The following is a 71,384-nucleotide window of genomic DNA, read 5'->3' on the forward strand; positions in this document are numbered from 1 at the left end:
ACTGCTACGCAGCCAGTAAGAGTCTAGCGAAAAATCTTGTTTGCCTTCGCCTGTGATGATTTGTTTTTGCGTTCAACTAGACACGAACAATTTTACGCTTTCCGTGAGTTCCGAGCGTCTCTCTGTGATTGAACAATTGTTGGATCAGTGGCTCACTAAGAGCACTGCAACCAAATCAGCTCTGCAGTCGCTCGTTAACAAATTAGTGTTCATTTCCAAGTGCGTTCGTCAAAGTCGAGTTTTTATCGCCCGAATGCTTGCTCTCCTTGGCAAGTTTCAGCATAATCATCATCACACTACCCTAACCGCAGAATTTCGGAAAGACTTAGTATGGTGGCGCCGATTCTTTCGGGAGTATAACGGCGTATCCATGATTAACATTGCCAAGTGTACTTCTCCGGATGAGGTGTTTTCGACCGATGCGTGTCTTGCTCAGTTGCGTGCTGCGGCGGAGTGTGTGATGACCAGTATTTCCATGCGTTTTTTTCCGCCTTTTATTTCTGAACAGAATCTTGACATCAGTTCTTTGGAACTTTTAACAATTATTGTTGCCTTGAAATTATGGGGAGCTCGTTGGACAGGACTTCGCATCACAGTTCGTTGTGATAACGACGTGGCCGTAACTGTGGTGAATTCTTTTTCGTTTAACTGTAGCCATGAGGGTATGTTTATGTTTATGTTTATGTTTATCGATGCCTTGCAGTTTACGTTGTGGATGTGTCAGGCCCGCAATTCCCCTAAGACAGGACCTTTATGGCTGGCTCCGCGAGTGGGGAAGATGCATCAAATTCTGCACTGATAATTGGTTGGTTATACCCGATTGGGAGGATCGAGCTGTCTTGCCGTTCAGGATTACCCGATCACTCGGCATCAAAGTTTTAGTCCACAACATTTTACTGTTGTTTTGAGGGGAAACGTTAATTAAAACGTTTAAAAAGTCTCAAAATTTCCCTAACTAGTAAAGAAAGAGAAAGAGCTGTCAAATCATCTTGGTACAGTGTAAATTTTGTTTTTTCGTACGGTGAGTTGCTCTATAACGTCAGATTAGGCGTGAACCTGTAAAGATGTATTTTTTAAAGAGTCTTAACCTTAAACATGTGCAACTGTACGGTCTCAAGTCGAGGACGTAATTGATTAGTTCTTCTGCTTTGCCAGTGCATAGTGCAGTTGAGAAAATAATTTATCCTGTCCCTCTCCAAATTATATATCAAAACAAGAAACACTATTGTTTGGGCTTGCTCTGTTTGGTGGGAAGGGTGTTTGACAAGGAATATCGACAAACTCTCCAATTTTGGATAAACTTTGGCTATGTGGCTGACCACATAGCCGCTTTAATAATCATTTCAATTCAATGTCAATTACAAACAAATGAAGGAAGCCCTACCCAGCAAAGGTGAGGGCAAAAACCCGCATAAAATATTCAAAGATATGTGTGGCTAGGAAAAGGGTGGGGGGAGTCGGTAAAATGAAGTACTAGACGATCAAACGCTTCTTTGCCGTCGAGTCCAAAACCACATGGGAAGGATAGATCGCCTAGAGGGTTCCCAGAATGTTCCAATATGTTACACCCCCTACTGGAATACCCTAGCCAGTATAGCTACATGTAGTTCAGTTTAAATATTAACCGAGGGGCAGCATAAAATTTTTATTGTCTGGACAATAATTTCTTTTTTCTCAAACATGTTTCCTAAAAAGATCCCCTTCGTCACACAGGACGCCAACGAAATCACAGCTGCTCCATCAGATTAGAAAGCGTCTTCCGCTCTTCCTTAGTCAAGCGCAATAAAATACAAGAAGAGGGAGGTATGAGATGACTCAGTTGGAATGGGAGACTGGTGTAGGAGCCCGATCTTTTTCTTAGTTTTTCATGCGTGTTTAGTTCACGGAGGTAATTTTCTTACAGTGAAGGAAGGAAGGAAGGAAGGAAGGAAGGAAGGAAGGAAGGAAGGAAGGAAGGAAGGAAGGAAGGAAGGAAGAAAGGAAGGAAGGAAGGAAGGAGGGAAGGAAGGAAGGAAGGAAGGAAGAAAGGAAGGAAGGAAGGAAGGAAGGAAGGAAGGAGGGAGGACCCTTAAGCGTTTTTCAGAGTGAACACAAATTCTTACCTGATGACAATTCCGGATCAATCAAACCGTCTTGATCGACATAAAAGTCACTTCGCTCCGGCTCAGACCCATCAGGATCTCTCATGGCTGCTTCGTGTACCTCGACAGGATCATGAACCCTAAGATTAGCGTGTACGGGCTCTATCTGATTTCCACTTCTTATGAGTTGATCCAAAAGAATCATTTGGTTAAAGTGCATTTCAAACACATTGAGATCACGTCTTTGAGGTCCCACTGCCGCCATGGTAGTAATGAAACTGAATATTTATTCTTTATGTTATTATTAAGAAAGTATTTTTTTTCTTCTCTTTCCATTGCCTTAGGGAAAATTATACTGGCGGCAAGCTTAATTATTAATTACTACGGAATTCTTGCTGGATTCTTCTTTCGTTGTTTTGGTGTGGATTGCAAAGTTAAACATTTCAATTTTCATTTCACTGCAGGCAGTGTTTCTTTCAAGCTCAGTTGATAGAGGGAAACAGACTATGCGGCTTACAAACTTTTAAAACTGAGTATATTCCCCATTTCATTTCATTTTCATTTCAACAACGTGTACGTGCACCCAGCTGGCTTCCAGGTGAGTCCTTTAGGATAGTCATACCCCCGATCACTGATTATGAACTTTGTTTTGCGTGGCCTCAAATATAGTTCATTCCGTTATCAAAGTTATTTGATACTGATGAAACCAAATATTGCCCGCGTGGAATATGGGCGTTTAGTATAATCTTAATTCTATAATCTTTATAGGAAAAGTGTCCACATCTTACAATTGAAGTTTGTCAGAAACGTGAATAGTAATTATAAAAGATAGCATCAAAATAATTTGAACTTTTTAGGCGATTAGGTATCATTTCACCTGGATACGTTTCTATTTGTAAACAACAAAAGAGTTAACCAGACAAAATACCGATGTCTGCGATAAATTTTCATGACTCTTCTAACTACAAACTACTAACCACTAATTTTAATTTCGTCCGGTGGTCCGATCTGATACACAAATATTTTTTGCTGCATCAACGACTTGTTTTATTCTCCGGAGTGTGCTGCACCTTAGTTTACCCAACTTACCAACAGGGAGACAGTTTTGTGAAAAAATGCATCGCGTAGATTTCTCGGAGTAATGTTTTTCTTTTCTTCCTACGTCAAATATTATTAAGATTTCGACTCACTAACCAGCACCATGTTTTCGTTTTCTTTTCTTGATTACTCTTTCAGGCCTCACCAATTCTCGGAAAATACTAGGAAAGTTGGACAAAAGAATTTTTCATGTCACATTTCCATGAAACAAAGTTGTCTGTTGAAAACCCTCAAACGAAGATTGCGTTGTTCTGAAAACAGAAAATTATCGTCGTTTTTAGTTTAAAGGGCAAATTTAACTAGAGAAGTTTTTCTCGGTTTTTTCATCTGAAAGTTCCACGTTTTTAGGAATTATGGTTGAATTTTAAAAACCTTAATTAACTGGGCCTAATTTGAAATGTTTTCAACGCATGTAGGGAGAAGATTTTGGTTAACAGGTGTCATCAACGAAATCGCTATTCTTAAAGAAGGTTTGACTGAACTATACCACGGATCTTGTGATACATTATTTTCGATACACATTTGCTTATTTACTAAAAATTGAGATAATTTTGTATATTTAGGGGGATTTGCGGCTGGAAAGTATCACTTCTCCCTGTGCACCTTTCGCCTCAAGTTTCGCGATCGGTTCACGCCAAAATTACGCTTAACAAAATAAAAATATATTACGTTTCGTCACGTGATGTTTTATCAACTTAATCATATGAAAAAAAGTACAACACCACAAGACAAAGATTCCGAGAGGGAATCGAAAGCTTCTATTTCAACATAAATTTTCCATCTTTTTGTTCGATATATTATGACAGGTCCAAGGAACAATTTTTTTTTCTCTAACAAAATAATGCCTGTTATGCAGGCTAATTATCCAAGGCCGCGTTCTAGTGATCACCTGAGGACAACTTAAGGACACATACCTCTCATGGCTACGTGATCTGGCTGAAGAATGTTATCAATTTTTAAAAACAACACATTGTTTTGTTCACATTACCAGCGGGCCCCCCACTGCTGAAAAAATACTTGCTCTGCGTGCTTTCAAATCGACTCAATTCAATATTTTCAAAATAGTGTTTCTAAAGAAATGTTACTACCCTGATAAATTTAACCCTTAAACTTTTAATTCTGATTAGCAGTTGTCAAAAGTTCGACGTTTTTAGGAATTATAGTTGAATTTTAAAGACCTTAATTAACTGGGCCTAATTTGAAATGTTTTCAACGCATGTAGGGAGATAGATTTTGGTTAACAGGTGTCATCAACGAAATCGCTATACTTAAAGAAGCTTTGACCGAAGTGTAGAACGCTGGTACAAGTTCTCAAATGCAAACGGACCGCCAGCATCTAAGATCAGTATTTTAATTCACCCGCTCACACAGAACATTACATAACAACAACTCGACTGTTTACTCGCACCTCACTTATGAATATATTACAATCATAATAGCTTTATCCTTATTGGACAATAGTGGTGCATAATCATGCTTGAACACTATATCCCTCCTTTTCTTAAACGAAACCTAATCAACCCTACCTATCAGGGCTAAACAAAAAAACGAAAGCCTTATAATTAGATTCGTTACAAGCAAACAAAACAAAACAAAATCTAGCTTAGCAGTCACGATATAAGAGGAATAAACACTTAATGCTATAACATTGTCCTTGAACCGCAAACTAGTTCCTTAACGATAAAAAAAAGTCATTGAACCGCGAAGGTCTTTGAACTTGGCGAGTAGACCTACGAACAACATTCAGGCGGACTTCCGGTTCTGGCAGTTTACGTCCATTTTGTCCTTCATCTCGTCCGTTGTCTCTTTCTGCTGGCTCTGGATCCTGTCTGTCTCCCTCACGATCAGCTGTGTCTGCTGGCCCTGGCTCCTGTCTATCTCCTTCACGATTAGCTGAACAAACGCATCACTGGATACGAACGCGGACGCACCCTCCGGCACATTGTATTTCTTGACAAACGCTGCGTTGCGCTTGAACTCCACTCCCACGTCATTCCTGACAGTTACCTCACTTCCGGTCTTCTGAACGACCCTAAATGGGCTTGGAAGAAAATTGCTTGGCAACTTGTTCGATTTTTCTGCCTTTAGAAGCACTGCATCGCCGACTCTGATTGACTTGGGGAAAGCGCCTCTCTTGTCGTCCGCATATGTCTTCCCTTTCAATTTGTTCGACCAGTCTTTGTCGCGTGTTTCTTCCCGTGAAACATCTACCGTCTCTCTTCTCAGTTCCGGTAGTTTGGACCGCATCCCTCTTCCAAACATCAAAGAGAAGGGTGTGGCCGCGGTTGTGACCTGCGGGGTAGACCTGTACGCTGTCAACCATGTAACCAATTCAGTGCGCAGATTCTTCTTCTCCAAATGTGCGATCTCCAGACACTTGAGCAAAGAACGATTCTGACGCTCGACCTCGCCGTTGGCCTGCGGCCATAATGGAGTAGTCTTTCGATGTCCAACACCATGACTAGTACGTAGAAATGTCTCGAACTCCTCGGACACGAATTGTGAACCATTATCTGTCCTCAGGGAAAACGGAACACCAAATCTCGAAAACATCGGGGAGATCGCTTCAATAATCTTGGCGCTCGTAGTAGACTTCAAGATAGCCACTCCCAGAAATCTGCTGAAAGAATCAACCACCACCAAAATACTTTCTCCCGAGGGCAGGGGACCTAGCAGGTCCGCACTGCAATCTTGCTACGGGGCAGTAGGAGGCAGCACACGAGACATCAGCTCAGGTGGGTCGTAACCTGAAGTAACCTGACAGCCATGGCATACCTTGCACTCCTTTTCTGCGTCCTTGTCCATTCCCGGCCACCAAACTTTATTGCGAAGTCGATATTTCGTCTTAATTATCCCCTGATGGCCTTGGTGCACCAATCTCACGACCTTGTCCCGTAGGATCCTGGGAACTACAATCCTAGTACCACGAAGCAAAATTTCACCATAGAGACACAATTCGTCCTTGATAGGAACGTACGAGGAGAGTGTACAACGTTCCCAGTTACCAGAACGTACACAGTTCTTCACTTGACACACTTCCTCATCATTGTAAGACGCCTCCTCAATTTCTCTTGGTGACAAAGCAACAGGCACACTGTTCTCTACGATGGTTTTGACAAAGTCAGACTTTTCGCCACCGTCACATGACCCCACAGAGTTTAACCTGGATAAGTTCGTCTTCCCTGGTCGGTACACCACTGTAAAGTTGAATCCTTGTAAGCGCAACACCCATCTCTCAATTCGCCCGCAAGGCTTTGACGTGCGCGAATATATGCGCTCTAAGGGTTTGTGATCTGTTTCCAGTTCAAACGTTTCACCAGTAACGTACATGCTGAATCGTCTGTAACGACATTCCACGTCAGACAAGCCTCTGGACGCATAGGAAATGACTCTCCACACACCTCCCTGCTGTTGGGTCAGAACTGCCCCTAACTCCACTGGGGACGCATCAGCAACAATTCTTGTCCTGCAGCCCACCTGACAATAAGCCAGTGTCTCGGCTTGTGTAATAAGCTTCTTCAACTCTTGAAATGATCTCTGCTGTTCCGCACCCCACTTGAACGTAACGCCCTTCCTGGTCAACTCCTGAATGGGCTTGGCTATGGATACTAGGTCTGGCATGAACTTCGCTGAATACTGGACCAAACCCATGAAAGATCGAACTTCACTTGCGTCTTTGGGAGGTCTTGCGTCTCTAATAGCAGCCACTTTCTTTTCACTTGGTTTAATTCCGTTACTTGTCAGTTCATGACCGAAGAACGTGATCTTTGCCAGTCTAATTTGGCATTTGACTCCATTCACAGTCAGCCCACTTCACTCAGCCTGTCAAGCACTGCAAACAAACGTACATCATGCTCCTCTATGTCCTTGCCATGAACGATGAGATCGTCAGCAATGTTCGCAACCCCCGCACAACCCTTCAAAACATCACGGATAATTTGTTGGTATTTCTCCGGTGCTGATGTCACACCAAACATAAACGGCTTGTATCGGTAACGCCCGCGATGCGAGACAAACGTTGTGACGTGTCGACTCTCTTCACCGAGCAGAATCTGATGAAAACCCCACTTGAGATCAATCTTGCTGAAGACGGTACTTCCGTTTAGATCATGTAGAAGCTCCTCCACCGTTGGAATCGGATGCAGTTCTCGAACAATCGCCTCATTTGCACGGCGCATGTCCACGCAGACCCTCATGGCTCCTTCTCCTTTAGGCACAACTACCAAAGGTGAAACCCATTCCGACGGCCCTCTGGTACTTCTTCTATTATGTCCAGCTCCAGTAGTTCGTCAAGCTTCTTATCGACCTTTTCCCGCAACCCAAACGGAATTCTACGCACATGCTGTGCTACAGGCTCCACAGTGTCGTCGATGTGCAGTTTCAGCTCATACCCCTTTAAGAGACCAACGCCCGAAAACAAACTGCTGTATCTCTCACGCATATCACACTCCGCTCGCCCGCTCAAATTCTTTGCCTGGAAAGGACCGATGTGTAAGACACCAAGTTTCCCTGCGGTTCCACGACCTAGCAGCGTTCGCCCGTTGCCCTTGACAACCACGAAGTCAGCCGTACAACCATTACTGCTGCCCGAGAGCATAACATCTGTAGTGAAAGTGCCCAGAGTTGGTAATGGTTCTGTGCCACCATAAGCGAAAAGTGCCTTAGCTGACTTGGGAGACTCGCACCTGATTCCTCTCTGCTTCAACAAGTCCCAGGTTTGCTGGCTCATCACATTGCAAGTAGCTCCTGAATCGATAAGGACATCTGCTAAATCCACTCCTCCGATGATCAGAGTTACAAAACCACTATCTTGTTTCACTTGTTCATTGCACTGTTCTACCAAGAATGCATACTCAGGACTCTGCTGAACTGGTCCGGTAAATTGTTCACCATCATCTGCACCAACCACTTGGTTTCTTTCTCTTATTTTACCAGGTCTAAATCTTCCTCCACTAGCAGTACTTCTACCTCCACGGGTTTGACCTCCGTCTCCACTGGCCGCACCTCTGCCCCGACCACTAACAACTCGGCCTCCACTTGTAGAACGTCTAAACTCACCCCTAGTACGACCTTGACCATGAAATGCCCAATACCACCACACCTTCGACAATCTTGATCGCGCGCGGGACTCTCCTAATCTCCACGAAAATGACCATCTTGACCACAACCAAAACATATCTTGACCCTAGCAGAATGTTTATTCATACTCGACTTTCCACCGACTGCATTCACATGATTAGCGCTTACGTTTGTTCCCATCACCTTCATCTGGCGATCGACCGCCTCTTGTGACCTCGCAATCCTTAACAGATCGTCTAAACTCACCGCTCCCTCCTTGCGACGGATAACACTCCAATGACACTTGTCGATGACTTGATCGCGAATATAGTCGTCCTCGTTATCCCCGAAATCACAGCTAGCCGCGCGTTGGCGAAGTCTGCAAAGGAACTGATCAACCGTTTCGCCCACTTTCTGTACAATCTGTCTGAACAAATGTCTCTCTAAAGGAACGTTTGCCTTCGGGATAAAATAATCATCTATTGCTTTCATCGTGGCCTCGAAAGTACTAATCTCGTCCTCGCTGACCAGTGTAAAATATATTTCTTGGACGTCGACACCCGCCGCATGCAACAATAGAGCTCGTTTTTGTGCGTCATCTGTAACTCCCTTTCCTGTTAGATATAACTTAAACGAACGCCTCCACTTCCTCCACGTTTACTTAAACTGAGCGGATCACCTTTCGTATCGAACGACACCAACGAGCCGACATCCAACGAAACCATTACCGAAGAACGTCGATTCTCGAATCCTTGAATTAAAAATCCTCGTCGCCAAAGTAAAACGCTGGTACAAGTTCTCAGATGAAACGGACCGCCAGCATCTAAGATCAGTATTTTAATTCACCCGCTCACACAGAACATTACATGACAACAACTCGACCGTTAACTCGCACCTCACTTATGAATATATTACAATCGTAATAGCTTTATCCCGATCGGACAATAATGGTGCATAATCATGCTTGAACACTACATGAACTATACCATGAATGAAAAAAAAAACTATACCATGAATCGTGCCATGCATTACTTACAATACACATTTACTTATTTACTTTTAAGGATTATGTTGATATTTCTACAAGGTACATGGTGTAAAATCTACCCTGGTGTTTATTATGTTTTATTTTGTTGAAGCTCACCGTTTGTTACAGGCCTGTCAACAACATAAACATTTTTAGAGAAAGTATTTGTACGAACTTCTGGTCCTATCTACACTTTGCGTTAATAATAGTAATCATAAACTTAATCATGATGGCAATCTCAGCCCGGTCCACACGCTGTACTTGACATGAGCTGAATCAAGTTCCAATTTATACCAACCCAAGTTATTAATCCCGGCTGAACTGATTCAGACGCTGAACTTAATTCAGTCGAAATTAATACACTGAAGCATATTATGACTGAACGAAAAAGGGGATTTGTTTTAATTGTTGTATTTGATTTGGCTCATGTGAATTACGGCGTCTGAATCAAAGCCGGTCCACAGCCGTTATTCCCGGCTGAGCCAGGCGAGAAAAGTTGCTGAGCCGATCCGTATTAGATCGGCCGTTCTGAATTGATTCAGACGCCGTGCTTCACATGAACTTAATTCATTAAATTCGATTCGGCTCATGCGATGTACGACATCTGAACCAGGCCTTAGTGATCACTATAAATTATTTAAACTGTTTTAAGGCCTAGTATCAGCAATCAGCAAACAGATTAGATTATATACAGAAACTTCGACCAGTATAATTAAAAGAATCTGAAATTGAAAATTATATTCTTTTCATTTCTTTCTGCGTCATACTGATCTAAAATACAAGGCTAAAAGTAAAAAATAAAAATAAATAAAATAACAGCTCCCGCTATGGTCAGCGAAGAACGTACTAATTCCACCTGTTTTCGCTACTTTTAGAAACGTTTTCAAAGGTTTAGAGACATGTCACATAGACAGAAGGGAATTGTTTACAGGGCTGGAACAGAAACACGTCCATCATTTGATGTAACACACACAATCGACAAAGGTATACTAAGGTATATTAGATGTTAGAAATAATACATACACAAATATAAAATACAAAATATTCGAGTTAAAAAGGTTACATAGAGGAAAGTTGTACTCCAAGGTGCTCTTTCACTACGGCATTTTTAGTGAATCGCATTATCAGTTAGTGCTGTTCGTGTAAGTTATCTATACAGTAATAAACTACTTCAGTTGAACCCACATGGTACATAGTGTCAGAAACCTCTCCCAATAACTCACAGTGAACCTTTCGTCCCTGAAAGTATATTATGTTTTCCTTACCTGTTACAATATCCACCGAAAAAGTTACTGTATTGGAAATGCAGGTGGCGTTTCCAGGACTTCCTTTCAGAGGACTACCTCACATTCTCACAATCTATCTTTCTGTGTATTTCTTTCATTATTCACTGGCCGTAAGACTTGAACACCTTTTAGTATCTTAAGTAATGCAATGAGAAGTGTTTTCTTTGCTGTTGATTCCATTTTGAACGGTGCCGGGAAAACCTTCTGGGATATTTGCATCTTTTGTCACTCAGGTCAACCAATTTAGAGCTTTTAGCCCTTTTGTAGCCCAGAAACATTTCTTGAGGAAAAAACTGCGCTATTTTTTTCTTATATGCAGTTTGGCTGGTTGGAAACCCAGACTTGTATTATCCCCTTCAACAAGACTTACGTCCATCAAGACGGAGTACCAGAGCAAATTCAAAGGTTCGGCTTTGGAAAACTGACCTTATCAATATTACCAAATCAGGCATCTTAACAGTCAATACGCACAAGTTTGAGGGAGTCTACCTCGTCGAATTAAGGGTAAGTTCTCATGATTATTTAAGCAGAGCTGCTATAAAGACATTATGATTGCATTTTTGTTGGCACTTAAAAAGCCATTTAACAATGGTTTGAAAGTACATGAATGGAATAAAACAATCGTTATAAAGATGAAAAGCTCAAACGAAACAAATCTCAGTCAAATACTTGTGAATACTTGGTTCAAACAATAAATTGGAACCAATGCAATTTAAAAACCCAACCTTCATGGTGTGAATTCAGGGCCAAACAACGGGATACAAGATCACGGCAGCGATTTTCTCGTTCCGTCCCTATATCTTCCTCCAACAGGCCAATCGCCTCTCAAATGTGTCAATGTGACTTAATTAATGACCTCACCATCTTCCCACGGATTACTACCGCAGGGGTCAACAAGCTCGGAATATTCTGACGAGGAAATCAAAAAAGTCAAGGAAGCACTAACTTCCACAATCGATAAATGGGAGCCGACATCTGTCCAAAAGTGTCGTGGAGGAATGTCCCTAATGGACTTCAGCAACCTGGTACAAGCCGAAATAATCTACATGAAAGATCACTATCCTACCACTGCTGAAGAATTCAACTTTCAGGCTGAACTGAAAGCGGCAAGTCACTGGTGCTGGCCTGATAAAGACCAGCGACCTCTTTCTCTTAAACCTGGGCCTCATCATGATTGTCGTGTGAAAATTGCAGCTCAGAAAACATGCCAAAAATGGATAAAGGAAGTGGAAAAAAGTGATTCTTCGCATGAAGAGGACCAAAGAATTTCAGGTAAGCCATCGTTCTTTACACGATTAAATTAGTACAGGCAAGGAGACCAATGGTAGGGTTGGTGGGATAAATGCTAAGCACAAGCTTTGGTAAAAACTGAGACTGGAACTGCTCGGCCGGCCACGGAATTTACTGGCATGAGGTATATTAGCTTCAGTGTAGCTTAAGAGATTTATGAATGTTTTTTTTTATCACTTAAGGTAAATTGGCCATCGTAAAGAGATTTTAGTGCTGAGCTTTCGATCATTAAGCACTCGAATCTCTTTACGATGGCCAATTTGTCTTTAGTTATCATCACTGTTGATAAACCAAGCATTCGTTTCTACTCGCCACCGACGCAGCACCGCAGTTTCTCTCGAAGCAAAACCCCCGTCGGCTCTAACGCTCCTTGGCCGCATCCACATCCGTTCAGCTTCTATTGGCTCGATGAGAGGATAAAACGGGACGAGCTTCAGTAGGATATCTTTTTTTTTTTTTAATCGTGTCTTGAACAAATGTGCATGACAACGTTTTCGAAATGTGGCTTACATCATTACCACTTTGTGTGTAATGAAGAGCTGAAATAATAGCAAACCCCTTCACTGAACATTGGACACTTTTTTTTTTCAAATAATACCTGCAGCTAATTAACCGGGGAAATTTCGTATGATGACTATAATCACTCTAATCACTGTATTGAGACCCATTCAGTAAGTAATAACTGTTCACCATTTTCTTTCCGTTTACATTGATAACCCTTATTTAAATTTTTCTCAGATCTCAAAGAGGGCATTTTTGCTTTGATGATGTATTACGATGTTAAAAATGGTAGGTTGTGTAGCTATCTTCTTTGTTACATGAACCCTCGCCCACTTCAAACTTGTATCTAGTGACTTCATCGAGTAAGACCTATTCACGCAAGGACCAAAAAGGGGACGCTACAATCTTTACATTTTTCCTATTATCGTTCGTCTCAGTAAATTTATCTTTCTCGCTATTTACTTTTTTCCAGTTCATGAATTGGCTCAGGGTCCTTGTTCCTCGGAACATAAGGTGAGGTATATAAATTTACTTAATAATATATGATTCTTACTTTTATATTTCACTGAACTTCGCAAATAGCAAGAAGCTGTTTTAAGCTTATAACTCGGGCCATATTTGACTACGTGGTGCGTAAGCCTACGATCTTTTAGCAGTGATAACTTCCAGCATCGCTAACTCCCCAAAATCGATAGATATAGAGATATTCACTCAGGAAAAAAATAGTTCAGGCTTCAGAAGTGATTCATCGTTTTATTGCTACAGCTCTGTTTCGTATGGTTAGCAGCTGACCACACTCATCAGGAAACTTCAACGAATGACCGGTTAAGATTCAAAAGCTGGCTATATAAAGTAATCAAAAACTGGCGATTTAAAACAAGCAGCTGCTAGGCGATAAAGTACAATTCCACGTGCCGTGATAGAATTCACCTGCCATGGTACAAACGGTTACTTTACGTTATACAAGAGGTTTTTGGTACATATTTATTGATATGAGGGCATGGATTTGTGAAATTATTCGAACTGGTGATTTAAAAAAAGCGTTTGCTGGGTGATAAAACACTAATGCGCTTGGCGTGATACAATTCACGTGCCATGATACAAACGGTTACTTTACGTTATTTGAGAGGTTTTGAGTACATATCTATTTCTGTGGGGGCATTAACTTGGTAATTCATTGCGTTTGTTCAGGCTACAAAGATATTTTCTACTAATTAAAATAAACTTTCCGTGAAGACATAGGTTACATTTCTTGTTAGTGTTATTGTAGGGTTTGCACTTTTCGAGAACTTTCTATTTAATGCGAAACGTTTTGTTTGCGTCCTTCAGGGTCTATATGTTAAGATAGTTCCGTTGCATTTCGTCTGTTGCGTTTCGGTATCGTTCTTTAAAGTTTGATACCAGTCCCACGTACAATTCTGTTGTTGTTATCGTCGTTACCGCCGTTTGGCAGACCACGTTCGCTTGGAGGTATTTACCATCAAGTGGGCATTCTGCTTTCTTCCTGCAGTTTCAGCTCGGGTCATGATTTTGGTTTGGGGTCGTTGCTACATTTTAGAGTATCTGTTTGTTATGTAATGCGATGATGGTTTTCATGTTTGGCATGCATGAGCAGCTGAGTTTTAGTGTGCCTGTTGAAGATCTTGTTTAATGGGTGGTTCTTGGGGAAGCATTTGTCGACGATGGATAAAAATTTCTGTAGAATTGACAATTTTTAAATCTCCTATATTTAGCATACATTGACATAAACACTCTAATATCAACTTATCAAGATAAGCTCAAATTCTTTTACTCAGATGTATCAACGATATGAAACATGATTTAGCCAAACAAAGCTCTGTGAGCTCTAGGGCACAAATTCAAGAAGTTTGCTGACATAACGGTTTCCTTCTTGAACAAATTCAAAAACTGTTGACGAAATTGCAAGTACGGTCGCATAATTTGTCATGCGTGATGCCGTATTCCTTGGCCCGCCAATTTTTCTGAATGTGCTTTGTTTCGCGTTTCGTAATAAAAATGCTACGCATGATAACCCATGAAGGTTCAGGATTTTTCCGCCGGAGGAATCAAACACGAGAATTGTCATCGCAGAAATGAGTGTGACACGATAGCGATGGCGTCACCGATTACATCTCCATATAGTCAAATTGGAAAATTAAGTCTTATTGGCGGTACTTTCTTTAGGGGCTATTTTTATGTTTATTATGCTTAGTTCGAACTTTTAAGTCTCTGGATGAAAACCTAAGGCGTGGACATTAAAATAAAAGCTAAAGAGGAGGAGTTTTCTCAAACGTGGATTTCGGCATTTCTTAATGGTGACCTTTGAAAGTTAAAACGGGTAAATGGATCCTATTCACCTAAACATCGAGCACCTCTGTTGTGCTATTATTCCAAGCGTTCACTTAGTCAGAAACTGTCTCTCTCTTTCCCTCTTCCTCAACGTGCACTTGCGATCGATCGTTCGATTCGACATGACCATTCTTCTGCTGTGAAACATTCTCGTTGCTTGCGGTGAGGTCTGCATTCGAATCTTTGGAATTCTTTGAATTTTCTGAGCATTCTGCAGCATCTTGTGAAGGTCCCCTCCCCTTCCCCGATTACTTAACTCGGCGCCTCACGGCCCGAGTACAAAGAACGCGAAGAATTTAATAACGCGACAGAAAACTTAACTCGTGCCGCCCGAGTACAAAAAACGAGACCGAGAACAATAACTCGTTTCCCGAAGTCTCTCGAATCTCTCGGCCCGACGCGACCCCCAAAATAAAAAAGAATTTGATAACGCTACCAAAACCTTAACTCGTGTCGCCTTACGGCCCGAGTAATAATCACACAAGCATATTCTGTAGATATCAATACACCTGAAAAGTTAACGAGCTCCTGCGATAACTTTCATAATCAGTTTAAGATAATTATACGATGTAATAATGTGAATTGGACGAGCTGAGACGGTATGTGTAAATAAGATAATTGTGTAATAGAGAAAGACAGACCGATAGAGAGGTAAGACGGAGAGATACAGACAGAGGCAAGATCAAGAGGGATCCGATATAACGTTGATCAAGACAGTTTAATGTTAGTAGTAGGATTGAAGTTAGACAGAGTGAGGCAGAAGAGAGAGTACCACATACAGTTTATGCAATAGGAGAATGCTAGTAAACGGGCAATTCGTTCTCAGGCCATGCAGAAGCTGTCTAGTTAATTTTTATGAGTTTCTAGATCGCCGATATACAGCTGTTTTGACAAAGGTTGTCCAAAAAAGCGTAAGAGCGTACGCGACAATGCCGAAAGGTAGTCGGGGAAATGTCCAATAAATTTCAATAAAAGCTCAGATTCCATATTGCCCGCCATCTCAATAAATTTCAATAAAAGCTTAGAATCCATAATGCCTCGACTGTACAGCGAAGACTTGAGATGGCGGGCAATATGGATTCTGAGCTTTTATGGAAAAAATTGGGTATTTCCTAGACTACCTTTCGGCATTGTCGCGTACGCTTTTACGCTGTTTTGGACAACCTTTGTCGAAACAGCTGTCACGTATACTGCCTGGTCTAGCAAAATCCGCCGTCTGATCCCACTGTTTATCTTAATATTTCGCATGCCTTGGCAGTTAAGTTTTTCTAACAACATTCCTCATTCGTTATAGGACCGGGCTAAAGCGCCGGTGAATGACGACATTACTCGCAGGAAAATTCCAAAATGTGTTTGCAAAGTGGAAGTATCTTCTACAACCAATGGCAAGTTCAAAATGCAACCCCGGGACTACAAGGCACGAAAGGTGCGCCGAAGTTTAAGGAGATCGGTAAGCGAGGCCTCTAGAGACAGTGTGGCCTGGTTCTAGAGGCCAGAAGGATTTCCTGTACGACCAAAACATTTCTACAAAACTTTTGTAACTTTTTTATATCAAAGATTGTATGAAATTGTATGATTGTCATTCAAGCGCCTTAGATCATATAGATATAATGAATTTTGCGCTATATAAGTATTAAATTTATATTAATTTATGACTTGTTTTGTAGCTTACTTTCTCGGTGTAACCGCGAAAACTGAAGAGGGTCGCACGGACCCTAGACTTTAATAAAGTTGCTTTCTTTCGATGTCAAAGGTTGTCTGTCTTCGTCCGATCCTTTTAAAATACTTAATAGGCTACTATACGGTAAGGCGCTTAACAGTGAGTGAAGAGGTGATTTATGTAGGAATCGAACTTGGTTCTCCATTTCATCGTTATGGTTACATGCCCTAATCTAGCCTGCGAGCAAGCTCTTTGTTAGGTCAGCTGCGAAAGGATTATAGGCGAGCGAGGCGAGCCGCGAGAGCATTGGGGCGGGGCGGGAGAAAGGAGAGCTCCTTTCTCCTGTCCCCGTCCCAATTCTCTCGCTGCTCGCCTCGCTCGCCTATAATTCTTTCGCGGCTAACCTGACAGAGAGCTTGCTTGCTGCTTGCAGGCTAGCCCTTATCACTCCACCACGGAACCAACCAAGTTAACCCAACTGTTTAAGGCCTCAATAAATAACACCGGTTATTAATTAGTATCCGAGTAGAATTTTGGAGAGGATTTTCGCAGCAAATAATTCCCTAATTTTCTTAGCATCACCAACGACGTCAGCAATGTCTCGATCAAACTGCAAGGAAACATGGAGGCCAATATTTGAAGTTAATAAAGTGTTCTTTCATCTCTTGTTACTGACGAGCCTCAAAAAGGTAGAAATTTACAGATACCCACGCTACCTTTCCCTCTTTTAACGAAAGCTTAATATTAGCCATCGTTAATTACCAGAGAAAGAAACTCAAGATCTGAGTTCATAGTCAATGAATATAGATCTACTATAGCGTACGATAAAGGCATTAGTTAACATTAAGAGGAAAATTCCATGCGGAACAAATGTAACAACAAGGTCAGCGCTCTACCACAGTCCACTGAATAAGGACTCATCAAAGCCTGGTCTTCATGCCTGGTCTTCATTTCACAAGTAGGAAGTTCATTTAAATCTGAATCGTTGTTGTTGTTGTTGTTTTTTTGTTTTTGTTTTGTTTTGGTTTTTTTCCACAAATGACAAAATAGCCCATTAAAAATCATATGTATTGGTGCCAAAACTCTTTAATGTCTTATCAGTAAACTTATATTAACCATTAAGGCTGACACTGTATTTGTTACCTAGCAACCATTTTAAAGTAACATATATCTATGATAAACACATAATATAGTGACCTTTAAATATTAAAATTAATAACTATTAATGCTGATACACAAAAGTATCTTGGTGCTTTACCAAAACGTGGTTTATACGGAACTTGCTTTTCAGTTAACGAATTTGTTTACACAATTCATGATAACCAAATACATGTACTCTTCTAGACGTCTTCTAAAACGATGGTGACATGACTTTTGCCCAATAAAAAAAACGATGGTTTCGGCTTTTTTCATCATTAAAAATTATGCATTTACTTTACCGGAATTTTGGGTCCTCTATCTCAGAAATTTATGAACCTTCAATATTTGGTAACTTAAATCAACTTGAACCTGAATAAAATAATGTTTTGTATATTCTATGTATAAGCGTTTTGTTAAGCGACAAAAGTAAAAACTGTGATAATACATTATTTGATCCCAGCACCAGCACTGCTTTGTCAAGTATGATCTACTGGGCAAATTGTGTCTTTCTTGAAAACCTTTACCTTCCTTAAGGCAAATATTTACTTATATGTTACGCCGGTCAAGAATCTTTTAAGTCTTTGTTTCAGTTCTGATGCTGTTCATTAAAACAACTTTTAACTCCGTGGATAAAACCCAAAATGTGAGCATTGTAATGAAAGCTTAGCAGTTCTTTCCTGTGGTACTGTGGTAACCCTAACCGTTTCCATCTCTGGAAAACATCCTAAAATGTGACCATTCCTGTAAACGCTATTGAAAAGTCCTTTCCAGTGATGCTGTGCAAGGTGGTTCTAACTTTTAAATAAACTTGTCAGAGCAGTACTTTCCTGTGGTAATGTTTTGTGTTTCATGGTTAAATATATATGACAAATTTAAAATAGAGTTTTCTCATTTCCAGTTTTCAACTTGGAAGCTGTTTCTGGAAACAAAGCATTTAAAAATGAAGAAGTTGCCGAGTAAAAATCAGTCGACAGTCTTCCTCTGGGCCCAGTTGTTCAAAGCCCGATTAAGCTAATCCTGGATTAACGTGAACTTTGATTCGAGTTCAATTGCTAATCATTAAAGATTCTTCAAAATGTTTTTTGGCGCTCAGTTTTGACTTAAACTTTTTTTTACCTTTAGGTTGAAATTAGCCTTTAAAACCACTTTTAAAGAGCGAGATGAAAACCTCGATTAACTTTTAATCGTATATTAGCGTTAATCGGCTTTTGAACAACCCGGCCCTGGGGCCCGTTTCTCGAAAGACCCGGTAACTTACCGGGCCCGATAAGTGATTTTGGTGATAAATGTTTCTTAGCAGAAGTCAATTTTTGTTAGCCTTCAATACTAAATTTTAAAATCTTATAAATGTTTGAAAACATTGGCCAAGTACAATTCTGTAATCACTGTGTAATCGGCGAAAAAACATTTAAAAATATACCTATCGGGCCCGGTAAGTTACCGGGACTTTCGAGAAACGGGCCACTGGGCCGGGTTGTTCGAAAGCCGATTAACGCTAATCGACGATTAAAAGTTAATCAAGGTTTTCATCTCGCTCTTTAAAAGTAATTTCAAAGCCTAATTTCAAGCTAAAGGTAAAGAAAAGTCTAAGTTAAAATTGAGAGCCAAAAATAATTTTGAAGAATCTTTATTGATTAGTAATTAAAATCGAATCAAAGTTCACGTTAATCCATGATTAGCTTAATCGGGCTTTGAACAACTGGGCCCTGGACAACAATTTAACCCAGGCGATCATACAAGATAAACTTAAAATCAAGTTTGCTTTATATTATACATTGTTACCATGACTACTGGAGTAAAATTAAGGTTGTAACAAAAATAATTTTAAAAAAGCTGAGAGTAAAAAACATCTAAATAAAAAATTGCGCGTTTGGAAAAAAATAAATTAGCAAAATCATCAATTGGTTTAATCTCTGCCGGCGAGATTCGTCTTTTGCAAGCCAAGCTAGCTGACTGTTGTCTGGTTAGGAGCCATCAGATAAAACATCTGCCTTTTGAAAGGGTAAAGTAATAAATCTAATTTCTTAAATAGCAAAGTTTTGACGCAAATAGCTGGTACGACTGGACCACATTTCTCAGGGGCATCCGACTGTTCGGTTCGGTGGAGTAGCTGTTCGGAAAACATTATCTACCTCAGAGATTTGGATTAAATCGTAAAATAAAAAGCGTTTTCTTTAGCGAAAGAACACCTCAACTTCCGCAACGCTGAGAAACTAATCTCTTTTGTTTTTGACGGAATGAACACGTCGTTTTGGTAGTTCTGTTGCGGAACGAAATCTGTTCTGTAGCATTTAACAGGGAAGAGCCACCCAGTGGATCTGTTAATAAACTATTATTATTATTATTATTATTATTATTATTATTATTATTATTATTATTATTATTATTATTATTATTATTACTATTATATTATTATTATTACTATTATTATTATTATTATTAAATTTAATTAATTATTATTATTAAATTTAATTAATTTTTAGTCTTACCATTGTTAAAAAATTGTGCTTGAAAATAGCTCTGTTGTACTTGGAAATAGTCGCTTTTTTTTAATCGAAATGAATTTTAAATATTGAATTGTAAATAGGTTTTAATAGCTCTTTTTTTCTACTTTTAATTATTATTATTATTATTACTATTATTATTATTATTATTATTATTATTATTATTATTATTATTATTATTATTATTATTATTATTATTATTATTATTATTATTATAGTCAAGTTATGTTAATGTACAGAAAGGTACTAAACTCATGTGGATCACCACAATCCTGTAGTGTGGGCATTCAAATGAAAGCTACTGAAGGCTACTTTCCTGTGGTTCTGTTTATAACGCTGTGCAGAGTAATTCTTTTGAGTCTATGGGTTAAGTCGTTAAGTGCGACTTTTCAAATAAAAGCTTTCGAGGAGTACTTTTCTGTGTTGCCGTTTGTAATGCTGTACAAGGTGATTCCTTCAGATGACATCCTAAAGCGTGAACATTCACTCAAAAGATTTGAGCAGTACTTTTCAAAGGAGCAGTGTGCTGCTTGCTTCGTAGCATTTTGCAAAATAATATTTAGATTGTTCTTTCCATTTCACAATTGGCTGCTCTTGTAAATGCGAGGGTAAAAAATGCTAAATTCTTAAATGAATCCTTCATCGATCACTCGCATTCAAAGCTGGGACGAACATATCCCGACTTTTGATCGAGTTTTGCGTGTTGACTGTTTCAACTCATTTGTGCTATTTGCAGAAAACAGAGCTGTAGTCCTCTTCATTTGTAAATTAAGACGCTCTTGCAGCAAACAGCAACGTCATCTCCATTCATCTTAGCTCAGGACTAAAAAGTACATCAAAATTGCTAAGGAGGGCAAGGAGCAAAACCCTTCAAGCAGGACCTCGCCCAGCGACTTTCTCCATATTGCAGACATGCGCATCGAGCATCATCTCAAGTTGTTCTCGCTCCGCCGTGAGGTAAGCTATTTCAGATTCCAGCTGACTGTTTGCGGCTTCCAGCTCTTCAGAGGCCTGGAAAGGAAAAACGAAAAAGTATCCATTTCACTTTACCAACAACAGAAACAGCGTTTTATTTACATGACATAAATTCTTACAGCATTGGATAATTCGCCAAGTCTGTGATAAATTCGGACACAGGGAACCGGCTGCCTCATATTTGGAATATAAAAAATGAAATTTTTAAAAATATATATCTTGGCAGTGAGTATTTAGGACAATAACGAAGTGGATTTCGTCCTAATTTTTATTAGATCTGCAAATCTAGACAGTGGCTGTTGTCCCAAGATGACGGTCCATGCCGTCATCGGCATTCTTCTGCAAACGGTAGTTGAGTCAAGGCAATAGGCCAATTCCGAGTTGCTTTCAACCTCATTATGAAAGCGAGGCTAAGTGCAAAGCTTTTCATATGGAAATTAGTTTTGATTGGATATGAACGAAAATTAGTTTTCATATAAAAACTTTGCACTTATCCTCGCTTTCATAATGAGGTTCAAACCAACTCGGAAATGGCCTATTTCGTTACCTTCTTATCAGAGTTCCTATTAAAAATTACACTTTTCTCAGAGATGACGTTCAGCTTAAAGCGGAATTTTCCTAATAAACGCCATTTACTGTTGAAAGAAACATTACGTCTCAGCCTATGGTCTGTTCAAAACAGGGCAAGGGCAAGAGACGAGGCAAGGCAAGAGGCACGCGCATGCAAGGTTATATTAACCGCTGAGCAGGTGTGAGCGTAAACAAGCCAATGTATTGAATCGCTGTAGATGAGTGATTACCAGTTAAATGAAAATCACAACTGGATATCAGTTTCCTTTAGTGCTGTTTATTATGATGTATACAAAATGGTTCAAGCCTTTCAGTCTATGAATGAAATTCCTTAGTGCGACCATTGCAGGACTCCAATTGAAGCTATCGGAGCAGGACTTTCCTGTAACGCTATTCACTATGTTGTATAAAGACACTCTAACTTTTGAGTCTGAGGATTTTGAATCTGTGAGGTCATTCAATTAAACGCTGAAATGCTCATGAACAGTTATTTCTGTGGCTCTGTTCCTTGTTCACTACAAAACACCGGTTGGTTTCTTACTTTACTCTACTCTCAATTGTGACGATGCAAATAAACGTTGTTGAGCAGTACCTTCCTGCAGAGATGCTGTTTATGATACTACAAATGGTGGTTCTCACTTTTATTTCAATTTAGACAACATAAGAAACGTTTGCGAAAAGAAAAATGAAGAAATCTCGTCACTAAACGAACACAAACGAACACCAACCTTTCGTAACGCGTTAACATGTTCCTTCCTTTTCATCCGACATTTGGAAGCGGCCACCTTGTTTCGTTCTCGCCGAAGCTTTCGTCTTTGTTCTTCGTCTGGGGTGAGCTGCATCAGTGGAAAGAAAAAATCGCAAACGAACATATGTAGAAGAACAACAAAATACAACACTCAAGGAATACAATCACAAATAAGAGATTATAAAATCACTTAATTCACCTTTAGAGAAAGTTGACGATAAATCAGATAAGCACTTCTTACATAAACATAAGTCATAGATATATCATGACAGGTTATTTACTGGGGGGAGGGCGAATGGTAACTCTACACAGTGTATCCAATATATTATCAATATATTTCTGATCGTCTCGTAGAATTCGTAGATATTCTAAATAATTTCCTGATTGCTTATCTTCCATATAAGCAAAGTCGTAACCTTTTCGCTAAAAAATACCCATTTATAGACCAAAATAGAATATTTTTGACCTGCAAATTTGTTGCAGGAAGGTGTCTTATTGTCTCACAGGTTGAATTTGTTGCACCCCCCCCCCCCCTGAACACCTGCTGGGGACAACTGGCGCGAAATATGTAAGCATTTCACTAGCTAATGCGACCAACAGGTGTGAGAAGCCGATCAATGATAATTTATAGTCTCTATTTACAGTTTCGCTAGCGTTGCGTTGACCTCTTTTCAACTAGGCGTTTTACTATGCTACCATCGATGAGACGTAAATTATACGGTTCAGATGACAGTGGTTTTAGTAAAGCCTAACTCATTGGTGCTATTTAGGTTACAAGATCATGACGACGGCTGAACGATTAATGACCCAAGATGAGTAATGGATTCGCCGCGCGAAGCGTTTGTATTCCGTCAGCATTCTCCGTTGGACAAATGGTGGTTTCTAAAAAGCACTATATTGTAACTAATTGCTCGGTTATTCCCCAGCATTATGGTAGGTTTTTTAAGTCAAAATGAAATTAAAGCTTTGCTTATTGTTGTAGGGAAACTTTGTCTGGTGGAGAAATAGTAAACGCCTCTATTGTTTTCTAATTAACAAATAGATTTATGAACTCGAGATTTCCATCACGTGTTAGTTGATGAGTGCAAAGACTCACGCTTAGAAATACAGAGCGAATAGACCCTATTCGCTCTATATACTAATTGCCTATTACAAAACACGTGATATTCTTAGAAGAAACGATCCTTTGTTTGTTTTGGAAGTAAAGAATGCATGCCAGGATGAATATGACCCAATTCTAAAAGAGACTACTCCCTAGAGCACCGTCACATGATCTGTAATGGGGCACGAACCAACGAAGCTAATAAGGTCTATAACCTAATTCTCTCAATGCACATCTTGACCAATACTCCGGGCCTAAGTTGTTGAAAGAGAGGATAACTTTAAACAGCGGACAAGCCGCCATCCAAGTGATAACATGTATTAGTTGGAGAACATTTTATTCGCTGGGAAACGATTTGCCCACTGTGGATAAAGTTATCCGCTCTTTCAACAACCAGCACAAAAGTTTACATCGTGTTATGTAGTTTAAAGTTAAACACGTATTGCTGCCCTTTTCCTATCACATGTGATCCGCATCGTTCATCATTAAATTTTCTCCGAGAGCTGCTGATTGGCTTAAATTGATCACTTGAGGTGATAGTGTTCATCCGTGGAGAGACACTAGTTATGATCACAAAGACGTTTACCACAGTAAACTACAGCTAGTCTTTAGTTACATGGAGTCAAACTTAACTGTAGTTAATGGTGGCCCCACTTGGCATGAAATAATTTATGTGTAATATGCTTATCGAATAAAGTTTCAACAATTCATGATTTGTTAGACTAGAGCAGTTTTCAAATGAGAGTGTAACTTCGCATTTCTTTTAGTTTTGCATTGCTTTGTGATTGGTTAACAAAACTCGCGCCACTTTCTCAATCAATGGGAATCCAAACCAAAACCAATCGTGTTTTGGCCGCAACGTTTTCCCGCACTTGGCGCCAGTTACATGTATTTGCTTCGAATTCTGATTGGATCTTTGTGTTGTTTACATCTGTTGCGATTGGCCAGAGTAATTACTTTGGTTTTGGTTTTACGGCACTCAATTGGAAACCTCTCTATGAGTAGTCCCAGTTCCTTTCTCGGGGATACTAAAGCGAACGAACCACGAAGAGACGTGACGCACGAAATAAAATAAGCATGTTAAGAGCCTTTTCCTAACTGGTTCTCGTTTGTTCACTAAGTTTTAGCCCATGCAACCTTCGTGGGTCTTGCTAGAGTTTCTTACTATATTATTCTGTGTCACCGATGCACACATGGAGAAGTGGTCCGCATAGTACCAAAATCGTTAACTAAACTTATCTTGGTCTTAACTATATAGTTTATAATTAATTCCGATTTCACCATCCCCATTAATAGTTCACCACTAAAAACTCTCTGAGTCTGATTTTTTTTTAATTGATCACGTGACGTGCTAGTGTCGATCCAACGAAAATGGTTGGATGGATAGTACTCGTCCGCGAAAACAAATCCGATTTATTCTTCCAATTCAATAACAAACAGGTTGTTTTCAATGTGACTTTTAACCCATTTATTCTTCATTGCTTTTTCTTTATTTCCTTAAAGGTCAAATTAATCAGCTGTAAATTCGAAATGTCAGTCTCGTTTACTTTTGTATAGAGGAAAATTTAGTGGTGAACAATAAAAACACTAGAATTGTTCTGTCTCGGAACCATCGTTCTTAAAGTTTTTCCTTGGAAATTTTATCCTTACTTGCATATTCATTTCTCCGGCAACTAGTTCACAATTATCCTGTGAAATCACGCGGAATATTGCATGACACTTATCGACGAGGCCGTAAGCTGAGTTGGCCAAAATCTGGGGATATTCCGCAAGTCGAGTGAGCAGGATAACTGTGTTATTATTCAACACATTGATAACAAAACACAGCCTTATTACAGAAAAGCTGGTGACTATCTTTATTTTGCCATTTTCCACACGAAATTACGTACATCGCAGGATATCTGTTGACTACGGACGACGAATATTCAGTAGATGATGACCATATTTGGGCAATGTTACAAGTCTTACAATATGTTGGGTAATAACAGCCGATAGTCCCTTGACAGAAACACTCTGTTGTTTTTAATTAAAACTAGTAGCAATCATGGCTTACAGAATGTGTTCGAGTCTAGTAGTGTACAATAGAGTTTGGTTTGGTTTGATGTGTCTGTTTTCTGTAACGGATCTACATACAACTTTTTACTCCCAAGGATTCTTTATTGTACATATCTTGTATACCCGTCTTGAGGTACTTACAATAAGCTTTCTTCCATAATGGTGACGGGTAAATTGACGAGAAACTAGCTGCTACTACTAGTACGTTTAGTGTGCTGGGTATTTTGTATTTTTCTGACAACAATAGGAAGATCGAAGGAGAACAACAACAAGAAGCAGTTTTGACGTTGGGAATACTTCTCGCTCTTTGAAGACAGCCTGACACTTTCTAGACTTTTAATTTTTAACCAAGACATTCAGAACAACTACTGCGCGAGTATGTAACTTCATAGACTCTTCAATATCTAACGTTCTTCAATAGCAGCCTCTATTGCAGTTTATTCCAAAAAAGTTGATATTTTGAGAAGTAGAGAAGTAGAGAACAACTCGAATGATAAATAAATTTGACAGCTGCTAAGTTTTGTAACACTTGGAAGACCAATCGGCGTGCTTAGTCTAGAACAGTCGACATTCACATATTCATTTCTTTTTCTGCAAGTAAAAGATTTCAGGGGAATTATGGCGAATCATAAAGAATTGGCAAAAATGGCAAATATTGAAAACTGTTAATAATATCGTCACACGCCTCTTTTCATTCATTCTTAAGGACGGTGCCTTCTAATACCGAAGTATTTTTGTGCGGTTTATGACTATGCGAGAAAAGCAGATCTTAGCAAGGCCTATTGGAATCCAAAAAGAAAATTGGGGGTAACCATGCATTTTTCAGAGATAATTAAGCAATAATATCTCTAAAAAACGCCAAAATATAAAGCAATGTATGGGATTTTTTCCTAAATTGAAGCTTAATTATCTCTGAAAAATGCATGGTTACCCCCAATTTTCTTTTGAGATACCAAAAGCATTTGGTAAGTTCTGCTTTATCCGTATAGTTTTAAACCGCGCAAAAATATTCCTGTATTAGTAGGCACCACCCATAGGAAACCCGAGTATCTCGCGATGCGCAGAACGTATGCGCAGTAACAATAGTAGGCACCGTCCTCAAAACTTTCGTTCGTTTCATTCTAAAATATTTTTATTCATTCTGGAAAGTTTCGCTTTATGAAAACATCGCAGAAGAAGTTTGGTCATAAGGTCTCGCATGTATGTAAAACAAGGCAAAAGACTAAAATATAATATGAAATACTTGTTGATCCTTGGAATCCTTGAGGCGGTAGTCGATCTTTGGACAATCCAGGCCGTGAGCAGCCCTCTTCGATTCTATGACGTAACGGAGCTCAAGCTTCACTGGAAGGTCTGCGATCTCGAAATTAGGGTCCACTACCACGTTACCGTCGGAGACTGGGTTCCCGACGCTTCGAATGACAGACCCAGGCTCCATGTACAACCCACTGCCAGCCTAAGAAAAGAATATTGTGTGAGAAATTACATGCATATTAGCAACTGAATGGAGTAGGCCATTTCCGAGTTGCTGCCAACCCCATTACGAAAGCAAGGCTAAGTGCAAAGCTTTTCATATGAAAATTTGAGGCTTGATGGATTAACATTTGTACAAACTGGTCAAGAGAAATTCAGGACTATTTTTCACTACATTCCTACCACTTAAATGTAAACCCAGAGAAGCTGTAACTTTTAAGGTGTATATATATTTTTTAATATAGATTTTATAAGATCACGCCCAAGAGTTTTGTCCGCGATAACGACCGTTAAAACTGGAACACGAGAGAAGTGGCGTAACTATGGTATTGAAAGGCTTGAGAGTGTTTGCCTTTCACATAATTGTCCAATCAATTAAGCAATTGACCCGTGTGGTTCAAGGCCGTCGAGAGATACTTAACTTCGACCGCTGTAATATAAAACGTGTTTTCTCTTGATCTGTTACAGTATTTCGTGTTTTGCGCTTTATTCCAAGTGTTTTAAAGAAACCATCACGAATTCCTAGCTTATGGGGTGGAAAGAACCAAAAGCGTGAAATTTCTGTGCCCCCGATCTATTTTTGTGCCAAGTTTTGTCATCCTGCGACATATAGGTGAAAATAAAAATGGCTTAATTCGTTCGAAGACTTTTTAATCTCTCAGGCAACACAAACTTAAGAGGCCAGTTAAATAGAAAGTATTTTCGAGAGTAGTTGACATTGATTTTGTTACAATAAACCTGTATCGTTTATTTTTAAGCAATGCAGGGCCCCGGGAACAGGTTCGCCTCAAGAGCCTGTCATCTTTGCTTGTTTAGAAGCAGGTGGTCAATTATTTCATCCATAACATCCCAGACTCGGTTAATTCACTCATCCATGGAAATTGTCAATCTTTCTTTTTTTAAAAAACATTAGCTCTAATGTTCTTTCACACATTTGCCATCAAGAAAAGCTTTTTTTTTCTTTTTTTCTTTTTTTTCTAAATCACGTCCACAAACTACATACACTTTCTTGCAATGTTGACCTTGTCAAAATATCCTGATAACAAACGACACTTACTGTCAATTAACCCCAGTGGCACTGCAGGTAAATACTTCAGTTAAAGCATGGCGAATAGATATCTCGTTGGAATCTTCTTCGCGGACAAAAACAACCGTTACTTCGAGTTATTGCATTGTAATGGCTACCTTAGAGAGTTGGGGCATCCGGTGGAGTTCTACTCGCTGCATTCCCTAGGTCCGAACACAATGTTTTCTAAATTGTTTGGAACAAGGGCTCTTGTTCTCCAGGTTTTGCAGTAATATTACAAATATCAGACTTACCTGAGAGCTTACTGGAAAATCCATATCAACAAATCTTGGCGCCTTAACTCATCAACTAAGACCTTATGGCACTTTCCTCGTGCGACACTCCGAGACTTGGTTTTAAATCTGAAGCAAATACTGACGCAACCCAGCAGATCTTTGAAGAGCTGGCCTAACACTTATTTGGGGACTGATGACATCGTTAATATTAAATATATCACCTTGTTCATTTCGGCTAATTGACGCCATTTATATCTGTACAGTTCTCTGTCTACCAATCAGCGCAGAGTATGGAGGACAATCACATTTGAAAACAAACACGAACCGAAAATAAGTTCGTGTAAACAAAAACCAAAGAGCTGTAATTCATGCCACGAGGAAAATAATATGAACAAACCAACTAACCCGCAACTATCTTTAAAACCAAAATGGTCGTTAGAAGTAGCCAGTTGTTAAAGTCGCTGCAACTTTCCGCAAATATCGACCGATGACAGACAAGAAGATAGCAAAAATCTGACACACCGAACAGAAGCCATTGCGGAAGATTAACAGAGAATTTTCAAGGTAGCATAGGGTTTATTTTGTCATTTATGTTTCCGTTATCTCCAACACAAATGGAATCCGTAGTGTCAAAAGAGAATTCTTTTCTTACTGGTGTAAATTATTACGGGTGTTCACGCTTCATTAACACCTATGCTCTGCACGGACATCGAAAAAACGCTGAATTTGCAATTTTCATTAAAAGGAAGAAAAACAACAATTTGCGTGTGACAAGATCTTCGATGTCAAGTTGTTGTTATTTTGTGGACATCAGAATTCAGATAGTGAGAAATTTTATTCCTTGCTACAATAAGCAGTGTTTTTATCGCTTCCGTTATTCAGTCGACTTCCATGATGAATTTTCACTTCCGTAATTCATTTACACTTCCGGTACCTGCCAACGAAATCTCCAACAAAACTAGTGCGCCGTTAGTTTCATCTAATAACTCAAATAACTGTTTTGTTATCGTGTTAACCAGGCAGGCAGCGTTAAGCTACCTAGCTACCTTACTGCCAGGATTTTAAATTCTTCAGGTACGGATTTATATGATATAACTTGAAATGAAACGGGAAGTATCACGCAAATTTGCTGTCATTCAAAACCCCAAAATGTTTTTCTGTCAGCAGAAACAACAAAATAATTGTCAAGTTTGTTATAAATTATCACCCCAGTGCAATAACACTGTCGATTAGTGCCTCTGGCCAGAGACAGAGTAGGTCGGAATGGATTGAAACTTGAAAAATGTTAGGCTAATGTTTTTCAAGTTATTGGATTTTTGTTTCCCAAATGCGCTAGAACAGATCATGAGTTTTTCTTCTCAAAAATTGAATTGATTTCTTTCCTCTCATCATTCTAGAATTATTTGGCTTTTGATTGAAGGTCTTATTTCATCATTTTTAACAAAAGATATCAAAACCCCCCATGATACTTCCCCTTTAAGTTTTGGCGCTAATTAAACTAACCTTTCATTTCCATTGCTCGTTCCGGAGTTCAAATGGAGACTGGGAACGAGTCTTAATAAAGATCACATGAAAATAAGTCAGTTTACCAAGTTTGAGGATCTATCGTCGGATTGTAAGCATGTGGAAAGCCTTCAAAATCAGACAAAATTAGAGACTTTAGGGATTTGGGGGACGCCATCTTAGAATGGGAGACATTTGAACGGAATTTGGGCGACCGTTGACAGGTCGCAGCCTGGTTACTACGCAATCAAAGATAACCAAACCTGGTAAACTTCCTAATTTTTATGTGATGTTTATGGTGATGGGGTTCATTTTTTCAAATGACACAATTTGAACAATGTGTAATCTAGGGCCCATTTGCTTAATGAACTTCGGAACGGGCAACTGCGATTTTTAACCTCAAGGTCCTGAAGAGTGATGCTTGACTTTTCTCAGGTACTAGGGAACCCCTACCTTGAAAATTTGCGTGTAAGCCCGGGCCAATTTTTGCTCGGCTGCTTGGGAAACTCTAGTACTTGGATCACCTTACCTACTTGTAAAAAGGCCCTAAAATTCTCTTGTCATTAGAGATTTTTTCGGCTTCGAAGGTAAAGTACTCTATACAGTACGCTTAATTTTGTCACTTTTGTGTTTCATATCGGAACTTTAATAATTGTAATATTGAAGCATGAGCAATATATATTTACATTTTAACATGATTCTCCATTATTCTGGCTTGTTTAACGTAATATAGCCGAAAAGGGTTGTATTGACAAACTCTCCAGTATGCTTCATCTATCGGCTTTAGTTCTGACCCCCTGTATATTACTGGTGTTATAGACCTTACCAGACCTTTAAAATTTCCATGTGGAAAAGCTGGAAAGAGCACCTTAAAATTAGTAGAAAGGCCAAGTTTTCTCTTCTTTTGAAACAGCAAAGATATAGCTCCTTAAATTCAGGAATTTTTGCAGACATTTGTACGAAGACAGGCAAAACTTGCCCGTTCCCATACAAACGTCTATAAAATTTTTAGAGGTTACGAAACTCTCCCTTCCCTCTTTTAAAAGACAAAACTCTCAAACTTGGCCTTTCTACTAATTTTTAAAGCGTTCTTTCCAGAAGTGCAAGTTTTTTTGCGTTACCGAACCTGCATAAAAAATTTTAAATTTCCGTGACAATAAAGGAGGATTGTAAGCCGAGTTATTCCGGCACAGTGACTACATATTATGTACTCAAAACTTTACCAGCACACTATGGAAAACTTCTGTTCAACTGGTCACACGTCAGTCAAACGCATAAACCAAGATTTATGAATCGAAGACTTTTAATCAGATAGGTATATTGTAAATTGTGGTATACGTGAAAAGTTTCATCTGCCAAAGAAAAGACAAAAACAAAATTTGAAGTTAATATGTTGACATATTTCAAATCAGTTCCCCTTACCCGTGATTGATCTCAATGAGTCATGTGACTTGTTTGCCCCCCAACTATAAACCCTTATCACTCGAAGGGGGAGGGGAGGCATGTTAAGTCCCGGGGGAATAAAAAGCTTTCTCTTCGCGCGGCAACCCTCGGCCAGACGCGAATTCAGTGCGAGGCTTGCCGTGCAAAAGCGAAGCTTTTTATTCTCCTGAGACTCAATATGGCCGCCGTGTGATAAAGGTCTATTGATATTTCTTAGGACAGAAGAGTGTTTGGCTGTTGTCTTGGACAAAAAAATCTATCTACAACATTGACGAATTTGTTAACTGCTCAGTAACGTCAGTAACATTGTTTCAGTCAGGAGCGAAATTATGTAAAATTTGGTCAAACTGCGATATCTATGGGATAAATTAAGCGCTATGGTTGGTGTTAACTAATTTCCATAAAGTTCTGCATCGTAACACTTGTATCTATGTGTCATCTCTACATATGCCTATATATACAAACACCAGCATGTGTGTCCCTTTTTTTTTCCAAATCAGCTCTTCGCCGGTTACAAATACAATGAAGGCAAATAAAAGCTGTTGAAAGTAAAATAAATTACATTAAAATGTCCATGCAAACTAAATCAATGTGAAAACTAATGATAAAAAAAATTGCCGTGGCCTAAAAAACTGCTTGAAAAATTAGACCAAAAAAATAGCAATTTCCTTTAAGGATATTTCGTGTTCTTCACTTCTGTTTTTTAACTTATTTCGATTATAATATTTGGACATCATATAATGTGTCATCCACCTGATACCAAAATTCAAAAACAATGCAAAGTATAATACAACTGTTTGTCAGCCAAAAAACCATTATAGTTTCAACTCCAAAAGGGATTTTTCAGAAATTGAATGGCTCTCTAAAGCCCTTGAAAAATGGAGTCGACAGTTTGATTTTGTGGCAGCAGTATTTGAAAAAGGTGCATTGAAATGTTAATGAGCAAAAGGAAAACTCAATACTCGTCAAATTTCCGCTTATAACTAAGCGGCAAAGTCGTTCAGCGGCTAGTTAGAACTTGAGCAAGTTAATCGTAGTTGCAACAGCTGTAAAGAAAAATGATGTGTTTGTGTGTATCTTTAAAAAAAACTACTCTCAAGATTGAAATGAACAGAATTTGAAAGTCACAGTTATTTTGCAGCTGACTATCAGAGATCGTTGTACATTAAATATAATCATTCTATTGCGACAGAATTTCAATTAACATTTCTGCACGAAAACTCAAAAATCCGCTTCAGTGCACATACGGTCTAGTGGTAGTTGGGAATGGAAAGCTAAAGCATTAAAAAAGTTGTCCTCAAAATGTTCCTGAAATATATTGAACTAAAAGAAAAATTTTGCATATCATTTTCTTGGAAATTGTTGCAAGAAACAGATCTTATTGAATTAGCTAAAAGCCGTGGAATAAATTTTGCACCTGACTGTACCGGATCTGGAACTATTCATGTATGGTAAAACAATTTGGCCTTGTGCATGTTCAATTGTATGTTCATTGTAAGGACTCCTTTTAAAACAATGAATGTAGGTATATTTCAGTTTTCTCAAAGTCATAGAATGGATTTGGTACTTGACAAAATTCAAGTGGGGTTTGCTTGATTTCAGTTGCTTAAGGAACAGTCTACTTTGCCAGTGAAGGCTTTTGTATAGTTGACAATCCGGCTCTTGAACCATATTTTAGACTCAGTTTACCAATAGCACAAATAATTGTAATGTATTTTTTTTTTTTTTTTTTTTTAGTTTATTTATTTTTTGACTCTGCAGATCTTATGCATGGGAATCCTTCACACTTACGCGTTTTCGTTTGAACACATCGGCGTTAACTCCACACTAAAAACGATTAAAAACACTTTTCATCGAAAACGCACACATTTGAAAACGGTGTCCAGAGGAGCAGACATTTCAAAAAACCGAACCCTCTAATGTTACTGTGGACAGAAAAACGGAGGCTTTAGAAAACGCTGACGTTGGAATTCGAAATGCCACAAACATCCAAGACGCGTCTATCTAATGGTGGAATAATTGTTAAATATTCAACGCGCGCTCCTGGAATAAGTTTAAAATACAAGACATTTCATCTTTGTTGATCATTTTCTTTATTTTCAGGACCTGCATGTTTGATGAAGCCGTAATCATGTAAGGAGAAATTAGATGTTGGTCATTATTGAGGCTTCAAACCCGACGTTAAAATCATAGTTGAATGACGGAACAACGTTAATTAAATTCACGCCTGCAAACAGCAACGAAACCCACGGATAAAGTCTCCTTCAACTTGACGATTTACTATTTCGCTTTGAGTTGCCGCTAAGGGTATTTTGAGGGCATAATTTACAGATTTTGGGGATTATGCTCTTTTACATTAAAAACCGTCATTTAACATGTTTGTCACGAACAAGTACCGCACAAGAAGTACGGCTAAAGTATGGATCGCACTTGGGCTTTGCCGGCAAAAAAAAAAAACACAGAAAATTTGAAACCGCAACCGGAAAGCAAACTTTTGGTTTTAACTATTGGGGTCGCACTAGGTAAAAAAAACTAAATCGTGTAAAGCGCTTCTTTGGACTACCAGTTGCCGACTTCAACGAACGACAGTGTAATGTTCTCAGTCTTTTAGGTTCTCAAATCTTTAATTTCTTGCCTGAGGGGAATTGTTTTTATAACTGATCGCAGATAGTAATTTTCCTAACTTTTATTGAGTTCGGGAAAACATTTTTAACTCATTTAAATCTCCAGACGATTATCTACCCCGATCCGTTTACCATCAAGTTAAATATTTAATATGAAAATCATTGTGAAATCCGGAAGATGATTCCAGCTGCTGCGAGTCTTCAAACAAGCCTAACGAACATTTACTTAAGCTGCGGTAGACTCACCCGGCCTTAGAAGGAAAAGTAATTTAATTCATCGCCCGTTACAAAAAGCAATTCTGAAAATCGATTCTCTCCTGCGTTTGGTTCAAACTGAACAGCCTTTAAGAAACTCTTCCGATCAAAAAATCCTTAACAACAGTTGTATTCATTTTATTTTAAAAAATGCTTCCTAAGAAAAGAAGTAGAAATTCAACACTTATTTTGTGGGCACCCATCAGTTCATTTCCGTGGACATCTGTTTGAAAAACCCTAATCGCCTGGAAATTCGGATTAAGTTGTAAAGAAATCTAAAGTTTTGTTCTTCAAAATGCCAGCGCAAAATTTTCGTAAAACTAATTCCTTTCGTTGTCGAAAGGGCACTGAAAGATGTCGTGAAAGTGTTAAAAGAAAAAGGTCAGGTAGCATAAAGTCAACAAGAGCTAGTAAATTCTGTGGTTAAGATTTCGTTTGTTCCCTTAACCCTTAAATTTAAACTTAAGCAACTTAAATTTTCAGCTTAGACATACGAATAGATCAAACTGTATTCAGCTTTCACAAATGTGTATTTAAAAACCAGTAAACGAACTAGGAACACAGGAGACAGCATTTGAAGTATTTCAAATACATTTAAGTTAAGTGTGTTGGTTGGTTGCGTTGAATATAATGAAGGATTGCAACAAAAGGATGGAATTCTAATTAGGCATCTTTACACGAAAATTCTACGGTAAGTTTCAGGTCACAGACTGTCTTGGCAGGCGAATGGTGGGAAGTACCAATACTAAAAATCTTCCAACACACTTCTTAACTCGATATCCTTAGAATGTCCTGCTCAAAAAAAAGGAAAAGCTTGCGTTCGATTTCCGTGAAAACTGTTGCAAAAAATAGCAACAAAAGCTGAGTCACTGATAATATTGCACTTGACCGTATCCGTAACTGATTAATCGGCTCATAAAATAAGACAGCTTCCTTTGCGTTCAATCACTCAATCAAGGCCGACTTTGATATTTACTAATGGAAAAACGTAAATATTCATTGGGTACTTCATACAGGTATTATATAAGTCCTGGCACTGTTATCTGGCAGAACTCAGCCAAATGCCTGGTCGACCGAGCAAAGATCGTACAGCCATAGAACCAGGATATTTCTCCAAAAGTTATATATTTCAAACAGCTAATTTTATAGCATGGCCAACATAACTGAACAAGACGCCTCAAACGACCTTGCCAACGGCACCGACGTACCCCAGACGACAGCCTGTTCAGATCGTTACCATAAAGGTGTCGACAACGGCGACTTTACAGCTGCGACTGAACATAGTTTCCTCGTCGCCATAATTTTCAACAGCGTCATGTGTCCTTTCACAGTTCTTCTTAACGTTCTGGTGATATTGGCCGTGAAGAGAAGACCAACTCTCCAGAACAACGCAAACATATTGCTGGCCTGTCTTGCTGCCAGTGATGCGCTCAGTGGGCTCCTTTTGCAACCATCGTTCGTTTTTTGGAAGGCCTTTCAGCTGAATGGTGTCGATAACAACTGCAAGCTTCGAGCAATCCAGAACTGGCTTCTCTCTCTGCTGGCGTTGCTCTCGGTACTTCAACTCTCGCTAGTGACTGCTGAGCGACTCATTGCTATTAAATATTCGCTGCGTTATCCTTCAATAGTTACTCGCAACAAAATCCGTGTCGCAGTGATAATGATTTGGGTGTTTTCCTTGCTGGTCCGTGTTGGCATCGATTTGTCTTCTAACACTCCAGTAGGTCGCTATTCTGACGTCTTTCTTGGTCTCGTTGTGATAACCTGTGTTCTTTTCATACTTATTTGTTACGCAATTTTGTTCCGTGAAAGTATTCGCCACGAGAACGTGATCAGGACACAGCAACAACCTCGGGACGAAGCAGAGAGATTCGCCAGAGAGAGCAAGGCGTTCAAGACAACGGTGTTCGTTGTTGGCTCTCTACTGGGAAGCTTTTTGCCCATGGCTTTATTACTTCTCTTCAGGCCGAAGAAGGGCTACGGTGGTCTATTTGATGTATTATTACCCTGGGCTCGTACATTAGCCATGCTTAACTCTGTCTTCAATCCACTGGTTTATTGTTGGCGACAGAAAGAAATGAGGAAGTTTGTGTTGAAGATAGCGACATGTACTCGCCAATGAATATGAACAAGACCAAAAGTCACTCCCCTAATGACGATAAGGTTCATTCTTAACTGTCAACGAACAACTGAGAGTATTTGCATCCGTCAGCAAAGGTGTATTTTTGGCCTGAACGTCAGGTTCCAGTGGTTGTAAATTTAGCCGTCTTTGCTTGAGGGCAATCTTTAATGAGGAAGCCAACATCACAAAAGTGGTTTACAGAAGGGTCCTCTAGAAAATTACCAAGAACAAATAAAAACATAATTATAGAGACAAGAAATGAAAAAATATATATACAAGAGTTAAAAGTAGAACTAGAAGGATCATAAAATGGCTTTTGACCGTTTAAAGGCAGTCAGTGACTCTGCTTCCCTTATCGGGGGATCTAATCTGTTCCAGATTTCTGAACTAAAATTAATTGACGACCATTGACCCCATTTTCTATTAATGGTAATGGATTTGCGGATATTTTTTCTAGATCTGGTATAATAACAGTGAAAATCGCCATTAAATAAAATTGGAACCGTGTGGCAAAAATGGTTATTAAGTAACTTAAATAAGAAAACAACATGATGCTCCATTCTACGGCGCACTAAGAACTTCGATCCAAGTCTCTTTTGACTTTCAAGTGTTTTGAATTATGCAAAACATATGGGAGGCCTCTTCCATGTATTCCACGGTAGTACAGTAACAAAAAGTTATAAAATTTGCCGAAGGTAATGAACGAAATAAATTTCTGAAAGATATCACTATGTTTCTTCTATTGATTTCTTAAAAACACCGTTAATTGCAATTTTAAAAGGTACGTTCAGTTAGCAAACACGATCGCTAATTCGTTTACAGCTTTTCACTCATCTATTACTTCCGAGGGGAAGGAGAGGTTCCAGAATTTGGAAGACTCGCCGTCAGCAAGTAAAAGTGAATTGTGCCGCTGAATTATGTGCATAGATCAAAAGTCTTGAATGGCATAAAAGTGCGCCAATTAAATGAGTTAACGCACCTTTGTGTTGTAGTTCCAAAAAATGACCTTTTAATACTTATTCTTAACCGTAAGATATAACTAACAATTATTCCACGAGCGCGCGTTGGACATTGGTTCGTATACTATGGCCGCTAAGCCAATCAAATCCCTGGAATTGCATCATACAATTATGCAGCTTTTAATAGTTTAACTTACTTCGTACAGCAGACCCTCGTTAACGTGACTTTCAAATCTTCACTGCACAAAGATGTAGCCCTCCCGCAATTCTCTCCAAACACGCTTGTTCTTAGCTAACTTCACCCGTTTTATTCCGCAAATATGATGATTTGGTCTATCCTTTTGTTGGTTGTCTCTCTGCAGATCAAACCTCCTACCTGCATTCGCCTTGAATCGCTTTGAATGCCTACCCCATGACCATTGCGTTTCGAAAATCAAAGCCTGAATCCTAACTCTTGTTTTCTCCTCTTGTTACAGAAATCCGCCCTCTGTCTCTCGAGAAAAGTACAGTTCTCCTCTGGGGACAAATTAGTGTTTGTTTTTTTTTCTTTGGAAACTGTAAATCAAAAGTACGTCTTCTGGTTGGTTGGAAGTGTACTTACCGTTCGGTATCAACATGCACAATCTCTCCACTGGGTCTCCCTATATTTCTTATAGTACCAGTTGGGAGAATCAAGACATTCAGTAAAAAATGTTGCTTTTGGTGATTATTTCCTCTATTATCACAACCTGCATCTCTAAACTGTCTTGTTAAATTAGAGACCTTTAGGTTCTAGTACGAGTACGACAACGAATAGGAGATTTGACTTCAAGTTTTAAGAGTGACTCTCTCTAAGACCCTCATATTCAATTGTGATCTCAGTAAAAAAATAGATTTCGCTGATAACTCTTCCATCAACTTCTCATGGCAAATGATAAGGTAACAAATAGGGGAATATGCCCGTGTTAGTCGAATTTGTGACAACTTTCATCATTCACTTGTGGAACACAAACTGGAATGCGTATCCAAATATTTTAACTGATTTTCATAGACGATGGATGGAGCTTGCCACTGATATGCAGAAGAGCTTGTGAGAACACTTTTGCAATTTATTCCTCTGAACTTGGGCTAAATCCCCAAGCTGCGATAAGTGATCAAACTAGATGAACATTGTGCCCTCAGATTTATTACAGTAATTAATTAAAACTTTTGATTGTAATTCATCATATTATAAATGTAAGTGGTCATCGTTTATAACTAGCGAATTAGGAGGTTTTTAGTGATCTGTTTTCTCCAAAACTAACAGCTGCAAGTCTTGCAAAATTCACGATCTCATCACTTGGTTTCGAGCACAGACCGGGGTGTGAAAAAGTTCGAACCATAAAATTTTAAGAAAGTTATATTTGTTACCTACTTCCCAAGAGAAGTTAAAAGAAGAGTTATCAGCGAATCTATTTTTAGATTTTTTTTATTGAATATGAGGATCTTAGAGATAGTCGTTCTTAAGCGGAGTACTAAGGAGAGATATATCCCAGGAGGCTTCATTTTTACTCTTTTGTCAGCGACGAACTTGACGCATCCTTGTCTCGAATGATGATAACTAATCCGTTTCGCGATTCCAAAAAGACGAGATCTACATTTCGAGGACTTATTTTCGTCACTACGTGTTCTCACAAAAACTCGTCGTAAGATGACGATGGCTATCTCGTTTTCCCGCTAAAATCACACTGGTTCACGGGCATGCACTCTTTTTCTATTGGGAAAACTCGTACTCGTACTCGTACTCGTAGTAGGATCAGAAGGTCTCTTTTGTAAAGATAATTTAGATGCTGATTAATATTAGAGCTTTAAAAGAGGTTTAACAGTGCTCTCTCCAACCAGTTTCTTCATAGAAGTAAACTGTACACTTTAGTTATATATGATGAACGTCATGTCTACCTTTATTTCATACAACACCAATGTAAGCTACCAAATCTAGTGAATTATACTTGTACTAATCAGTACTAGTGAGTTACTTTACTATACAATAAAACGTTACGTTTTAATCAATAACCTACAAATGAATTGGTCAAAAAATTCGTCAATCGCGTTGACGGTTACATCGGCTCAGCCCTAGTGAAAAATTTCGCGTTTTTAAATGATCTGTTTTCCAACATTAAGCAAGCTGCTATCGACTGTGAGCTTCTTAAAAGCAAATAAAGCTTAAAGCATTGATGCAACGCGTGTCTTAACGTAAAAATGCTCTCAATTTTCCAAACTGAAATAACCAAAGGAACGCATTGATCGTTTAAAAGATCCTTCATTCTCGGGAACTAAGCTTTCATTTAAATGGACTAAATGCTCACACCATAAATATAACTGAATCCGCAGACTCGAATAGTTTCATGTCCGTTGAACTAAAGCTAAGTATATGCATCAGTCACTTCCGAGCAGTGCCTTCCTCACCCCCTCAAAACAAGACCAATTAACCGAGGCTGACATACGGGCAATAAATAAACTGGCAAATGCCCCACGGCCGGGCTGGTCAAATGACCCACAGTGAAGTTAAAGAAGATTTAATTTCCTCGTTTCTGGGCTTACATTTATTCTAATGAAAGCCTGCTTACGCCAAACTAAGTCTCAAATAAGTCATATTTCTCAGTAGACCTCAGTGCTGTTGCAGTGACCTTTCGTTCTGTGGATCTATCATCTCATTTATGTCCTCCGCAGATGAGTTAATCAACAATTTGTTGTCCTTACTGCTAAACTTATCGTTGAAACGAAGCGACAGTACTAGTGTTGTGAGGTGAAAACCACGTGGCCGTCAAATGCCGGGTGGGGGGAGGGGGGTAGACTAATGCCCTATCCAGGGGAGGGACGATGTTGAAAAATGTCCCACTAATACCCAAAGAGATGGACACTTCTGAAATTGACTGATGCATTTTAATGCGCTTAAAAGCACAACAGATTTCATTTGAATGATAAAGCTTTAGGATTTCTTCAATCGTGAATGTAAAAGTAAGGACCATAATTTCCACGCATTTGCTCAAAATAACCAAGAGTACATCAAAATATTAAAAGTTGCAATAAGTTAAATGACTTTACGTTTGGCTAAAGCAAGAAAAGCTATCAGTAGCGTTCAAAGCAAGAGAAATAATGGCACGAGAGTCCACTTACAGACACTCCGTATAATTCGCATCTAAGTCATTTTAACATCAGCGACAGCCAGCAAAAATCAGTTATTCACTCATTATCGTTAGGCCCGAGTTGCACACGAGTAACTTTGCCTAGACAAGTTTTTATATAACGAGTTTATTACACATTTTCGCAAGTGCAAAAATTGTCAAGTTTTTCCTTAGCAAGTCATCTAGCTCAAAAACTAGCGTGACAGGTTTTGAACTCGTCGCGCAAAACGTTGCTCACCCTCGTCAAGGAAAACTTGTTCGTGATCGTGTGCAACCAACCTAATCATGAAACTGTGTTTGATTCATCGTTGGTCGTTAAGAATTAAGCGCTATTCTGTCGCAAATAAGCGAGCTTTGAGCTATAGTCGGGGTAGATTCTCTCTTCCTCACAACTTGTACGAAAATACACTTGCAGTCATGCACCTACCGCCTGGAATTAATCTTAAAATAAGTTAAGACATAAGAGATGGACTCGCTTCCTCTCCCAGATTTATACCTCCTTTTACCATGTCCCAGAATCAGGCCACGCCCCTCAACAGAATGTCACATTAAAATAAGAAACACATGTAAGTAGGAAAGGCGTGCAGACCCGCACTGACATCGCCTGGCGCATTTTTCCCTTCACGCGCGCGATATTCAGCTCTTTATCTGTAATCAGAATCCCGGTAATGGAGTTCCCTTCACGTTAATTGTGCTCTCCATAATTAATTAGCATTTATCCCGAGTTCCTGGTCATCCTGCATCTGACCGTGGGAGTATTTTGAACAGCTGTGGGAATCTAGCATGAACTCCAGCTGTTTAATTTCTGCCTGTAGTTTGCTGATCTGACCCTGAAGGTCGCTGTTTTGAAGTTCAAGCTCCTCAGATGCCTAAAATTAAGGTAAATACGGATGCTATCAGTGATCATGAGATTCTAATTTTCAAGTGGTTCCTAAAAGGGTGGTCACCTCCAGTTGTATACATTCATCAGTGGTTCCTGTTCTTAGCGAAGAATTTAACATCTTAAAGAGGACGTGTTACAGGGATTTGTTGTCATTTCGAAAACACCAAATCATTTTTCTATTAATAGAAAGCTAAATATAATGGTCCACGTTAATTACCAATTGCCACCCCAGTGTACTTAAACGGTGGATGAGTGTCTCCGGCCATAGATGGACTAGGTCAGAATTGATTCCAACTTGAAAAAAGGTAGCCTAACCTTTTTTTAAGTTTTCGCAATTTCATTCTCAATTCATCCTACACCAGATCATGAGTTGCTCCTTCCAAGAATTCAGTTTCCTTTTTTTCTTGGTGCTATAGAATTATGTCGTTAGTATGTGAAGGTATCCAGTGTAGCACCATTTTTCACCAAAAAAGGTGTAATCCCATGACAACTTACCGGCACTAAAACAAATTTCGGAAGAAGGGATACTCCCTACTTACCGCTTGACGAAACAGCCAGACATGTTATGTTTCTTACTACTTTGTGAAAGATGCTCCCCTAACCTAACAGTTATCCTACAAGGTGTGCTTAACCGTGCATAAATGCATGGTTAAATGCAGTGGGAAATGCAGTGGTAAATGCCAATGTTGGTAACGTCTTCAGCAGTGTTCAGCTCAGTGGTCTCTCTCTGCAGATAAGGGATTCTATATATTTTTTCTCTAGTAATAGATGTGAGACAAATGAAGCTGTTGATGATGATAATGATGATGATGATGATGATGGTGATGATGATGATGATGATGATGATGATGATGATGTTTTTGTGGTAGTCACTGTAATGATGATGATGATGATGATGATGATGATGTTTTTGTGGTAGTCACTGTAATGATGATGATGATGATGATGATGATGATGTTTTTGTTGTAGTCACTGATGATGATGATGATGATGATGATGTTGGTGTTCTTGTTGTTGTTGTTGTACAGCTACTAGTCTAACTACGGGGTAATTAATTTCCCATTCAATAATTACCTCCACTAGCGTTTTCACGTGTTCTTTCCTCTTCTTCCGGCATTTAGACGCTGCAACTTTGTTCCTTTCCCTTCTTATCCGTCTTCGTTCTTGTTCCTCAGCGGTCACCTGTCAGAGAGGAGTTGAGCATTAGTGAAAGCCATCTACATAGACCCCCTCCCCTAAGTCAGACCAAATCCACTACCCTAATCTTCCCTCAAACCGACCCAGACGAGTTGTAGAATCCATGCACTCACCGTGTCCCAGATTCAAATAATATCCACTTACAGGTGGCTTGCATATGACGTCATTAAAATTGTAAAATCTGAACCAGTCATTCTCCAAAACTAGTCATTTAGCATTCAATGAAAAGCAATTTTCATGTCTCAAGGCTATTTTCACAAGTACATGTATATAATTGCGACGGCTAGAGTAGACATATCCGTGGAAAGGTAAAAAGGCTTAATATTTTCACTTTACTAACGGTCTTTTATTCACAACTTTCACACTTGTCATCTGGTAATTTAAATTGCGTGAAAGGGGGAATTTGAACAATTGGGCCCTGTTCAAGTGCAACCATTCAAAATAAAAGCTGTCCATAAGAATTTTCGATTTCCCTGGTGGCCATTTAAATAAAGCTAACGAAAAGTGCTTTCTCTTCATAATGTTGTATCAGCTAGGTTTTAATTTTAAAGTGTGACCATCAACAAAGACTGCGGTAAATCATCCAAAAATTTGGTTTCGTTTTTATTATACAATTATGTGAGTGAGTGAGTGGCAGATGTGGTTTTCTGTTTTCTTTTTGTCACATGACCCTAGTTTAATGGCCTTCTCCCAAGAGTCTCCTGTAGCTCAGTGGTAGAGCATCCGAACTAGTAATCGGAAGGTCTCAGGTTTGACTCCTGATAGGAGCACTCGGATTTCCTTTTTCCGAGTTTTTGCTGTGTCACTGACTGAACAATACATCTATCAACTGATTACTAATGAGAACAGTCTTACATAAAACAAATAATAAATAGTTAAGTGCTGTTTTTACTTCACTGGGTGAAACTAAAGCGTTGAAAAACACTGACTATATTTTCCATTTCACTGGCACCTGATTGTAAGTTTTAAGAGCATGTGTAGAAAAGGTCAAACAGTCCTGAATGGCAAGAATTTTACTGTGTATTTGGCTGAAATCAACTTTGGACCGGTCTACCCCTGACAAGAGAAGTAAACTATGGACAAAAGTTTGTTACTTCTTAAGTTAGATGCTTTTCCTTTGTCAAAATTTGAAAGCTGTATATTCATTGAGCTATTCAAAGTTGTTCCATTTCTTAGAATTTAGTCCACTTGCTCAGGTATTGAACTCAATCTCCGCGACCGAGAGTACAGCAGTTGAACGAACTGACTGCGCGGTAGCTTCGCTTAATGGCCACCTAAGAAGACTCAATAGATAGACCAGCTTGCACAGCACAGAGACAGCCAACGAAAACATGAAACCAACAGAGTTGAAAGGTTGTTTCTTGTATTCCCACACTTACCTCTATGGCCTATCAAAAAAGCAAATTTGTGTAAGCTAACACAGCAAACTTTTTTTTTTTTGGATTCTTTGGATGAAAATTTAAATTGCGGCAGAAAACGTTAGGGAACAAAATGTTATTCTCCTTGTTTACGAGCTGTTGTTGGTTTTCTGAAAATGCCAGCTGGCCTTTTTTCGCACTTTAACGACACATTTGTCCCTCCAAAAACAAAAGAGATTACTTTTTCAGCGTTGCGAAAGTCTCAGGTGGCCTTTCGGTAATGAAAACGCTTGTTTCTCTTCACAATTGAATCGGAATTTTTGAGGCGGGTAATGGCCTTTTGAACAGATTTTCCAAGAAAGGGAACCATTGGAGTGCCCCTGAAAGTGTAAGAAACAGACCTACAAGAAAGAACTGTTAAAAGCACATTTTCAAAGGTTATAATAAGCAGTAAGTCAGAGTAGGATAAATTGTCTGTCTGTCTAGTAGACAGATCAGCCCGACTGAGGAATTATCCGTCTAAATTTGAAGATAAATCTGTCTGAAACATAAAAACCCTCTAGATCTCCGGCCGGTAATCCGGCTCTGGTGGACTCGAAAAACAGCAATTACCTGAAACAAAGACTGAATTGCCTCTTGGAATATACAAATGAATCCTTTCAGGTCATAAATTTAATGCAAATTAACGATCTTCGGAGAACAAAAGAACAGAAACTAATAGAAATTGGACACGAGGGCGGCTTCTTAAAGCTCGATGAGACCGCAAAAGATTCGACCAAACGGCGCAAAGAGAATCGACAATTTGAATTATCTTTTGTGAAAAATAAGAGCATGAGCACCCAGTATCAGGAGCAATGTTGCTTTACCTCACTTTGCAACAATGAACCCTCTGCAGGCCACAACTTTAAAGTAAATTAAAGTCGATAATCTTACCACAACAAAAGAACAACAACTAATACATAGAATGAAACTTAACTAATAGGACAAGAGGCTGGCTTATTAACTTTGGTATGAAAAATGAACTTATTAATGTGAAAAAAAAGCAATTCAATTTAGGAATTTATTTTTAGCAATCTTTTCTCCGATCACAATCGTTAGCTAAGCAGTGCGTTAAGTAGTCTTGTACCTTCATGACAGTAGGACCAAAGTAAATAATATGTCCTATCAACCTCCTTGTGAATAAGAAAAAAAAAAAAGAAAGTGCAAAACTTAAACCATACCAGACAGTCGATGAAATCCATAAGATTTTAAGTCGAGAATTTGAAAAGTGCAAAAAGCACAACAGAATATGTTATTTTCTCATCCATAACCTTGTTTGTTGAACGGACGTTGAATTGGGGGCGGGGATTCACACAATAATAAAATTTTGGTACCTTTAAGTTTTAACACCTAAAGTGACAAGACAGCTTGTTACACACTTCGAAATCAAACTTTGGGCTTTTTCCTCCGTCGTTGATAAGGCCCGAAAATCGCATAATTTCTTCTCTGGTAGTTTTCAATGAAATATTTCTTTTAAAGTCATTTGAATGGTAAAATATGTTCAATTTTATGCATGTGATATACCAAGAACATGATTTTTCACTGAGATGCACTTGAAAACAATTGACAGGTGTAAGCCGTGGTGCCAAAAGTCTGTTGGCACCTGAATTCGGGGAGTTTGTGTTGAAAAACCTTTTAAATTAAATAATTACGTTATTGGCAGATTAAGGTCAGAGAAAAAAATACTTTCGTTATGTATTTTTGAAAGTTGAATAAATAGCCTTTAGTAAACCTTTAAAGACACTGGAATCTCTTTTACGGTGACTAAATTAACTTATCAATTCTGTTGACACAACCAAACATTAGTTTAGCAAATCTAGTTGAGCGGAAGGATACTTTCTCCTTTTGTTGTTATGGATGTCCATTATGTGTTGTGTTTAAGTTTCTTAACTCAAAATGTTTATTTTTTTCTGCTGGTCAATATTACTTCTCGTTAAATTTCATAAAAAAAAAAAACTTTAGTGCTCCAAAGACTAACACACACGGCCACAGGAGTTTCTTTATTTGGACCCAGGCTGCTCGCGGCAAGCAAGTCGTTATATCTGCAAGGGTCCTTTTGTAGGAACAATATTTAGGAAAGATCTTAAAGAGGAAGTATCGCGCGAATTGGATATCATTTCAAAACCCAAAAATGTTTGTCTGTCAAAAGAAACAAAAGAAATTGTCTAGTTTTCTTATAAATTATCACCACAGTGCAATAAGTGTCGATTAGTGCCTCTGGCCAGAAACAGAAAAATGCCAGCTAACGTTTTTCGAGTTCTCGCATTTTTTTTTTTTCCAAAATGCGCTAGAACAGATCACGAGTTGTTCCTTTCAAGAATTGAGTTGATTTCTTTCTTCTAGTTGTTCTAAAATTGTTTTGTAGCTTAGTAAAGGTCTTATTTCACCATTTTTAACAAAACGGGTCAAAACCCCATGATACTTCCTCTTTAACTTAGGAAGGCTTCGTCAATCTGGTTCCAGACGAACCGCAAGAAATCAGTTCGACTGACAGGAATACTGTCGTATTCAGGAAGCTAACTAGTAATGCCCTTAGTCCCTTAACGCTACAGTGACTGGACCTAGTAGCTGATTCAATGAGCCATTTGGCTCCCTTGCATTAGACACGGACTAGACTTGCCCAAAGTCGTCTTTTTATGCGCGCTGAAAAGAGAGACAAACGAGCGACGAACAAAAACGGACTTTGAGAAAGTCTAGATACGGACTTACTTGTTACAGTTCAAGGCTAAAGTCTAATTTCTGTCACATATGGCAAGGACTGTATGGACTGTACAAAGGTGCCAATCAAATGACTTTTCGCGAGATGACAATCTCGTGTCGGTTTTTAGAACGTCTTAATGGGTTAGTGGCAGGAGTGGCTTCTACGGTTAACGGTTAAAAGTTTGGCTTTTTCACGGCTAACGACTTTTTTCTCTCCGTTACGGCTTAAAAATTAATGTCCGTTGTTTTATAAAGTTAAAAATTAATTTCCACTGCGGTAAACCCACTTAAGGTCCAATGACCATTCCGAGATGAAAATGTTTTAACAAGAGATATCGACACTTTTTCAAATGAGAAATCGTGGCTAGAATTTGTTACGGTTAACTTTTTCTACGAACCGGTTAAAATATATCCATTTTATCGCCTGACGACTAAATTTTTGGCCCTTTCACGGCTAGCTGTCAACCCCATTAACAACCTCTTTTAAAGGCGTTGTCGTTTTGTAAGTAAAATGAAAGTGCTCATTGAGTGGACGCTCACTTCAAAATAACATGTTATGTTATTCCTCCGTGTTGACGATTTCTTTATCTTCTTCGCCAAACATTCGGTAAGGCGATTATCTATTTGATCACAATGGAATAAAAACAAACTCTGTAATAATCTTATCCCACTGTTTGCTTTGAAATGTGCATTTATGATGTGCAGTTATGATGTGTACTTGAAAATCGGGATGGTGCCAGCATCTAAAAGTGACCATAAGGAAACTACAAGATCCGCTTATACTTGCCAAACCGTTTATTAATAGCCAAAGCCGATTCAATAACTCTTCATTAATGGGCTAGGTTGCATCTTCACGACTGTAACGAGGAAGCTAAACTCTAAAAGTCTTATTTTCCTCTTTAAGGCTTCCTCGATACTTCTTATTTTGTATTTTTTGCTTGATTTGTACTTCTAACTTTTGTGGTGGCATTCCGAATTTCAGTCTTCGCGCACCCTCATCAACAAACAAATCACTATACGTAAGTTTTGCAATTATTTTCTTGAACTGCTCTTTCCTTAATGGATTTAACTTTGTCCTCAAATGTTTTAAGAGGTAACAAAAGCATATTTCTTTCGAAAACGGCAAGAAAAGTACAGTGACGTAGACAAAACGAAAACAAATTGAGTAATAAACTTTGTCTTTGACTTTGAGCTTGAATATTTCCTAAATATATTTTTTTTATTTCTCCATTTTTGTTTGAATACTTTAATGCTTGCGTCGCTCCCGGCTATGGTCAGTGCAATTACTAAATATGCCCCTTCAGGGGGCAAAAGTATCTTATATCGGAGGATAACGCCTGAGGCTAAAAGAATGTCCCAAAAATGGACAGTTGGTTGAATAGCGAACACCTGAGGCTCTTGACATAATAGTTTAAAGATACTTGATTTGCAACATCTGTTTAATTAGCTAGTATGCCAGTTTCTGCTCAAAGCCTCCTAGAGCAGGTTCAAGGAGGAAGAGAATACCCACTGGGAGAAACTGAAGGCGAAAAATTAAAGAAGCCGCTTTTCGTCTTTGCGCACGCAATCGCTCCCTTATTCATTCAACTTGAACAAAAGGCTGGCATGAACATGCTGACTGATTAAAACATGTGATCTAAGTAAACGGTCAGTTTTCAAATTTTTCTTCCCATATGTCAGTCTAAATGCAACTGAGATATTAATAACATTACCAAGACGCTACATATAGCTTTCAATGGTTTTTCTATATCCAAGCAGGATTTTTCAATTAAGATACCTTTCGAGGCTATCTGTCATGTTTACTCTTCACAACCAATGAAATGCTACCCAGCTCTTACTAAGTACTCTACTTATAAACATAGAAACTAACCGCTTCGTTTCCATTCTCACATTCATACGGCATTTCCAGCATGTAGTCCATATCCACCTCCTCCGAACCGTCTTCAATATTACACCTCAGCTCCGGTTTAGCTTGCATCTCGAACAAGTGGAAGTTCGTCGACGGAGGGCATTCGACAAATCCGGAAAAATCCTTGGCCGCTGTAGGGAAGCCATGTGTCATGGGGGTATAATTCTGTGGAATAAAAAAAACAGAGAGGGCGAAGAGAAAATCGATACGCGTGCAAAACGCTGCGATCAGCGATTGCTTTAGTCTACCCGGATGGACATCAATTTCAAAATTCATGGACATCATTAATGATGAAAACATTTTTTCTGGTACCTGGCGTAACTCCTTTAAAACATTTTGTCAAACATAGAACACATTATCAACTCAACCGTGTAATTAGCATTGGCCGTCTCCTAAATAAACGAGCACCTTTAATTCCTTTGACACACGAGAATATCACATTTCACTTAATTTATGCTTCCGTAAGTCGAGAAGGAGCTAAAGCGCGAGCCAGAATAACCCTTTTTTGTGCTTCGCTAAATATTAGCCAAAGCTTGCGTGATTGTAGCTTCTGGTTGCTCTGGAAGATGAAAAGATCATATTTCCTTCATTTATGCTTCAGCGGCCAGTAATACGAGAGTGAGCTAAATGCGACTGAGCCAGAATAACCGCTTTCCGTGCTAAGTAAAGATTAGCGAAAGCTTGCGTTATCCTAGCTCTGTCATCAGATTAACTATTATCTAACTAATGATTCGTGAAAGGTGCAAACATAAGTCGCCATACTTCCTCAAAATCCGGTGCAATGGGGACCCTGGCTTCCATAGGGACTACTTCCTTCGCTAGGCCCCCGTCAAGGGTGAAACGGAGGCCTAAATCGAACTTGTCCGCAGTATCTACAATGTTTTCCCATCGACGCACCACGAGATGTGCTAACAGTCCTTGGATAAGGTCAACTGGTCCTTGATTGGTCAGTTTATCGATACAATAATTGTTCCATTAGTGGGTTACGAGATTGCACCCGGATGACCTAATCCTGTTTCTTCGTTTAATGCGATTCTTCCAGCGTGAAACACGAATGTAGCAGAATAAATGGTTTCGTTAACAAAGAAACGCATGCCTTGCAGCTGCTAACGGACGAAACAAAAGTGGACCAGTGACAACCACAAGAACGTTTAACAAACGGTGTGATAACAGCGCGGGTACCTGTAGGTTATTTTGGGCCACTTTTTACACTAACAATAATTTCTCTTTCCCAGTACCCACCGTTCTATTAAGCACGTGACAACTGAGGAACACGCGCAGTCCAGAATTTATCATGTTGCTAGGCAACTACCCTCCAGCCTCTGATCGACCCTACTTGAACCGTTCTCTTGCTAACTCTCCATTGGTAATTGTCGCCAATGGCTTATGGCTTGTATTTATATTTTAACAATTATTCCACGAGCGCACGTTGGTCGAGTTGGCTTTAATCATCTCATATCCAACAAGCGCGAGTGGAATAAGTGTTTTATTAAAAACCATCAAGAAATATTGTAAGATATGGCTGGTTTCGCTTAGCAAGAACAACCAGATGATCGCTATTTCTCGGGCATGGTATAATGGCTCATATACCATGGCCGCTAAGCCAACTCAAATCCCCAGAATTGCATCATACAATGATCCAGTTTTTAATAAAAGGAAATTATTCTTCAACAAGACTTTTCTCACCACGACTTACACCTGTCAATTGTTTTCAAGTGCATCTCAGTGCAAAATCACCATGTTCTTGGTATATCACATGGATAAAATTGAACATATTTTACCGTTCAAATGACTTTAAAAGAAATATATCATTGAAAACTACCAAAGAAGAAATTATGCGATTTTCGGGCCTAGCTTATCAACGACGGAGGAAAAAAGTTTGATTTTGAAATGCGTTACAAGCTGTTTTGTCACTTAGGGTGTTAAAAACTAAAGGTACCAAAATTTTATTATTAACTGTGAATCCCCGCCCCCGTTCAATAAACAAGGTTATGGATGAGAAAATAACATATTCTGTTGTGCTTTTTGCACTTTTCAAATTCTCGACTTAAAGTCCCATGGATTTCATCGACTGTCTGGTATGGCTTCAGGTTTGCTCTTTCTTTTTTTTTTTTTTCTTATTTACTGAGAGGTTGATATGACATATTATTCACTTTGGTCAGTTTCCTACTGCCATGAAGGTACAAGACTACTTAACGCCCTGCTTAGCTAACGATTGTGATCGGAGGAAAGATTGCTAAAAATAAATTCCTAAATTGAATTGCTTTTTTCACATAATAAGTTCATTTTTCATACCAAAGTTAATACACTCTTTTTTTATAAGAACCTTTTTTATAGGAACGTCGAGGCTGAGATTAACCAAAATTTTAAGAACGTATTAAGAACATTCCTCAGGCTGAGAATCGATTAAGAACGTTTTTATTTTGCCAATCTCAGTGTATATAAAATCAAGGATACAAATGTAAATTAACCAAAATACTTAAGGGCATGTTTTGTATAACATTAACAAAGGTGACACACATCTCGGTTTGTCATAATCAGTAGTTCTTGATACCATATCTCAGCAGGCAATGCACTTTGATAGGTTTCCTAGTCACGTCTGCATTGATTTACTGAAATACATGCAGTGTATACCATGTAATTTAAGAACATCTTAAGAACGTTTCAGCCTCAAATCGTAAAAAAAGATAAGAACGTTCAGCCTCAGTTCCAAAATTAGACGTGTTCCGTTAGTTTCATTGCATGTATTAGTTGTTGTTCTTTTGTTGTGGTAGGATCGTCGACTTTAATTTGCATTTAATTTGTGACCTGCAGAGGATTCATTGTTGTAAAGCGAGGTAAGGCAACATTGCTCCAGATGCCGCGAGCAGTCTGGGTCCAAATATAGAATCTGCTGTGGCCTTGTGTTTTAGTCTCTGGCCGCACAGGTTTTCTGGACAAACTTCGGTATCTGCTATCGCTTTCTTAGTCTGATTAACTCCCTTCTCGCAATTAATACTTGCCTTTCAAATTTCAAATCAGTCACATCCCCAGAACTCTCACTCCTTCCCGTTGTTGACCAGCAGCTAATGAGACCAAAGAAAGAAGATTGGTATGCATGATAAAAGATTATCTAAGCGCAAACTAAATTTGAAAAGTTGTAGTCATGGTCAATCTCGTTCTTGACCCTTATTCATTCCTTGCGACAGGATGCGTGTATTTCTTCAAACATCATTTTAAGAATCAGCTGTCTTTTGCAAGGATATTTTGCATATTGAAGGCCGTTTTTCCAGATATTTGGGCAATGAAGATACATCATTTTCCGTTCTTACAAAAGAACCCATTTTTTGTTATTTATTTTTTATTTATTTATTTATTTTTTATTTATTTATTTATTTATTTATTTATTTATTTATTTATTTATTTATTTATTTATTTATTTACCATTAAAGCAGCCCCTCGTATTGAGGATTATCAGGAGAGTGTGGTCAGTAACAAACAACAAACAACAAAACGAAAACTTAAATAACTAGTTGGTGGGTGATTCAGAATTTTAGACACGTTGATTCAGTTGAGGAGGATCAACAGAGAGAGTGAAAACAACCGGAGGCAGGGAGTTCCAATGAACTATAGTTCTAGGATAAAAGGACAGTCTGTGAGAGGTAGTAGAATCTTAATAATTTTGTTCAGATAGACTGTTTCAAGCGTTCAGGTTGTCCGGAACCTCAAAAGGAAAAATAACAGTTCATAATGTTCTACAAGCGCTCCCCATACATGAAGGAAATCCGCAAATGGATGGCCCTTTCTTCCGTTTTACTCTCCGGAAATAGTTTTCCCAATGCGCCAGAAAACCAGAACTCTTCGGAGACTGATGCTGGTATACCAGAAAGAATGTGCTATAAAACCATAGCAGGGTGCTAACGAGTGAAAATTGAAAAAAGGATAAGGACCAGGGTTAGTTTCTAGAGAAATTGTGGTGCTGTGTCGGTGGGGAGGAGAAACGAATGTTTAGTTCAGTTATCAACAGAGTTGATAACTAAAGGTAAATAAAGAGCTGGTCAACGCGGTTTCGACGCAACGAAACTTCGTCGACGAAGGGCTAACACTCAAAACGTCAGCGCTCGAATCTCTTTACAGTCCCAAAGTTATCTTTAGTTATCAACGTAACTCTTTAATAAAAGAGAGACCGTAGCCGGTTATTTCCGCAACTTAAGGACCCCTTAAGCAGTTGCGTAAAGAGGGCCTGAAAAAAATTAGGCTTGGACGGAAACCGAACCCGTGACCTCTGCGGTGCCGGTGCAATGTTCTACAAACTGAGCTATCAAGCTATCAAATTAGCTCTGTTGACAAAACCAAACATTAATTCGCTTCCACTGATTGTGTTCTGAATAAACAAGGACAACGATGGAGGAAAATAAACGGAAATACAAAATTGATAAGTCAAAGGGAAGTCAGTTTCGTGTCATCGGCCGCCTAAAGGATACTCGCTTGCTTTTGTAGAAAACTGGCATTTCCTAGAACTGGCCAGTCTGTAAAAACTTGTGAATGCGTCATTTTGAAGGGATGATGCTGCAAAATCGTGAAAAATAGTCACTCTGAATTTGGTATGCGCTTTTTCATTGAAGACTGAATCCGACGGACTAGGATAAAACTTATCCCTCAAATAGGTGTATTTTGTTTACGATATGACCAGTTTGGCCGGCCAGTTCTGACAAATGGAAAGCATGCATAGGGTGCATTCTTTTGGAGCTATTCTAACTATTCTTGTTCCGGTTTAGGAATAACAGCAGAATACACGGGATTTCAATTTCGAAAAGAACGCTCCTAAAATCTGAAAATGGAATACCCCTGGCGGAGGTGGCCTGAGAATTACTATGTCTGCGAGCGTAAGCTGCCGCATAGGATCTCCCGCCAAAAATTTTCCAAAAGAACGCGTATTCTGTGTCTTCCGAGTGAACCATATTCCTTCCAATCTGTTCATTCTGGTATCGGGAGCAGAATGAACAGAATGATATTCCTTTTCGATTCCGTTCATTCCGAAAACGGAATGGCTCCCAAAAGAACACAAATACCGTATATTCCGAGTATTCTTATTCGGGCCGGAAGGATCCCAAAAGAACGCGCCCTTAGTTTAAGAATTCTGGACATTGATAGGTTGGAAAGGATTGTTGTATTAATTTATATCGCGGGCCCAAGATGTTCAAAGAGTAAAATTGATAACTTTATCAAGCAGATAAGTCGCTAGCCAGCGAAGTAAAGTAAATCTTCTCCTCTGGTTAACGATTTATTCACTGGTTTAAGTTTTCCGGTATTTGAACAACCGGCCCCGAATCCGACAATATACTTATATACTAGGTACGTTGTTCTCGACAGCAAACAGAACACAACTATGTACTGTCTTTACTCCATTAAATTGATAGAAAAACGGGTGCATCTTAAAGGAAAAATCAGACAGTCATGTCCAGGAAACTCGCCTTCGTTTCAAGTGAATTTCTGCACTTACGTATAATTTCTCGTTGTTCCAGTTAAAGTTCACCTTACTATAACAGTTCACCCATTCACGGGTCAAAGTTTCACCCACCCGTCTCACCAAGGAGCATGATAGGTCAGTGTGACGAGGACATATGGTTTTGTAATATTCCGATCATTTCAGTAAAACTCGAGAAAAGAGGAATACGTTCCGAAAAATTACCAGTGGGAAGGACTGTTCCATTCGTGTTCCCACCAGAACTGACGACCGGTTTTTCCACTCAAAAGGAGAGTGCTTCTTATTCTATACTTTCTTTGCAATCCACCTTTGTGCAAAATTACTTCTATTTTGTGTGCGTGCGCCTGATTTCTTCTTTAAATAACTCCACGGTTTCCTCTCCTCTCTTGTCAGTGATCTCTTTAATGATTCTTTTTATCAAGTCCTCATGTTCTATTTTTTTTCCAAATCTCTTTTACACTTTTTAAATCCAGTCACTTGAGATTCTGAATCACTTGTTTCTTGCGATAATTTTCTTGTGTCACGCACACGAATCGTCACGCACAGGTTGTTCGATCAGGGTCTCCAAGTGCTCCGGAAAGACTGTAACTTCGACTCCAAAATGGCACAGTTTAAACTGTGATTCTCCGGGATTCTCCTCTGGGTCTAACGAACTTAACCCCTTAGAATACTGAGAATACAGCGTATTAATTTGTTTATCGTCAAGACAGTATGGTACGGATGTTATGGCACTTGTCTGACTAGATCTGTTGTCCTCCTTATAATTCATTCTGATTCCTCGGCGTCGGGTAATTTCCTAGAGTTCTATTAGACATATTGAGCAGTAGATGTCAACTTTCAAAAACTTCGTGGTCTGGAAGACTCGTAAAGTGTTCTTCAAAGTGATGGTTCCCGTACAAGTTTCATCTAGGCGTTAACGGTTTATTTGAATCAATAGCTTCAGCATATAAATTTAATCTTTTTGGTTAGTGATATTGTAAGCTTTTGTGTACAAATATATCGCATTATTATCCAAGACCTGATGATTTGAGAAGCCGCCATATAAAACACTCGAAGGAGTGTTTCATCCGACTCACCCAGTCACACACCTTCAAGTTAAGTTGGTTAAAACAAAAATAAACTTAGCTGGGCCTCGCTTTTTCAACCCTGCACGTCTCGGCGTTTAGAAATATTACTCGCAAGAAACAATCCTTTTCGTGCTTGATATATGACGTCTTTGGGTTTCAAACTTTATGTGAAAGGTCCCTAGCCGCATTGTTGATTCAAGTCCAACTCTAACCGCTAGCTGGGATTGTTTTACGGTGGTCCGAGATCAAATCTTTGATCACACTTGAGAGTGTGTCCTGAGGGGGGAGGGGGCTAAAAATCCCATTTCTCAGCGTAAATGTCGCTCAAATCCAGCCGCTAGCTCAGATTTTTCTCCAGATCCTATACCCTTCGCCCAGATTAAATAAAATCCCATTTCCAGTGCAAAAGGGCAAATCCCAGTCCTCTCCTACCTCTTCAGCATCATCTTTTAATAAAGCTGACTTTTCTGCCTCCTAGCAACCCTTCTACCAGTTACGATTTCTAGTCAATTAATTTCCAGCAGGGTGAATTGTAGGCCTTTGAAAGGTTTTGCGTGTCTGACTACTTATTTTTCACTTATCAGAGGCAATCCCTAGGGGATGACCTCGAGGAACTCCTGGGGATTTGCACAAGGATATCAACCCGGGAGGGACTCTCATATGAAAGAAGCGGGGATGCTCGTTGTCATTCGCCATTCATTATATTTAGCCCTGAAGGTCTCGTTTAGGGTTGCACGCGAAAAGTCACTGTATTTTTATTTATCTGTACTTTTAGGGGTAAAAAAAAAAGCTTGGGCCACGCCCAGATAGGTCTGCTTTATGGGTTTAATTAAAAATTTCCGATGAGCATCCCCGCCGCTTTCATATGAGAGTCCCCTTCGGGGATATCAACCAAGCCCAGATACCAGAAGGCGATATTTTAACTAAGAATTCTAATGCCCCCATTCCCAGGGTTACTTCAGTATGCTGTTTGGTGAACAGTTGAACTGAGCTCCAAGAATATTTTACAACAGTTAAAAGGTCGTTTTAACTGTTGTAAAAGAGTCTTCTAGCTGTTTCAACTGTTGACCAAACAGCATATTAAACAGTGTACAGTCGACAGCCGCGCAAAACCCTCCAGATGGCTTACGTTTACCGTTTTGGACCACAAGAACGACAAAACGCAACGGCCGGGGTACGTTTACGTTTATTTTGAATTTTAATGATCATATTCCTCGCAATATTTCATCGTTAACAAGAACCTTTCAGTATATTCCCATACAATCCCTTACATTACGAAACTACAAACGGTCAAACAGATTGTGAATGGCCATGCTCTGTGAACTCACCCGGATGATCCCGGATGATCATAATTTACTAAAATATAGTAAAGAATACTGATTACTGCATCACTAAATTTCTTCAAATATTCTGAAACTGGTCATTTAATCGTTGCTGAAGTTCGTTTTTAAAATATTTCAGGAATTTCCCTTATTATATTGGGTGCGTCATACTGAAGGACCACAAAGTTAACAGATCCGCATGCTTTTTATTCTTGCACTTAGAACAAAAAGAATTCCCAAAAAAGCGAAGCAGCGTTGTGATTTTTGCCTCAATGGAATTATTGAAATACCCCTGTAACCGGTCTTTTAATCTTTGCTGAAGCTTTTTTTTTTTTTAATATTTTAGGAATTTTCCTTGTTTTCCGGGGTATCATATTGCTGCGTCAGTTATAAAAAATGAATGAGTACAAAGTTATCAGATCCGCATGCTTTTCATTTTTGCAATTAGAGCAAAAAAATTGCATACGAAGCGAAACAGCGTTCTATGCAAATTATTGCTTCTAGGAAACTTTTAAGGAAATAGTTAATTTTTTTATCTGAGCCAGACTGCTAAAAAATATTTTGAGCTAGGGAACATTGCAAAGTGTTAAATACGCGCTTTCCACTATCGATAGTTTTGGTGAATCACATACTCGCGTACCTAAAGCACCAAAACGAAAACTGATTAAACATGTATAGAAGAGTTGTGAATTTTGCATCAACTGAATTCTTGAAATCCCCTGAAATTTTTAATCTTTTAATCTTTGCTGAAGTTGCTTTTTAAAAAAATTCAGGAATTTCCTTGTTTACCAAGCATATCATATTGTTGCGTCTTCTACAACGTACCGAAGGACTAAACAGTGATCAGATCCGCACGTATTTCATTTTTGCACTTACAGCAAAAAAAAAAAATTGCAAACGAAGCGAAACAGCGTTCTACGAAAATCATTAGCTACCAGGAAACTGTTTAAGAATGTACTGTTCAAAGAATTAATGGAAGGAGTTAATTGTTTTTTTATCTGAACCGGATTACTAGGAATGTTTTGAGCGACCTCCGCCAAGCGTTAATCCCTGCTTAACACGTGCATTCCACCGTAGTTTTGGTGAATCACATATCACACCTAAAACACCCAAAGTCAAAGAAAAAAAATTTCATTTTGCTTAGTACCAAACGAAAACACTTTTCAGTAACTTTCACTTGAGAATAAGTGAATCATCATCGCAGTTATATACGTTACCTAAACAGTTGCGAAAAGAAAGCCTGAAAAAAATTGAGACTTGAACGGCTTCATCTCCAAAACGTTGAATGGCCACGCTTTAAGATTTCATCTACAGATTAAAAGTTAGAACCACCTCTCTTTTAGCAACAAAATTTTCTTCGGTAAGTTAATAAATATTTCTCATATACAAGAGTGGTCTGTAAAAATAGAAAAATCCTGTCTGCGTCGATTTGAGTACTTAGTAACCTGGTCTTTGAGTAAAAGCGAGGCTGTTGCTGACTTTGCTTCGATACAAACCTGAGTGTTTACAGTGATGTAGATGCCACTAGTTAGCTCATTATTTTCATAAAAATAGCAGTGAGGTTTGTATCAAAAGAAAATCAACTCCAGGCTCGCTTCCACTCGCAGGATACTGACAACTTGAATGTGCTATTCTGAAATAAAATGAATCTGCATTCGTTGTTTATTCAAGCCCTTTAAATCAGCAACCGTAACGAAATGTCAAAAATAATTTTTATGCCAAGACGATTTATTGGGAGCGACTTTCTTCACGTCATTCAGCTATTTTAAGTCATTCTAGTGGTTTCTTTTCGCTTGAACTGCCTTTGAGTCATTAATTTTGATTAACAACACCTCAAACAATTGTATAATAAACTCCCCGGGATTTTGTTTCGAGAAAATACGGTAACCACACGACTGATTATATTTGTACCCACTCATCAACACGCCATCACACCCTACCAACAGTCATTCACCGAATTGTTGTGTGAAATAAAACTTAGTCTGCCCTTTAAGTAATTGAAATTTAAATCCGATCGTCGTGACAGCACGAACATTATCCAATAGTTGACGGGAAGAGCAGAAATCATGCATGGCTCGAGGTGGCTTATGGGAAAGAAAGGTTGGATGACAACAACATTCTTTACTGGAAAAATAGAACAGTTGAAAACAGACCAAGTTTTGCAATTGTTTGGGAGACATGCTCAAATTGCAAACTGGAAACTGGCATTGTAGGGAATTAGTTTTAGCAACATTTCGAACAGATAGCTTTTTGTTTTTGCATTTTTCGAAAATTGGAATAACTTGAACAGTTATGCAATGATGTTGTAACCTTAGAGACATTTTTAATATATGTCTGTAGAGCTGCAAAGAATACATTTGGAAGAGGAATATTATAAATTGGGTATGATTCATTTAAAAAACAAATCGACAAAATCGTGAAATCAGCATTTTGTAACACAACAAAAATAAAGAAGCAGTCATGCTTGCATGGCATATTTTAAAATATCCTTATATTATTAACTTTCATTTTCTAATAGTATTTTCCGTGGGTGTGATTTTAAAATATTTTAGGAATTCTTCTAGCAAGTTTTCCTGCTCATGATGTCGTGAAAGCTATCTTTTTTTTTTCATCTTACCTAAACATTGCTAACCTTTCGCTCCAAATCAGTACAGTTTCATACACGGATTACTAAATAAATTAAAATGGTTCGAACTTTTCCTTCTGTTGTTTTAATGAATGAAATCCTAAGATGAAAGCTATTCAGTATGCTTTCTGGCCGACGTCGATGCCGGCCGACTGATGCTAATGTTTGGGCTACTAAAAACAAAATAATAAACTAAAACAGGTCTAGTTTAGTGATACCATCCAAATGAAAGCTAGCTATTGAGTTGAATGCCTTCTTGTAGCGTTGTTTATTGTGCCGACAGAGTGGTTATTGATAACGTTAAGGTTACAAATGGTTAAGCGTCGAAGAAATCCTGACGTGTGACAATTGTATTAAATTGAGTTCTTGAGTGGTAGTATATCCAAGGACATTGTTTGTTTTCCAGTACGTGCTAGAAAGAAATTTTTCGAATTTTTCCTGATTCAATGTTTTAGGTGGTTTTGAAAACAAAAGTATCAAAGAATGCGGAACAATTTCTCGTTGTTCCAGTTTAAGTTCACCTTACTAATAACAGCTCGCTCATTCACAAGTTAAGGTTTCACCCACCCATCTCACCAAGGAGCATGATAAGTCAGTGTGACGAGACAGATGGTTTTGTAATATTCCGATCATTTCGGTAAAATTGACTGAGAAAAAAGGAATACGTTCCGAAAATCCAGTGGGAAGGACTGTTCCGCCAGAACTGACGACCGGTTTTTCCATTCAAAAGGAAAGCGCTTCTTATTCTATACTTTCTTTGCAATCCACCTTTGTGCAAAATTATTTCTTTTTTGTATTCGTGCGCCTGATTTCTTCTAAAAATAACTCCACGGTTTCCTCTCCTCCCCTGTCAGTGATCTCTTTAATGATTCTTTTTATCAATTCCTCATGTTCTACTTTTTCTTTCCAAATCTCTTTTACATTTTTAAATCCAATTACTTGAGATTCTGAATCACTTGTTTCTTGCGATAATTTTCTTGTGTCACGCACACGAATCGTCACGCACAGGTTGTTCCAAGTGCTCCGGAAAGACTGTAACTTCGACTCCAAAATGGCACAGTTTAAACTGTGATTCTCCGGGATTCTCCTCTGGGTCTAACGAACTTAACCCCTTAGAATACTGAGAATGCAGCGTATTAATTTGTTTATCGTCAAGACAGTATGGTACGGATGTTATGGCACTTGTCTGGCTCGATCTGTTGTCTTCCTTACAATTCATTCTGATTCCTCGGTGTCGGGTAATTTCCTAGAGTTCTATTAGACATATTGAGCAGTAGATGTCAACTTTCAAAAACTTCGTGGTCTGGAAGACTCGTAAAGTGTTCTTCAAAGTGGTGGTTTCATCTAGGCGTTAAAGGTTTATTTGAGTCAATAGCTTCAGCATATAAATTTAATCTTTTTGGTTAGTGATATTGTAAGCTTTTGTGTACAAATATATCGCATTATTATCCAAGACCTGATGATTTGAGAAGCCGCCATATAAAACACTCGAAGGAGTGTTTCATCCGACTCACCCAGTCACACACCTTCAAGTTAAGTTGGTTAAAACAAAAATAAACTTAGCTGGGCCTCGCTTTTTCAACCCTGCACGTCTCGGCGTTTAGAAATATTACTCGCAAGAAACAATCCTTTTCGTGCTTGATATATGACGTCTTTGGGTTTCAAACTTTATGTGAAAGGTCCCTAGCCGCGTTGTTGATTCAAGTCCAACTCTAACCGCTAGCTGGGATTGTTTTACGGTGGTCCGAGATCAAATCTTCGATCACACTTGAGAGTGTGGCCTGAGGGGGGAGGGGGCTAAAAATCCCATTTCTCAGCGTAAATGTCGCTCAAATCCAGCCGCTAGCTCAGATTTTTCTCCAGATCCTATACCCTTCGCCCAGATTAAATAAAATCCCATTTCCAGTGCAAAAGGGCAAATCCCAGTCCTCTCCTACTTCTTCAGCATCATCTTTTAATAAAGCTGACTTTTCTGCCTCCTAGCAACCCTTCTACCAGTTACGATTTCTAGTCAATTAATTTCCAGCAGGGTGAATTGTAGGCCTTTGAAAGGTTTTGCGTGTCTGACTACTTATTTTTCACTTATCAGAGGCAATCCCTAGGGGATGACCTCGAGGAACTCCTGGGGATTTGCACAAGGATATCAACCCGGGAGGGACTCTCATATGAAAGAAGCGGGGATGCTCGTTGTCATTCGCCATTCATTATATTTAGCCCTGAAGGTCTCGTTTAGGGTTGCACGCGAAAAGTCACTGTATTTTTATTTATCTGTACTTTTAGGGGTAAAAAAAAGCTTGGGCCACGCCCAGATAGGTCTCCTTTATGGGTTTAATGAAAAATTTCCAATGAGCATCCCCGCCGCTTTCATATGAGAGTCCCCTTCGAGGATATCAACCAAGCCCAGATACCAGAAGGCGATATTTTAACTAAGAATTCTAATGCCCCCATTCCCAGGGTTACTTCAGTATGCTGTTTGGTGAACAGTTGAACTGAGCTCCAAGAATATTTTACAACAGTTAAAAGGTCGTTTTAACTGTTGTAAAAGAGTCTTCTAGCTGTTTCAACTGTTGACCAAACAGCATATTAAACAGTGTACAGTCGACAGCCGCGCAAAACCCTCCAGATGGCTTACGTTTACCGTTTTGGACCACAAGAGCGACAAAACGCAACGACTGGGGTACGTTTACGTTTATTTTGAATTTTAATGATCATATTCCTCGCAATATTTCATCGTTAACAAGAACCTTTCAGTATATTCCCATACAATCCCTTACATTACGAAACTACAAACGGTCAAACAGATTGTGAATGGCCATGCTCTGTGAACTCACCCGGATGATCCCGGATGATCATAATTTACTAAAATATAGTGAAGAATACTGATTTCTGCATCACTAAATTTCTTCAAATATTCTGAAACTGGTCATTTAATCGTTGCTGAAGTTCGTTTTTAAAATATTTCAGGAATTTCCCTTATTATATTGGGTGCGTCATACTGAAGGACCACAAAGTTAACAGATCCGCATGCTTTTTATTCTTGCACCTAGAGCAAAAAGAATTCCAAAGAAAGCGAAGCAGCGTTGTGATTTAATTTTTGCCTCAATGGAATTATTGAAATACCCCTGTAACCGGTCTTTTAATCTTTGCTGAAGCTTTTTTTTTAATATTTTAGGAATTTTTAATATTTTAGGAATTTTCCTTGTTTTCCGGGGTATCATATTGCTGCGTCAGTTATAAAAAAAGAATGACTACAAAGTTATCAGATCCGCATGCTTTCCATTTTTGCAATTAGAGCAAAAAAATTGCATACGAAGCGAAACAACGTTCTATGCAAATTATCGCTTCTAGGAAACTTTTTAAGGATGTACTGTTCCTAGAATTAAAGGAAAGAGTTAATTGTTTTTTATCTGAGCCGGACTGCCAAAAACATATTTTGAGCTAGGGACCATTGCAAAGTGTTAAATACGCGCTTTCCACTATCAATAGTTTTGGTGAATCACATACTCGCGTACCTAAAGCACCAAAACTAAAACTGATTAAACATGTATAGAAGAGTTGTGAATTTTGCATCAACTGAATTCTTGAAATCCCCTGAAATTCATAATCTTTTAATCTTTGCTGAAGTTGCTTTTTAAAATATTTCAGGAATTTCCTTGTTTACTCGGTATATCATATTGCTGCGTCTTCTACAACGTACCGAAGGACTAAACAGTGATCAGATCCGCACGTTTTTCATTTTTCCACTTATAGCAAAAAAAAAAATTGCAAACGAAGCGAAACAGCGTTCTACGCAAATAATTGCTTCTAGGAAACTGTTTAAGAATGTACTGTTCCAAGAATTAATGGAAGGAGTTAATTGTTTTTTATCTGAGCCGGATTTCTAAGAATGTTTTGAGCGACCTCCGCCAAGCGTTAATCCCTGCTTAACACGTGCGTTCCACTGTAGTTTTGGTGAATCACATATCACACCTAAAACACCCAAAGTCAAAGAAGAAAATTTACATTTTGCTTAGCACCGAATGAAAACACTTTTCAGTAACTTTCATTTGAGAATAAGTGAATCATCATCGCAGTTATATACGTTACCTAAACAGTTGCGAAAAGAGAGCCTGAAAAAAATTGAGACTTGAACGGCTTCATCTCCAAAACGTTGAATGGCCACGCTTTAATTAAGATTTCATCTACAGACTAAAAGTTAGAACCACCTCTCTTTTAGCAGCAAAATTTTCTTCGGTAAGTTAATAAATATTTCTCATATACAAGAGTGGTCTGTAAAAATAGAAAAATCCTGTCTGCACCGATTTGAGTACTTAGCAACCTGGTCTTTGAGTGAAAGCGAGGCTGTTGCTGACTTTGCTTCGATACAAATCTGAATGTTTACTGTGATGTAAATGCCACTAGTTAACGTAACAACGGCATTATTTTCATTCGAATAGCAGTGAGGTTTGTATCAAAAGAAAATCAACTCCAGCCAGGCTCGCTTCCACTCGCAGGATACAACAACTTGAATGGGCTATTTTGAAATAAAATGAATCTGCATTCGTTGTTTTTTTCAAGCCCTCTAAATCAGCAACCGTAACGAAAAGTCAGAAATAATTTTAATGCCATGACGATTTATGGGGAGCGACTTTCTTCACGTCATTCAGCTATTTTTAAGTCATTCTAGTGGTTTCTTTTCGCTTGAACTGCCTTTGAGTCATTAATCTTGATTAACAACACCTCAAATTAAGGAGCACAGTTGTATAATAAACTACCCAGGATTTTTTTTTTTTCGAGAAAATTCGGTAACCACACGATTATATTTGTACCCACTCATCAACACGCCAAAATTCACACCCTACCAACATAGTCATTCACCAAATTGTTGTGTGAAATAAAACTTAGTCTGCCCGTTAAGTAATTGTTGTTGCAGACTAAACTATAAACCAAAAATAACGTATTCCAAGTTTAGAGAACAAATTATTTAAATCCGATCGTCGTGACAGCACAAACATTATCCAATAGTTGACGGGAAGAGCGGAAATCCTGCATGGCTCGAGCTGGCTTATGGGAAAGAAAGGTTGGATGACAACAACATTCTTTACTGGAAAAATAGAACAGTTGAAAACAGACCAAGTTTTGCAATTGTTTGGGAGACATGCTCAAATTGCAAACTGGAAACTGGCATTGTAGGGAATTAGTTTTAGTAACATTTCGAACAGATAGCGAACTGTTTTTGCATTTTTCGAAAATTGGAATAACTTGAACAGTTATGCAATGATGTTGTAACCTTGTAGACATTTTTAATATATGTCTGTAGAGCTGCAAAGAATACATTTGGAAGAGGAATATTATAAATTGGGTATGATTCATTTAAAAAACAAATCGACAAAATCGTGAAATCAGCATTTTTTTAACACAACAAAAATGCAGAAGCAGTCATGCTTGCATGGCATATTTTAAAATATCCTTATATTATTAACTTTCATTTTCTAATAATATTTTCCGTGGGTGTGATTTTAAAATATTTTAGGAATTCTTCTAGCAAGTTTTCCTGCTCATGATGTCGTGAAAGCTATCTTTTTTTTTTATCTTACCTAAACATTGCTAACCTTTCGCTCCAAATCAGTACAGTGTCATACACGGATTGCTAAATAAATTAATATGGTTCGAACTTTTCCTTCTGTTGTTTTAATGAATGAAATCCTAAGATGAAAGCTATTCAGTATGCTTTCTGGCCGACGTCGATGCCGGCCGACTGATGCTAGTGTTTGGGTTACTAAAAACAAAATAATAAACAAAAACAGTTCTAGTTTAGTGATACCATCCAAATGAAAGCTAGCTATTGAGTTAAATGCCTTCTTGTAGCGTTGTTTATTGTGCCGACAGAGTGGTAATTGATAACTTTAAGGTTACAAATGGTTAAGCGTCGAAGAAATCCTGACGTGTGACAATTGTATTAAATTGAGTTCTTGAGTGGTAGTATATCCAAGGACATTGTTTGTTTTTCAGTACGTGCTAGAAAGAAATTTTTCGAATTTTTCCTGATTCAATGTTTTAGGTGGTTTTGAAAACAAAAGTATCAAAGAATGCGGAACAAATGGATTAATATTTACGCCCGCATCAGTGCTTTTTATTGAGGTTCACATACTTAAAGGAAAAAATTTGAAAACTGCGCAAAACAGTGTTAACGCCAAAAAAATAAGACGTATTTTACTACAAGGAAATTGATATCTTTTTTCTATTCACGGATGACTTTTTAGCTACTTCTTATATAAAGCGCGTAATGTTTCTAAAAATGTTTGCGGATAAGGAACTTCCGGGCATAGACGTGAAAGTACCGATCTTTGATTTAAATGGAGTACGTTCCTCAAAGTGTTGGCGATTTGAGATATATTTGCAACAGCGCCAAACGAAAATACATCTTAAGGTACCACTGAGGAGTCTAATCTTAGACTTAGAGAATTAAAGAGTTCGCAGGCTTTAAATTTCACAATTCACCCGTTTTCGTCGGCAAAAAAGGACATTTTTCACGGTTATATGGTCTAGTTCCGGTCAAACGTAAATTATTCGAAAACGATTTTAAAAAACGTGGAGTGTTTTGAAAGCGCTGCTCAAAATGCAGATATTTAATAACAGGATTTTTCGCTTATGAGCGGACGACAAAAAAAAAGTGGACAAAAAGAACGGTCTTTACCAATACGATTGTTTTTCCGTCCATACGCGCAAAATTCGAAGCCTGAGGATTTTTAAAGAAAATGACGTAACAACAGCGGAAAAAAAAAACTTGGTACGACGTAATGTTTTCCGGCCTTTTAATCGCTTTCGTCAGTTTTGTATAGCTCATTTTTCAAACTGCAAACAAACGGGAAAAATCGTGTCCCTGGGTATTGTACGTGCGGAAGGAATCGAAGATGATGAAACAATCTCCTCCTTCGACTCTGAAAGGATCTACTGACTCCTCCCCTTCTTTATTTTCAGGAAAAAAGGGAAGCTAGTCAACATTTGAAAGGTACCTTAAATAAAGAGCAGAACATAATTAACCCATTGCAAAAAGCTGTAGTTTTTTTCTGAACGACGCATAATTATTTGAGGAGTTTATCCATACCCTCAATCGTAAGAAAAGTGCGGGACTGAAGTTGAGGATTATAACTGAGCGATGGAGTTCGATCAAAACAACAGTTTTTATCTTGAGTAGTTAAACAGTGATGTACGTGACCATCGGCCATGAGTCATACTCAAACTAAAAAGAAATGAGTAATGTCCCTAAAAAAAAGTGCAGAGAACTTTCTTTCATCCACATTGCATCGTTCAGTAGTATCCTATTTTATATACCAAGACGATTTATGCCGCGGAAAGTAAGCATGATAGGGCTGAGTAGTTTTGCGAGCACTCAATATCGACAGCCATACTGTAAAACCTTCCGTCGAAATCAGTTATCTTTCCCAAATCTGGGTGTGTTCTAAAACTGTTTAGGCCCGAGATGAAAGTAAATTAAATACGCTCCCAGCTAGCTCATGTTTCTGTTATCTCTTACTCTAAAATGCAATGTTGTGATAAACCACTCACTGGTGCATATGACTACAGTCGAGAAGTGAAGAAAGCAAAAACCATACCGATCTAGTCTCGGGAGTGTTGTCAACTGCCATTGATAAATGGCAATACAATAAATCACTGATATGGTTTTGCGTTTTTAAAATCCTATTGATACAAAAGCGAAAACTGAAAGGAAACGCCAGCGTCGTCAACACTTGAATTCTTACGTCAGTCAGCGTTTTTCCCTTCTCTTTTCTTAAGAAATGCTATTGAGAGAAATTCCTGTAGAAAATTCAATGACGCACGTTATCTCTCCACGATTTTCGTTTTAGTCACTGCTTATGTATATCTGACGGAACACGCCTGAAAATTCTGCTCTTTTTAATCCTGATATAGTATTAAATTTTGGCCAATCAGAGTGCGCGCATAGCCACCAATCAATATCATAAAGTATATTTAAAAAACTCAGTGATTTCTTGAAACATCGATGTTTTTATCCTCATATTTTAGTATCCAATGAACAGCAAAAATTCCATATGGTGTTACTCTCTACAAGAAGCCAAGAATCAATAAACAAATTTTCTTTCAAATCGGTGGAAAATTAAACCAAGTATTATTGTTCAGTAACATCATGAACAAAATACTGAACGGGTGCATGGTCCGTGACTAAAGATATCACTCCACGAGGAAAAAGCTTAATAATTAGGAACCCCATTGTTACAGTAGAGGATGTAGAAACTAGATTGTTCCTCGAGCCTCCTGCACGACTCACTGCACCCTGGAAACGTAAGGCTGGCAAACGGGAAATCATAAGTTCGACTAGCGTTGTGAAGCGTTATGAGCAACTGGATTTTTTTCCCGAGTATGCCTGTGTCACTGAATGATAAAATACATCTTTCTCATAGAGCAGTGTTCTAAGTGAAGGGAAGGGATGTTAAACTGATCTGGATCGCGGCTGAAACTGATGAAAGAAGTATAATTTGGAGGAGTGTTATCAAAATTCAGTCAGTGCTCAGTTGGAACTGAAACGTGGGTAAAAATAATGTCACATTTGCTGGGTGGTAGGTAGTACAGATGACTCCCACTATCCGGCTTAACTTCCAAGCAACTGCTATCTTTAACTTCTTACTAACTCCACGCCAAACTACCTTCTCTTGGGCAATATTCTGTACAGTAAAAACTTCCGGTCTTTTCTAATTAGTCTTTTGCCTTCAGCTTTCGTGGCAACGAGAGACTCCTGAAAATTTCAGTCGGTCGCTTTCACGTTGGGGATGGGTTAGAATAGAGGAAGCTTATAAAATGAACACATCAGAGATACTGTTATAATGGGTTTACTTCACTGATTCTCTATTAAACAAGTTATTAACAATTTAGCACTCTTCAATAAATTAGTATGTCTAGCATCGCCTATACATGTATATTTGACTAATTAAAGTTATGAAACACATTTACACGCCATTGACGGACTCCGTCGAACGAAACTGAACTCTAAGTACAGACATTCTGAGAAATGCCTCCGAACGATAACCATTATGAAACTCAACGAACAATAATATATTAAATTACAACTGTAATAAGTTAATATGTTTACGGATGTCCTCTTTTACTAAGAAAGCTCGAACCGGCAAAGCATTCGTCAGTAAAATTACTAAATAAATATACACAAGTTATATAACTATATGAAAATTACGTCATGTCATAGATGCGAAAGGCTGAACTTCTGTCGAATACCTTTTTCACTTGACCGACTGCAATCTTCCCTTACTTTTTTTCTAAATAAAAATTCCCATCCGAATCGAAAAACAGCCCGCTTAGTTCACTCCCAGATTTGGCGCTAATGTGATTTTACTCAGTTTTGAGTCGATCCACGCGTTTATGCATTCTTGAAATGCAAAGCAATCAAATGCGGAAAGTTGATACCCAAACGTGAAGTTTCTGTTGAGTGGTGTTTTTTGCTTTTCAATGCATTTCAAACTAAACGTGGCATTAATTCATCTTTTAGTGGACTTGAACAATTTTGGGAGTTAAATAATGAAGTTTACCTCAACCGAATTTTCGGCATGTTTTTCGATCTTTCTCGTCTTGTGTCGGTTTATTTAACGATAACCACGAAGAGACAACGAAACGAAGACTTTAATCTTTGAATATAACATTCAAACCTACATAAGTAGGTAAGAGTTGTCGTCGAAAGCGATTGGTTTTCCTTAAGACAAAGAACCAAACCACCCCTTGCTGAAGATCTCTTTGCTAAAAAGAAATCCAAACTATTTAAACAAATTTAAAAAAACGGTTAAGTAATATACCAAATATATGTGAAAAACTAAAATATATTAACTTAACATTTATGTATTTATAAATAAATTTAAGTTTAACTCTTCAAGATAAAATAACCCTAAAACACACGTTCAACTCTCGCGCTTTTTTCAATACTGTTGGTATTTTTTGTATAACTCTGTCAAACCTTCTTTTGCAATTAAATTAAGTAAACTTTAAATCAAAATTCAACTATTTCCTTAAAGTAGTTAGCAAACATGATGATTTTCAAAGCTCTAATCTAGAGTTTCAGCTGCCTTTTTTCTGTCCATTGTAATCATTTCTTTTTGTGTCTCGGTAAATACGATCACCGAGAACTCGTCTCTTCTTGAGTTCCTCTCGTCGCTTTGAGGGCCTTGGAGCGTTGAAACGCCCTCATAAGTAAACATCTACCTTTTCAGCTCTCCCAAAGATAGCGAAGGATGGATATTGAAGCCTTCTAATCCCTTAGAATCTTTTACAAGATATAAACATTCAAGCCTTTACAGAATCCGCAGCGGAACTTGTAGGAGTTGAATGCTTGACTTCCGCTGAACAGACATGTGGTGACTTGGCTTCGGAAAGCGATTCTGTGGGTTTGGTTTCTTTTGACATGCTGCATTTATGTCTTTGAAACATGCTTTCCAACTGTTCTTTCTGGGCTTTGAGAGCTGCCAATTCTCTTTCCAGTGCACTGTTTTCACTGTTTAACTCGTCGCTTTCCTAAAGAGAACGAAAAAAGGAAATTGTCAGAGTGGTCGCGGAAAATTAAAAAAATCTATTCCTACAGTAACACAGGAAACTACCACGAGTTGCATCTCCATTTTTTTCTCACAGTTTCCACCCATTATTGTTCTAATCTCAAAAAAGACAGAATTTCCGTAAACAGTAAGACCTGCCCTTACTTGTTTAGGTAAGAAAAGTTTTGCCACTTGTCTAAATGCCACTAATAATTGTCTTTAATTTTTATTGAATTGTTTAACTTCCTTTCCAAACAATATTAGGGCACGTTTTGCATGTCCAAAGCTCTAACTCGCCCCCGCCCATCCGTTTTTTTTTTTTTTTTTTAAGCCTTTATACGGGCAAGACAAACGAAGACAATACGCCCACGTTACATGAAGGAGCAAGCATTCCGGAACCGGAAATGACGTATTCCAGAGCTTAAACATGATTGCCAGCATCTCATTTCCGGTTTAAGCGTGACAAAGTTGAATATGATTTAAAATATTCAATTTAAAAACACTCACGTCTTGTAGCTTTTGCATGTGTTCTTTCCTTCGCTGCCTGCATTTAAAAGCCGCTACTTTATTCCTTTCCCTTCGGACCCGTCTCTTTTCCTCTTCTTCAAAGGAAAGCTAAAGAGAAAAACACGATAACGATTTAAAACATCGTTAATACGTGACCTTCAATGACATCTGAAATAATTCTGACAGAAAACCACAATTAGCATACCTATTGTTCGGACTAACCGCAAAATAACAACGTTAACATTCGATAGCTATGGAAAACATTTCGCTAATGCTGAAGTTTGATTGCTTACCTTCTCAAGTTTTGGTTTCTTAAGTTCGATAGATGGCATTCCGTCAAGCCCTTGAGCAACTCGTCTTGTCCGTATTGCGTTTCGAAGTCCTAACTTGACTTCTTCCTTCGGTCCGCTGTTTGACATCGGCACTGGCGTGTTCATGAGTTCTGTATAACTCGCCGCATCTTCGCTAGAAACCTGGTTGATATCAAGAAAAAATAAAACATTCGCTGAGCATTTTTAATTTCAACCTAAGATTGATGTATTAAACGTGTGAGAACCATAAATATGTGTTTTTACAAACCTAAGTGCTGACATTACGAAATCAACGGCGGAATAGTGCGCGAATAGTGATATTTACACAGATCGATTTGTTGTTTTTGGCCAGGATTTTCACGTTAAAAGTCCGGAGATTTGAAAAGAGACAAAATAATTTCAAGTGATTATCAATATAAGCATTGGACAAAAATGGAAATTGCAGAGTCAGATAAATTTAAAATTACAATCTTTCGTTACATCACCGCCAATAGAAAGCTGACATCATTATATCAGTTGATTTCAGCATTCTTTCCTAGAGAAAAGTCATGCTTCTATAATCGCGGATAAAAAAATACACAAATAATGAGATTTTCCCCCAGATCGGTTGTAATAATACAGTTGATCACTAGCTGGGAAAATTTCATGTTGTAACGTGACATGATACGGGCTGATATAGAGAGCATGATGAATTAAAATCATGTCTTTGCTCAATATATCGATGAAGCGCAAACTTGACAGTTAGAGAAAATAAAATATCAGACGAAAATTTTGAGCTTACTATCGAGTCGCTGTCGCTGTCGTCCAAATGATAAGGAACCGGCATGTTGGCTCCCCCAGCTAAGAAATTTCTTTCGTTGTTCAAGCCTTTGTCCATAGGCAGTGCCAAAACCAAATGTCTCGTCAACATACTCGACGCTGCAATTTTATTGAACTCCAGCACGTGGGTGAAATTGAGCACGCGCGCCAAAATAATCCTTTGTTTGAAGTCAGGCGGTCTTCCCCGGTATGGCTTGGTTGAGTCACCTCTATTTCTGGGAAAGCCCCAAACGAACTCGGTTATATATTATTCGGTCGGCCATCGCGCTCGGTTATTACGTATGCTTCCAAAATTAGCCCACACGTTTGCGCGTCATATGGATTACAGCTGACCAATCACGAGAAGAGTTTACCGCTGCGTTGT

At 38.6% G+C, this 71,384-nt stretch overlaps 6 protein-coding genes across 7 annotated transcripts in view; 2 read left to right on the plus strand and 4 right to left on the minus strand.

The window, feature by feature from the left end:
• LOC146487168 (uncharacterized) overlaps positions 1–2,362 on the minus strand; it is a 13,180-nt gene extending 10,818 nt beyond the window's left edge. Inside the window, exon 1 of the mRNA XM_085085301.1 lies at positions 2,103–2,362. Coding sequence (XP_084941427.1) covers positions 2,103–2,346 — 244 coding nt within the window. The 5' untranslated portion in view covers positions 2,347–2,362. The remainder of the gene's footprint in view (positions 1–2,102) is intronic.
• Positions 2,363–9,861: 7,499 nt separating this feature from the next.
• On the plus strand, positions 9,862–16,315 carry LOC146487169 (uncharacterized). Of its 2 annotated transcripts, XM_085085311.1 has the most exons (6): positions 9,862–10,248; positions 10,870–11,054; positions 11,438–11,822; positions 12,579–12,629; positions 12,814–12,854; positions 15,985–16,314. In XM_085085311.1, exons 1-6 carry the CDS (start codon positions 10,164–10,166, stop codon positions 16,177–16,179), a joined length of 942 nt encoding a protein of 313 aa, XP_084941437.1. In that variant the 5' UTR covers positions 9,862–10,163; the 3' UTR covers positions 16,180–16,314. The 2 variants fall into 2 exon arrangements, with proteins under 2 accessions (XP_084941437.1, XP_084941444.1); XM_085085318.1 differs by lacking the exon at positions 12,579–12,629 and having other exon boundaries at positions 15,985–16,315.
• Positions 16,316–20,215: 3,900 nt separating this feature from the next.
• Positions 20,216–28,349, minus strand: LOC146487170 (cyclic AMP-dependent transcription factor ATF-3-like). Its single transcript, XM_085086447.1, has 4 exons — positions 28,238–28,349; positions 26,688–26,900; positions 22,268–22,375; positions 20,216–21,005 (listed from the first exon to the last, which is right to left on the minus strand). Exons 1-4 carry the CDS (start codon positions 28,259–28,261, stop codon positions 20,865–20,867), a joined length of 486 nt encoding a protein of 161 aa, XP_084942573.1. The 5' UTR covers positions 28,262–28,349; the 3' UTR covers positions 20,216–20,864.
• Positions 28,350–35,194: 6,845 nt separating this feature from the next.
• LOC146487171 (histamine H2 receptor-like) lies at positions 35,195–36,166 on the plus strand. Its single transcript, XM_085084747.1, has one exon. It carries the CDS (start codon positions 35,195–35,197, stop codon positions 36,164–36,166), a length of 972 nt encoding a protein of 323 aa, XP_084940873.1.
• A 2,351-nt stretch (positions 36,167–38,517) lies between these two features.
• LOC146487172 (cyclic AMP-dependent transcription factor ATF-3-like) lies at positions 38,518–49,492 on the minus strand. The gene is made up of 4 exons (XM_085085327.1): positions 49,117–49,492; positions 48,316–48,519; positions 42,226–42,333; positions 38,518–41,137 (listed from the first exon to the last, which is right to left on the minus strand). The coding sequence occupies exons 1-4, from the start codon at positions 49,153–49,155 to the stop codon at positions 40,973–40,975; spliced, it is 516 nt and encodes a 171-aa protein (XP_084941453.1). The 5' UTR covers positions 49,156–49,492; the 3' UTR covers positions 38,518–40,972.
• An 18,974-nt stretch (positions 49,493–68,466) lies between these two features.
• LOC146487173 (uncharacterized) lies at positions 68,467–71,244 on the minus strand. The gene is made up of 4 exons (XM_085086214.1): positions 70,983–71,244; positions 70,184–70,363; positions 69,891–69,998; positions 68,467–69,366 (listed from the first exon to the last, which is right to left on the minus strand). Exons 1-4 carry the CDS (start codon positions 71,109–71,111, stop codon positions 69,139–69,141), a joined length of 645 nt encoding a protein of 214 aa, XP_084942340.1. The 5' UTR covers positions 71,112–71,244; the 3' UTR covers positions 68,467–69,138.
• Between the last annotated feature and the right edge of the window lie 140 nt (positions 71,245–71,384).

This window comes from Pavona decussata, unplaced genomic scaffold, assembly GCF_977016875.1.
Source record: "Pavona decussata unplaced genomic scaffold, jaPavDecu1.1 SCAFFOLD_16, whole genome shotgun sequence".
NCBI classification, from domain to species: domain Eukaryota; kingdom Metazoa; phylum Cnidaria; class Anthozoa; order Scleractinia; family Agariciidae; genus Pavona; species Pavona decussata.

Coding starts and splice junctions, on each gene's coding strand:
- LOC146487171 (XM_085084747.1), top strand. CDS start 35,195: ATGGCCAACATAACTGAACAAGACGCCTCAAACGACCTTGCCAACGGC.
- LOC146487170 (XM_085086447.1), bottom strand. CDS start 28,261: ATGGATTTTCCAGTAAGCTCTCAG. Junction 26,901..28,237: donor ATTTTCCAGTAAGCTCTCAG/GTAAGTCTGATA, acceptor TTCTTTTCTTAG/GCTGGCAGTGGGTTGTACAT. Junction 21,006..22,267: donor ATGTTAACGCGTTACGAAAG/GTTGGTGTTCGT, acceptor TTTCCTTTCCAG/GCCTCTGAAGAGCTGGAAGC.
- LOC146487172 (XM_085085327.1), bottom strand. CDS start 49,155: ATGGAAGCCAGGGTCCCCATTGCACCGGATTTTGAGGAA. Junction 42,334..48,315: donor GTGAGAATGGAAACGAAGCG/GTTAGTTTCTAT, acceptor CCTCTCTGACAG/GTGACCGCTGAGGAACAAGA. Junction 41,138..42,225: donor ACGTGAAAACGCTAGTGGAG/GTAATTATTGAA, acceptor CCTTAATTTTAG/GCATCTGAGGAGCTTGAACT.
- LOC146487173 (XM_085086214.1), bottom strand. CDS start 71,111: ATGTTGACGAGACATTTGGTTTTGGCACTGCCTATGGACAAAGGCTTG. Junction 69,999..70,183: donor AGAAACCAAAACTTGAGAAG/GTAAGCAATCAA, acceptor TTTTCTCTTTAG/CTTTCCTTTGAAGAAGAGGA. Junction 69,367..69,890: donor ACATGCAAAAGCTACAAGAC/GTGAGTGTTTTT, acceptor CGTTCTCTTTAG/GAAAGCGACGAGTTAAACAG.
- LOC146487169 (XM_085085311.1), top strand. CDS start 10,164: ATGTCACATAGACAGAAGGGAATTGTTTACAGGGCTGGAACAGAAACA. Junction 12,630..12,813: donor GTATTACGATGTTAAAAATG/GTAGGTTGTGTA, acceptor ACTTTTTTCCAG/TTCATGAATTGGCTCAGGGT. Junction 12,855..15,984: donor CTTGTTCCTCGGAACATAAG/GTGAGGTATATA, acceptor CATTCGTTATAG/GACCGGGCTAAAGCGCCGGT.